At 40.7% G+C, this 68,451-nt stretch overlaps 2 protein-coding genes across 3 annotated transcripts in view; one reads left to right on the forward strand and one right to left on the reverse strand.

Annotated features, from left to right (window-relative positions):
* Nucleotides 1-16,621: 16,621 nt before the first annotated feature.
* VKORC1L1 (vitamin K epoxide reductase complex subunit 1 like 1) lies at nucleotides 16,622-59,768 on the forward strand. Its single transcript, XM_039238078.1, has 3 exons — nucleotides 16,622-16,886; nucleotides 53,134-53,243; nucleotides 56,892-59,768. The coding sequence occupies exons 1-3, from the start codon at nucleotides 16,693-16,695 to the stop codon at nucleotides 57,116-57,118; spliced, it is 531 nt and encodes a 176-aa protein (XP_039094009.1). The 5' UTR covers nucleotides 16,622-16,692; the 3' UTR covers nucleotides 57,119-59,768.
* Nucleotides 59,769-62,497: 2,729 nt separating this feature from the next.
* GUSB (glucuronidase beta) overlaps nucleotides 62,498-68,451 on the reverse strand; it is a 14,085-nt gene continuing 8,131 nt past the window's right edge. For both annotated transcript variants that reach the window (XM_039238097.1, XM_039238098.1), the window contains 3 exons: nucleotides 67,916-68,092; nucleotides 64,432-64,567; nucleotides 62,498-62,893 (listed from right to left, as the gene is read on the reverse strand). In XM_039238097.1, the coding sequence (XP_039094028.1) occupies nucleotides 62,724-62,893; nucleotides 64,432-64,567; nucleotides 67,916-68,092 (483 nt within the window). In that variant the 3' untranslated portion in view covers nucleotides 62,498-62,723. The remainder of the gene's footprint in view (nucleotides 62,894-64,431; nucleotides 64,568-67,915; nucleotides 68,093-68,451) is intronic.

Below are 68,451 nucleotides of genomic sequence, written 5' to 3' on the forward strand. Positions count from 1 at the left end.
GTGACTGAATTCTTCCTTCTGTTCTTCCCTTGAGGGCACTGAGGCAGAGACAGGTTAAGTGGCAGCCAAGCCCTGGACTCCTTCCTTCGAATGGTAGGGCATCGTTAACCCTGAAGTACCTTCACTAGGAAATGAACTTTAGGCCTCCCTTAGAATGGTGACAATGATATGGGCACACCCTGGGTGGCCTGACGTCTCATGCTGCCGCCTAAACCCTGCAGAGGTGTATGAAAGTAGTACTGTCAGCTTTCCCTTTTCCTTTTCTTCTGTTTTCTTTCTTTTCTGTCCCCTTCTCCCTCTCTTCATATCACCTTCCTATATCACCTGCTATAGGCAAAGGCATTAAAAGAGGGGTTTTTCTGGCGGGGGGGGGCGTCTGGTGGTTCAGTCAGTTGAGCATCTGACTTTACTCAGGTCATGATCTCCTGGCTGGTGGATTCAAGTCCCGTGTCGGGCTCTGTGCTGACAGCTTAAAGCCTGGAGCTTGCTTTGTTTTTTTTTTTTTAATGTTTTTTTTTTAAATTTATTTCTAGGAGAGAGAGAGAGAGAGAGAGACAGCGTGAGCAGGGGAGGGTCAGAGAGAGAGGGAGTTACAGACTCTGAAACAGGCTCCAGGCTCTGAGCTGGCCGTCAGCACAGAGCCCGACGTGGGGCTCGAACCCACGAACCACGAGATCATGACCTAAGCGAAAGTCAGACGCTTAACCGACTAAGCCACCCAGGCGCCCCTTTAGCCTCCGACTCTTGATCTCGGCTTAGGTCATGATCTCTCAGATCGTGAGTTTGAGCCCTGCATCAAGCTGTGTGCTGATGGCCCCAAGCCTGCTTGGGATTCTGTCTCCCCTTCTCTCTGCCCCTCCTCCACTTGTGCTCTGTCTCTCAAAAATAAATAAATGTAAAAATGAAATAAAGTTTTTTTGGGTTTTGTTTTCTGTTTTACAAAATCCATATTAATATACCTCAATTAAAAACATAAACAAACAGGGGTGCCTGGGTCGCTCATTTGGTTAAGCATCCGACTCTTGATCTCAGCTCAGGTCTTGATCTTGGGGTGATGAGTTCAAGCCCCATGTTGGGCTCTGTGGGCCAGGGCCTGGTCGACAGGTTCTCTAGTGTACACTGAAGGTTGTTGTGAAACAACAGATTTCCTGGGGCTACATCAGGCCTGGAGATAAATGGAAGGTCACATCGGCAGTCATGAATATCCCAAATATCTCTCGGGGTCTTACTCTCACCTGCTATCATAGGATCGTCCTTCCTCTGTTAAGGCCAGTCTGCTAAGGATGTTTTACATATGAGACCTGACAAGTTTCCTACCCCAGGGCATCCAACGCATTCTTCCCTAGCCCCCACCTCCCAGCCTTGGCCTCCTTGGTTGATGTCCTCAGCCCCTTGGCAGGCCTTACTCCTGCTGGGCTAGTGGCACCCTTGTAGACACTGGTATCCCTGCTGAAAGTACTGTGCCCTGAAGTCTCTAGAGTTAAAAAAGGTTTAAAAGTGCCAGTATTGGTCAAAGCCTTATGGGCAAGGATCATAATCAACTCAGGCTAAAAAAAAAAAAAAAAAAGGAAAAAGGAAAAAAGAAAAAAGGAACTAAGGGCACCTGGGTGGCTCAGTCGGTCAAGTGTCTGACTTAGGCTCAGGTCATGCTCTCATGGTTCACGGGTTCAAGCCCTGAACTGGGCTTTGTGCTGACATTGCGGAGCCTGCTTGAGATTCTCTCTCTACCCCCTCCTCTCTCATAATAAATAAAGAATAAAACAAAAAAAAAAAAAAAAGAAAAGGAACTTCTTGTTAAAATGATATTGGATAGTTTTCAACATTGCTGTATGACCAGAGAAAACATGATGAGAAGGTCTGTTGACAGAAACAAAGGTCCAGATCCTATCTGGGGGCTATTTCTCCAGGATCCCCTGGCTGTACACCTAGCCTGTCCCCACTGACACCAGAACTCTGTCACTGTCACCTCCAGAAGAAACTAGATGGAGATGCTGTCATGCATCTACTCCTCCAGACACAAGGCGCATGGATCTCCCTCATACATTACCTCCAGCAAAGCTGGGAAAAGCAAGTGTCTAGTGTTTTCAGCTCTTTCAGTGGGAGGTGGACTCTGCCTCCTTAGATGGAGATTGCCCAGTGTAAGAGCAGTTGAGATCCTGGGTACAGCTGGGTGAGAACCAGATGTCCACTGCAGTGGGGCTACATCCACTTGACACTTGAGCTCTCCAGTCTTCTCTGAGCCATACTGACATTTGTATACCAAAGTGCATAGTGTGGACCCCCATGCCCATCAGATCACTTGTGACAACTGCTTCTTCAGCCTGAGCTGTGAGGTCTGACTCCTGGTAATCTCTTTATGTCTCTCCTTGCCTCCTCTAAAACACCTGCTGAAATCTGTTCCTGGAAGGGCCATCTCACCCATCCAGGGTAACAGTTCCCCCACCACAGCATAAGTCAAGGAAATTATGAAAACTCTTTCCTAAATACATGGAACATTTTGCCTACTTTCTAAACAAGCAAGTGGTTGAGGGGGTCCTAGTAGGTGTGACAGAGAGTCCTGGCAGACAGGGCTGGAATCTAAATTTGTTTCATGTCTGGGCCAAAATGGCTCTCTTCCTCCCAAATATCTATCTGCATCTACTGACTTGTATGGGGAGATTCTGGGGGAAAATCAATGTCAATCCTGTTCACAATTTATGACTATATGAATCTACAGGAAGGACTTGTCAGGACCAGTGGAAGGAGACTACAGAAACTACCATATTCCTCATGGTACCTGGTATGATAGCCACACATTTAAACAGGGCCAGGGTGAGAAGGAAATGGCGGGTGTACATAGGAAACAGCCCTGTGTCTGATGTCAGAACCCATACTAGGAGTGTTTTTGCTCCAGGGAGAACAACCATGTCTGTCAGTTGAGAAAGGGTTTTACTACAATCTGCCAGTCTGGGGTCTAGACAATAGTGTTCCAGCCTCCACAACTCAGAGTAGTACTGAGGGAGGGAGTTGTTTACTTGTTTGATTCTGTTACTTCCTTCTCAATGGACATTCCTGGCAGGGGGAATCAGCGGGTATTTGCCCCTCAGGCATGGGGTGACAGAAGGACGGGGTAGCAGGTCACCTCAGAGGTGACTCCTCTGTGGAAATGTTGGGCTGCCTGCTAGAGTTTGGGATCAGTGGCAGTAATGCTGCTGAGGCAGTGGCAGCAATGGATTGCAGCCAGTTGGTGTGGGGTCTATACACTGGAAATATCTGAGAATGTGTGGGGACCAGCAGCTGCAGGGTCTTGGCTCAGCCAGCACGACACTAGCAATGGTGGAAGATTTACAGACAGTGAGGGTGATTTGGGGAAACAGGGGCCAGAGGCAGTGGTGTACTTGGTCTGAAAGAGGCATTTCTGACCACCTGTGGGGCAATGGCTGCACCGTGCGCGTTCAGTAAACAATAGAAAGAGTGATGGTGGTAATGGTGATAATAATAGCTAGTATTTATGGAGCATGCTGGCTACTATTCTAAATGCTTTCCATGTATTTATTCTCTTAGTCCTCACTACAATCCTAGTGAGTAGATATGATTATCATCGTCCTTCTGCAAGTCAGTCTTGGACAGGTTATGTGGCAGATTGCATTTTCCAAAGATGGCCGCCACAATGTCCTAACTCACGTGTTATTTTGCAATGTGACTTTGATCCTCCTACCACTGAAAGATGGGGTCTATTCTCCTCCATGTGAATCTTGAGGAGGCTTCTGAATCTCTTGTAACCTACGGAATGCAGCAAAAATGAGGCAATGTGACCTCAACGCCTAGGTCACAAAGAAGATGCACTTTTCACCTTGTTTACAGAAATACTTATGCTGTGGGGCATCTGGGGGGCTCAGTTGGTTGAGCATCTGACTTCTGCTCAGGTCATGATCTCGTGGTTCGTGGGTTCGAGCCCCATATCTGGCTTGCTGCTGTCAATGTGGAGCACGCCTCAGATCTTCTGTCTCCCAGTCTCTCTTCCCCTCCCCTGTTCATGCTCTCTCTAAAAATGAATAAGCATTTTTTTTTTTTTAAAGAAAGAAATACTTATCCTTGAATCTTGAGCTGCCATGGAAGCAGTCTGACTGCTTGTGAGGCCACCAAGCTGTGAGTCAGCTTCAAATTACCCACATGGAGTGAGCACATAGAGAGGTCCTGAAACTCCATGAAGAGGGAGAGATACCCAGCCAGCTCGCTTCTCCATCCCCTGCTATTCCAGTTCCAACCACTGTCTGTAACCACATGAAAGACACTGAGCCAAGTCAAGTCCTTCTGCAACTTCTAACCACAGAAACCATGAGAAATAATAAAATGATTGCTGCTGTTTTAAACCACTAAGTTTTGGGATAATTTGTAATGCAGCAATAGATAAACAACTTGCCTGCAGCACGTAAGTGGTGAGGCTGAAATCTGAACCATCAGTCTGGTGAACAAAAAACACACACGTGAAGGCACTTTATTTTTTTTTAATGTTTTATTTGTTTATGAGAGAGAGACAGAGCATGAGCGGGGGAGGGTCAGAGAGAGAGGGAGACACAGAATGTGAAGCAGGCTCCATGTCTGAGCTGACTGTCAGCACAGAGCCCGACGTGGGGCTCGAACCCATGAACTGTGAGATCATGACCTGAGCCGAAGTCAGATGCTTAACCAACTGAGCTACTGAGGTGCTCCAAAGGCACTTTTTAAAAAATCTCCAGATATATACCTGGAGAGGAGAACTGATTCTTGCAGAGTCATCTAGTATTCAAAAATTCACAAGATTCGTTTATAATTGTATTGTGATCTTGTTTGTACCTACAATTCGATGAGGTCTGAGATATTCAAATGACATAGGAAAGTCAGATCTTTTTTTTTTCTTTTTAAATATGTCTGGCTCCTCTCTAGCATGTGAATACAAGAGTCAAAAATGCTTCTCAAAAATTCACCCTAGAGGGGAGGGGCTGGTTAAAAAATGCTGATTCCCAAGTGCCACCTAAATCTCTGAATCTGAATCTCTTAAAGGTAGGACTAGGAATCTGAATTTTTACCACCTCTCCAGGTGATTCTTAAGCACATTAGAATTTGAAAACAGCTGCTCTATGACTAATTTTATTTAACCTGGAGACTACTCAAGGTGAGGCTTACTAAAATACCCTCCCCAGGAGAATCATACACTCCCCAACCCTTCAATAAATGTTACTGCCTGAATTTGCCTGATCATGAGGATCACCTGGAGGCTTCACAAAACTGCACATTCCTAGGCATCTCCTCTGATGGGAACCAGGTATGAAACAAAGCCCAGGAATCTGCATTTTGCATTAGCTGTTAAATGTTCTTCTAAGTAACTACACAATTTGATTTGTTTCATGTAGTTATTGGAATACAGATCAGTTAAATTTGGGATAGCATTTATTCAAATGATAATCTTAGCCTTCAAATAGCAGTTTATTTTAAGCCATTGCTTTTAGAAAAACCTTTACTGAATGCTGCATTTTTCTTTTATCCATAGAGACAAAGATTAAGATAGTAATAGTTACCATTCATTGAGCACCTACTGTGTGTCAGGCATCATGTATTTAGCCTTCCTCAAACCCTCTGAGGCAGATATTACTGCCATCCCCATTTTATAGATGAAGATACTGAGGCAAAGGGTGGTTAAAGCTGCAATTCCAACCTATGCTCTTAACCTACACAATCCTGAACCTCTACTCTTATTCCAGACCAATTCCTTTGATGCTCAAAATGTGCCTTTATTCAACACTTTCGTGAAATGTATTTCCTATATAAAAGAGGCTTACCTTGTGTTGTGTCCGACTCGGCCAAAAAGTTGCTAGAAGAATCCTTGTTCCTAAACACAGAAGCCTCTTCTAAAAAATATTTTCTTTACCAGCAAGAAGAGATCATCAACATAATTATTAAAGAAGGTAAAGCTTTTTGTTAATGATTTTTCAATAATTTATTCTTGGGCTTCCTGTGGATTGTCGAGGAGTTCAGAGTATTGCGGGAAGTCTCTAATTAGGAAGCTTTAAACAAAACGATAAACATTCATAGGAGTTATGTTTGAAGACAACTGCTTTTAACATGTGGTTCCACCAGGAATTCAATACCTTGGCAGGGGTTTATTATTATGAGTTTTGCTTTAAACAGAAGCATCCCCATTGATTAGCTCAAAAGTATTCTTGCTCTCATTTGGCGAGGGGATTATATGTAAGAAAAGAAAGTGTGGTGGGCAGGGACAGCCAGGCACAGTTGGCATGTGGCTTCACTGCTGGCTGTGGTATGGACTGTGAGCAAATTAACTCACCTCTTTAGGGGTAGCATTTTAGCCTCCTCAGAGAATCTCAGAAATCCTCAGGGAGGGAACCCTATAAACCAAGGCTTGCTGCAGTTGCACAGATAGAATATTCTTAGTGATAGAATGCGGGAGAATGCAGGGATATTTAGGTTAGCCAAGCAGGATGAAACATGGTCTGGAAATGGCCATGAAAGGCAGAAAGATGCCCCAACCCATCTCCTGCTGGGACTATGGGGAAAACATTGATTAGGTGACAGTAGATTTCCAGTGAGAGACTCGGTTTTGTGAGTAAGAAAACTGGAGAACTAGAAGGAAAAGAATGTTGTTTCAGTTACTCTTGCTGCACAACGTGTAACCCCAAAACTTTAGAGGCTTAAAAAACAATGTTTTTTTGTTTTTTTTTTGTTTTTTGTTTTTTGTTTTTTTTTTTGTTTTTAATTTCATGGTTCTGGTCATTGACTGGATTCAGCTAGGTGGTTTTCTTTTTTTTTTTTTTTTTTTTTTTAATGTTTTATTTATTTCTAGGAGAGAGAGAGAGAGACAGCGTGAGCAGGGGAGGGTCAGAGAGAGAGGGAGTCACAGACTGAAACAGGCTCCAGGCTCTGAGCTGGCAGTCAGCACAGAGCCCGACGCGGGGCTCGAACCCACGAACGGCGAGATCATGACCCAAGCGAAAGTCGGACGCTTAACCGACTAAGCCACCCAGGCGCCCCTCAGCTAGGTGGTTTTCACTTGGATTCCTCATGCTGTTACTATGGTTGGGGCTGGCGTTATCTCAAAACCATCTTCAGTACCATGTTGGGTGACTAATGTTGGCTGTCAGCTGAGACCTGGGGCTGTTGGCTGGGAGATCTAAGTGCAGCCTCCTGTGTGGATTTCCTCACAGTGTAGTGGCTGGGCTCAAAGCGCAAACATTCAAAGAAGACAATGAAGAAGAAGTATCACCTTTTATGATCTAGCCCTGGAAGTACTGAGGGTCCCTTCTGCTACAGTCACAGACCGTCTTGGCTTCAAAAGAACACAGACTCAACCTCAACAAGAGCAGGGTCAACATCACGGAGAAGAAGAGTGTGTTATGTGGGGCAATCTTGTAGCCATCTTGGAAAATGCAGTCTGCTATGGAGGCTCAGTACAAGAGCATAATATTAGAGCTCAAGAATTTGAGAAACCTGGACATTTGAAAGGATCACAAGGGCCACTCCTATAGGCAATTTAAGTGGAATGGAAGCAAAGGTCATCAGAGTTGAAGAAGATCTGGGATGATGAGTCAGGGGAATTGCATGGCCATTTGATGGACACTGGCATCCTCAGGAAACCTAAGGGCTTGAGAGAGTGTGGTGAAGGCAGAGAGGGCAAACATAAAAGCTTTTGAATTTTGCCTTTGTTTCTGGGATGGTAAAGAAAGTAATCTCTGTGAGGAGGACTTCTCTTTTATGTGGGAAAACATTTGCTGTGGGCCTATTTTTTGTGCAAAGACATTAAGGGTTAATATTTTTCCGGCAGTCATTCATTCATTCACTGTACTTACTAAGTACCTACTCTGGTCAGATCTGTTTTTGATGCTGACCTAGATGCTGATACAGTAGTGAACAAAATAGACAAAGATCTTTATACTTGTGAGGCTTATATTTTAATGAGAGAGGAAATATAAAAGAGGCTTTTTAAAATTTTAGTTCTTTATCTTGAGAGAGAGATAGAGAGCAGGCCGGGGAATAGCAGAGAGAGAGAGAGGGAGGGAGGGCGAGAGAGGATCTCAAGCAGGCTCCACACCATCAGCATGGAGCCCAATGTGGGACTTGAACCCATGAACCATGAGATCATGACCCAAGCCAAAACCAAAAGTCAGATGCTTAACTGACTAACCCACGCAGGCGCCCCTAAAAGAGTTTTTTTTTTTTTTTAATTTTAAGAATAATGCACATTATGTTATGTAGTGATAAATACTAAAGGAAAAAGTCCAAATTCTCTGTGCATCTTAGATCATAGCACAGGAGTTAAGAGCATGGATCTGGGCACCAGACTGCTGGAGTTTGAATCCCAGCTCCACACTTATTAGCTATATGATTTTTGGCAGGTTACTTAGCCTTTCTGAGCCTTGGTTTCCTTATTTGTAAACCACTGAAAACAATAGTTTTTACATCAACAGTTGTCAGGATTAAAGGAGCTAATACAGGAAAAGGACTTATAACAGGAAGACGGGGACAGGAGGCCTGGAGGAGACGTCACAGGCTTCAGAGTTCTTACTGAAGCTCAGGGACCAAGCGTAGGGTATCAGTCAGGGTACCTGTCTGTGCTGGCGCCTCATAGATCTTGGGAGGAAAAGATCTCAATGAAGCCATGTCACAGGGGCCCCAGGGTAGTAAGTGGGATGGCAGCGCGCAGACGAAATCTCAGCAGACTTCAGGATTTAACCCTGGGTTCAGCCTACTACAGACCACAGGGAAATATCTGTTTTCACCTGGATGCTGAAACAAGACCTTGGAGCTTAGTTATACTGATAGAGTAGATTGGAAGGGGAGAGGTAGTGAATAATCCATTCACTGCATCCTAGTAACAAACAGAGCATCCGAGTGAAACTGAGAGGTGGGTTCCCACAGGGGAGCTACATAGGTGGAGAGAGGGAGACACTTGAATCAGACAGGCCTGGGTTTTAATTGAAGCTCTCTCTCTCTTTTTTTTTTTTTTTTTTTAAAAATCCAGTTAGTTAACATACTGTGTAATATTAGTTTCAGGTGTACAATATAGTGATTCAACACTCCCGATATGAAGTTCTACCTCTTAAGTAATTGGGCAAGTTACTTAATCCTCTGAGACTTACTTTTCTCCTGAAAACTGGGGATAATGATACCTACCTTATACAGATCTCATGAAGTTTAAATATAACATATTGAGAAGCCGACATCGTGTCTAGCTGTTAGGTCTGTCCTCAGTGGCTGACCTAATGGGACTTCCATGTACATAGGATGTTTACTGGTCCACTCCTCCTCATTTAAAAATGAGCATTTCCTCTATACTGACAGTTATGAAATGATACCAGAATCTACTATCCCTTGAATGAGAAAATGACACATCCACCCCCTCTCAGCAGGATACGTATTTTCAGTGGTGTTTTCCTGAAGGGTCCTGGGAGGTCAGGGCTTTCACAGATCCTGCTATAGAAGCATTTCTGGCCAGCTACTACCAGTACCATCCTGCTATATCCTCGCCGTGACCTTTTCCCAAACAGAAAATGCAGTCTAGCATTCTAACTCAGCAAAGCAAGTTTGGGATCATGAACCAGCTTATAGAAAACTTTTTTGGATTTCTGGTTCTGGCATGGTAGATTGAGCCAACCTAGAAAATGCAGAAATATTGGATAAAACATGTCAGGAAAAAAAGCTTAACCACATAGCCAAGCTCGGCAGGAAGGAAAGCACATCTCCAGGTGTTGATGAGAGATAGGCCTTCAAACCAGCCCCAGGAGTGGAGCTGTAGCTGCGGTCGCCCAAGGGCATGTGGCCATGGATGCAGAGGTCAAGGTGATGAGCTAGAGCAGAGATCCCTGCCAGGCCCCCATGAAAGGGAATGGGGAGGAGCGCCTGGACAGCTCATTCGGTTAAGGCTCTGACCCTTGATTTCAGCTCAGATCATGATCTCGCAGGTTCGTGAGTTTGAGCCCCACACCGGGCTCTGCATTGGTGGTGTGGAGCTGCTTGGGATTCTCTTGTCTCCTTCTTTCTCTTCCCCTCCCCCCCCATAAGTAAATAAATAAATAAAGTTTTTATTTAAGGGAATGGGAAAGAGTGTCTTTAGGAGCACAGAGTGGGAGGTTTCCTGAATGAGTTAGCATTCAAGCTGGTCTCATTCATTCGTTCACCCACTTACCAGTATTGTGCCAGGCCCTGCACCAGCTACTGGGAACATGAAAGATCCAGCCATTGCACTCATAGAATTTGCAGTTAGTGGAGACAAACATCAAGTGAGCAACTACAATGCAGAAGCTCTATACCCACACTTAAAAACAGGTTTATTGAGATATAATCCACATACCATAAAAATACAACCCTTTTTTCAAGTTTATTTATTTCTTTGAGAGAGAGGGAGAGAGAGGGAGGGCATAAGGGCAGGGGAGCAGCGGGGGTTGTGAAGGGGGGGAGAGAATCCCAAGCAGGCTCCTCTATGCTGTTAGCGTAGAGCCTGACTCAGGACTTAAACCTATGAGCCATGAGATCATGACCTGAGTTGAAATCAAGGGTCAGGCATTCAACCGACTAAGCCCCCAAAATACATCCTTTTAAAGTGGCTTTTATATATTCATTATAGTTGTTCTTCCACCATCACTAACAAATTACAGAACATTAAATTACACCAAGAAGAAACTCCATACACATTAGCAGTCACTCCACATTTTCTATCACCCCAGGGGCTGGAGTGATAACTTACTTTCTCTCTCTAGGGGTTTGCCTATTTGATGAAAATTCCATTTCAATGAAAAGGAATCATACAGGGGAGCCTGGGTGGCTCAGTCGGTTGGGCGTCCAACTTTGGCTCAGGTCATGATCTCATAGTTCGTGGGTTCGAGCCCTGCGTCAGGCTCTGTGCTGACAACTCAGAGCCTGGAGCCTGCTTCAGATTCTGTCTCCCTCTCTCTCTGCCCCTCCCCCACTCATGCTCTGTTTTTCTTTGTCTCAATAATAAATAAAGATAAAAAATTTTTTTTTAAAAAAGGCATCATACAATACATAGTCTTTTATGTCTGGGTTTGTCTTCTTTCACTTACCACGTTTTCAAGGTTCATCCATGTGGTAGCATGTATCAGTACTTCATACCTTTTTTTTAAAATTTTTTAATTTTGAGAGAAAGAGTGGATGTGCATGTATACACATGCACAAACAAGTTGGGGACGGGGGGTAAAGAGAGAGAGACAGAGAGAGACAGAGACAGAGAGAATCCCAAGCAGTCTCCTTGCTGACAGCACAGACCCCAATGCAGAGCTCAGTCCCACAAACTGCAACATCATAACCTGAGCCAAAATCAAGAGTTGGACACTCAACCAACTCAGCCACCCAGGCACTCCTATTTCAATCCTTTTTATGGCTAAATAGTAATATTCCACTGTATGCATATACTACATTTTGTTTATCCATTTATTAGTTGGTGGACATTTTTGGCCATTAGGAATAATGCTCCTATAAACACTCATGTATAAGTTTTTCTGCACACACATATTTTCAATTATCTTGGCTATATCCCTAGAGTGGAATTGCTGGGTTATATCATAATTTTATGTTTAACGTTTTGAGAAATTGCCAAACCATTTTCTAAGTGGCTACACCATTTTACATTCCCCACCAGCCACTTATGATGTTTCCATCTGTGTATAAATTTTGAAGTTTAGATTCTTGAATTGGAAATCAACCTTCCAGAGTTGTGTCCACCAGTCAGAGAAGACCTTGGCTGTCTACTGGTACTGCGGAAAGGCTGAAGAACAGCTTTACCTGCCTGGGAGCAGAGGGCTGGCTTCTGGACAACGACAGAGGCTTTTCTCTGTGAGCCCTCAACAGGGACAGCCTCACCTAGCTTCCTGTATAGTGTGAGCTCTGTGCGGCAACGGCTGTTGCTCATCTTCTCCTCTATGGCTCCAACCCTTGCCAACTGTTCCTGGCGTATAGTAGGTGCTCAATAAATATTTGTGGAATAAATGAATGGATTAGCCTCCTGCTTTGTCTGTCCAGTTCCTGGAATTCCACTTCTGAGGATATTACTTTTTTGTTCTCTGGGTGGACTGCTCCTTCATAGAATCTCCTGTGGGTGTGTGGGGCTGTCTGTCATAGACAGCACTCTTTCTAGCTACAGAGTCCATGAGTGACCTAAGGCTGGTCAGCCTGGAATTCTTCATCAGGATTTGAAAAATTGGATTAAAGGGATGATAGTTCCTTTCTGGTAGGAGAAAACAAAGATGCAAGATGGAGGAACTATAGTAGGTCACTTTTCCTTCCAAATGCACACAGCTGGCCTGAAAGAACAAAATCAACAGGTAGAGGCGGGAGATGGGCAGAGAGAGTCCTAATGGGGTTTGAGTCCCTGGCCTAGTGAACTGAGTTTGTGTTACCAGAATCCTATTACAATAGAGGTGGGAAAGCCTTCCAGGAGAAAGAGATATCTAAGCTGTGAATAAGTAGGAGTTTGAAATTTCCAAGGTGAGAGCTAGTAGAATATATGTGAAGAATTCAAAGTCTCTTCTATTGTTCAGCAACAAACACCATTTAAAAAAGACACAATGGGGCCCCTGGAGAGCTCGGTTGAGTATTTGACTCATGGTTTCAGCTCACGTCATGATCTCATGGTTCATGGGTTCAAGCCCCACATTGGGCTGTCTGCTGTCAGCATGGAGCCTGCTTTGGATCCTCTGTCCCCCTCTCTATCTGTCCCTGCCCCACTCACATGTGCATGATTTCTCTCTCACTCTCTCTCAAAAAAAAAAAAATTAAGACACAGTGCAGGAGAAGATATCTCTGATAAACATACTGACAATGGACTTGTATCCACAATATATAAAGAACTTCTATAATCCAATAAGAAAAAGACAGGCAACCTATTTTTTTTGTTAAGTTGGAAAAAGACCTGGGTAGGCACTTCACAAAAGAGAACATCTATGTACTCAACAAGCATATGAAAGTTGCTTAAATTCATTAGTCTTCAGCAAAGGCTATTTTATTTATTTATTAAAAATTTTTTTTCTTAATGTTTTATTTATTTATGAGAGAGACAGTGTGAGCAGGGGAGGGTCAGAGAGAGAAGGAGACACAGAATCTGAAACAGGCTTCAGGCTCTGAGCTAGCTGTCAGCACAGAGCCCGATATGGGGCTCGAACCCACGAACCGTGAGATCATGACCTGAGCTGAAGTCAGATGCCCAACTGACTGAGCCACCCAGGTGCCCCAGCAAAGGCTATTTTAAAACCATGATGAAGGCCACCTGGGTGGCTCAGTTGGTTGAGAAGGCCACCTGGGTGGCTCAGTTGGTTGAGCGTCCAATTCTTGATTTCTACTCAGGTCATGATCCCACCGTTCACGGGGTTGGGCCCCACATTGGGCTCCACACTGACAGCATGGAGCCTGCTTAGGATTCTATCTCTCCCTCTCTCTCTGCTCCTCTTCAACTCACATTCTCCCTCACACACATACACACACTCTCTCTCAAAATAAATACATAAACTTAAAAAAAAAAAACCCACAATGAGATCCCTCCAGAGAACCACCAAAATGTGTAAAACTAACAGCATCAACACTGGCAAGGGTTGGTGAGAATGTAGAGTATAAGGAAATCTCAGACATTACTAGTGCGAGTTTTAGTTGGTATATATTGGTAGCCTGGTGGCCCTGGTGACACACTGTTCAGATCTCCCTTCAAGAGAACCTGCTGCAAGGAGGTTAGTTGGTCAATAGCTCCAACTGCCATACCTTTGGAGCAACCCCAGTGTTCATGCTGAGGCCATGCTTTTTCCAGGCTGCTCCTGGCCAGTGATTGTGGATGGCAGAGGTCCTAGTTCAGGCCATCCTGCCTTGCAAACAGCTCCTATGATAGACAGTCTGTACACTGGGCTCCCTGTCAGCCTGGCTGAGACTGTGGAGCTTTCACAGTGGTCAGATCTGCCCTGTGGTCTGGAGGTTCCCTGTGTCTATTCTTCCTCCCTCTCTCCTTTATCCTTCACAGGCAAGTCCCCCTGGAAATGTCTTGCATACCTAATTCTACCTTGGCATCTTCTTTATGGAAGACCTGAATTGACAGAGGCAGCAATTACTAATTCTGTCTGACTCTAATCCCACTCCTGGGGTTATTACCAGTAGAAATGAATGCTTATGTCCACCAAAAATGGATGTTTACAGAATGTTCCTAGTAACTTCATTCATAACAGCTAAAACAGGATAAACGTCTATCAACAGTGGAGAGAATGGATAAATAAAATTATGGTTATTCATGTAATAGACTATAACACAACAATGAAAAATAATAATAGCTATGTGCAATAACATAGATCAACCTCATAGACATGATGATGAGTGAAAGAAGCCAGATAATCAACAGATCTCATCAAGTCAGAAAGGAATACAGAAGGAGAGACATTGTAGGAGAGCGAGTCCACTCAGCTTTATGGAAACTACTAGAGAGTTAGAGTAGTGATCTTTTTGAGCACTGTGGTAGACAGCCTTTAAGATAAACTCCCAGTGATGCCCTCTCCTGGTTTCCATGTTTTTGTGTAATGCCTTCCCTTTCAGTGCAGACTGGACCTAGGGACTAGCTCTTATTTTTTTTTTTTTTTTACCCCATAGCTTTATTAAGATATGATTGACATATAACATTGTGCAAGTTTAAAGTGTACATGATGATTTGATCATTTTGAGATCCAATTGATTGTGAGATGGCCACCACAATGAGGTTAATGCATCCATCACTTCACATAATTTGTGTGTGTTATGTGGTAAGAACATTTAAGATTTACTCTCTTAGCAACTTCCAAGTATATAACACAGTATTATTAGCTACATTTACCATGTGGCACTTGGCACTTTGATCCCCAGAACTTATTCATCTTATAATTGGAAGTTTGTATCCTTTGATCAACATCTCCCCATTTCCCATAACCTCTGGCCCCTGTCCATCACCAATCTACTATCTGTTTCTGAGTTTGGCTTTTTAAGATTCTACATACATGGGAGATCATATAGTATTTGTCTTTCTCTGACTTATTTCACTTACCACAAGGTCTGCAAGATTCATCAGTGTTGTCTCAAATGATAGGATTTCCTTTTTGTTTTTTATGGCCAAATAATATTTCATTGTATGTATAATACCACATTGTCTTTATTCATCTCTGATGGACACTTGGGTTGTGGACTAGCTTCTAAGTAATAGAATGAGTAAGTGATGGGCTGTCTCTTCTGAAATTAACAACAAAGAATGTGACTTCCATCTCCCTCTCTTATCCCTTGCTTTAGGGGAAGATAACAGCTTTTATGGAGAGGTATACGTGGCTAGGAACTAATGAAGAACTTGAGGCCTGTGAGTGGCATTTGAGTGAGCCTGAAAGAGGGTTTTCCAACTCTGAGAACCCTGCAGCCCTCACAAATTGAATGTGTGACACCCTGAGCCAGAGGACCCAGCAAAGTGGGACCCACATCCCTGACCCACAGAAATCGTGAGAAAATAAGGGATTTTCATTTTAAGCTGCTAACATTGGGGTAATCTGTTACCAACAAGGACATTGCTTGTTACTCAAAATCACAACATAAAGCTCCTGAAATCTCTGTGAGCTGAAACCAGGGAAAAGCTGGCCATCCCCAAGAATGGTGTTTCTTTCTTCTTAGAGACGGTGAGAATCACACACATGTGTTTTCCTTTTAGTTGTGACCACCAGGAAGGTCAGAGACAAATTTATGGTTCAGTCTTAATAAGTATGCAAGACCCTATGGCCTGCTTATCGGTGCTCTTACTCCTGGTCTTTCCTTTTATTCTGACTTGTCTTTTGCTTTTTCCTGGTTTGTTAGTCCGTTTTTAGATTTTTCTATATTACATTAATTATGTTAAACCATCTCTTGTTCGATTTACAGAGACGCAAGGCGTTATAAATAAATCTGTTTTTTCATAAATAATTTTAAAAAATATTTAAGTTTGCACCTGTTGAACACGGAGGTGCTTGGAGGTTGTGGGGAGTGTCAGGTAATGGAAGCTTGGCTCTGGAACTCTAGGCATCGGCCAGGGTTAATCTGGTTTGGGTCACAAAATATCAAATGATAAGAACAAAAAAGGGAAAAAGGATGGAAATTGATCACCACTCCCCAGGGGGAGGGGCCAAGTGCTTTCTCAGTCACAGGTGAAATTTATTATTTGTTGCACCCAGTCAGTCCCCCCCCCCAAGGCCCTGAGGCATCTCACCGCCCCACCTCACTCCTCCCTTCACGATCCCTCCCCTCTTACCTCACGACTCCTCCCCTTCCCTCCCCTCCCCTTCCTTTACCTCCCGGAGCCCCGCCCCCTCCTTCCCTCTGACCACGCCCCCTCCCTCTGCCCCGCCCGCTGCGCGCGCCGCGCCGCCTCTGTCTCCGCCTGCCGGCCCGGCCTCCCGACGGTTGCGCGCTCCGCCCCTCCCTCCGCGCCCGCGCGCGCCTTCCCCGCCCCGCCGGGCTCTCTCCTTTCGGGGCGGTTGGGCCGCGCGCCTGTGGGGGCGGGGCCCAGAGGAGGCGGTCGAGCCAATGGGGCGCGGCGGCGGCGGCGGCGGTGGCGGCGGCGGCGGAGGCGGCGGTGGTAGCGGCGGCGGCTGGGTCGGGCCCCGACGGGCGGCGGCGGCTGAGGTGGAGGCGGAGGGAGGCGGCGGCGGCGGCGGCGGCGAAGGAGGCGGCGGCGGCGGAGGGGGGAAGATGGCGGCGCCCGTCCTGCTGAGAGTGTCGGTGCCGCGGTGGGAGCGGGTGGCCCGGTATGCAGTGTGCGCCGCCGGGATCCTGCTCTCCATCTACGCCTACCACGTGGAGCGGGAGAAGGAGCGGGACCCCGAGCACCGGGCCCTCTGCGACCTAGGGCCCTGGGTGAAATGCTCCGCCGCCCTTGCCTCCAGGTAGCCCGGTTGGGGGGAGCGGGCCGGGAGCGGCCGAGCGGGGTGAGGGCGGAGGCTGGGGGTGGGGAGCGCGCGGCGGGAGCTCGGGCCTGGGGGGCGGCGGGGACCGGGCCGCGGAGGGACGGACGGTGCTGCGAGCCTGGCCAGGGACGGGGGCGGCGGCAGGGGGCTCTGGCCCGGGGGGCGGCCCGAGTCCAGGCTCCCGGGGGTGGAGGTGGCGGGGCCGCGAGACCGACGAGGAGGGATGAGGTGGCAGAGTGCAGCCGGGAGGCCGGAGCGGACCGGGAGCAGTTGGGCAGTGGGGCCGGGCTGGGAAGGAGCGAGAGGGGTTCGCGGAGGGTGGGTCCCGGCCGGCTTGACAGATTTCCTGGTTCTCGCCGGGGAAGGCGGGTCGGGAGTGTGGGACCCTGCCGAGGGAGCGGTGAGGTCAGTGTCCACCCCTCGTCCCGGCTCGCTGCAGCCGGAGGCTGTGCGGCCGGCGTGGGCTTGGGGGGTTGCATTTCCCACTGTCTTCTCGGTGCTAGGACAGGTGTTTCTGTGGTCGGGCCTCTTTGTACTCTCTAGCGCTAATGAGAATTTGCAGACTTCTTGAGACGGTGACATTTGCAGGCAAACACGAATTTGACCCTACTCTGGAAGAAGATACCGGTACTTAACATACCTGATTTCTTGGATTCCCCCTCGTATATTTCAGTGTGCCTGAGAGGGGAAATTGGCCTGAGTTTGGGTCTAGTTTAAGCTTCATTTGAGTAAAAGGGAGTATGTCATGTGTAGTGGTAATGTTTGGGGCATTTGGTGACTTTTAAACGTTGTTGATTAGTATAAGGGGATACCCATAGAAGGTTAAAAATACACGCGTTTTCTAAGTGGAGGGATTGTTTTTTGTTTTTTGTTTTCTTACTGATAACTTTAGGTTTTTAAAAATGTAGTGATTTATCTGTTATATTCTATTTTCTGCATTAGATTTTCCAAGGCAAGTTACTTTGGAAAAAAAGAGGAATTTACATCTTAAAGTGGCTGCTTTTTTTTTTTTTTAAATTAGTGAGGAGGGTTCATTAAAAGTAGCAAAAGTGAAAAATGATTTCAGAATTGATAGGTTACAGTTTTTATAAAGACATACAATGCTTAGTATTTGCATTTCTTAACAGTAGTCCTGTTTGAGCAGTTTCTTGCCCTCCTGTTGATCTGTAATTGCTAGGTAGATAGTAATGTAGAGCTCACTAGTTTATTTTGACCTACATATTGGTGATTACATGAAGGAGCAAGCACTGGAGTTTGTCTTGTTACTGTTTACAAACTATAGGCTGCCAGTCTTTTCCACGTAGACAGCTCTATCCCGTTTGCCCTTAAAATCCTGTTGCGTTAGTGGGGAAAATAGTCATCATTATTGCTACATTAAACACAATGCGTTTAAAATGTAGATATTAGTTAACAGTTAAAATATATCAATGTGACAAAAAGCTAACATTTTTGATTGGGTATTTTGAGCCAAGTTAATAGGCTTAATAGACTCAGCGTCCCTTTGAGAGCCACTGAGTGTATTTTATGCAAACATTTTTATGTTCTTTTCACTTCCATTGGAAAGGACTTTTACACTTAAAAGTAGCTTGCACCCAGAGTTAGTTGAATAAATACATAGTGAAAAGACTATCCAGCAATATATTTCAAGTAATTTTTAAAAAGAAGAAATAAAAATAACTTTTGATATTAGATTAGCATGAGTTTAGGCAGAATTATTACCGGTTTTAGATTTTGAAAACACTGTAGTCTATAATAAATTTAACTGGGCCTTTTAACATGTGGGCGTGGAAAGAGTGCTTTATGTTATCCAAACTGTATGGTTAAGTTCTTAAAATTGATTTTCCTTCGAGAAGGCATGTTTTAAACCATGTAATATGTATAGACTCTACGTATTTTCTGTTACATATCCTATAAGTTCTAGGTTTTTGTGCTTTAAAAATTTTTTTTAATAAAGCACCATAAAGTAATATAAATAACATCAAATAGCATATTAAATGTATATGTAAGTATACCAAGTATATATAAGTAAGACTAAAAATAACTGGATCTTAAACCAGAGTTTAAAAAAATTTTTTTTAAATGTTTTATTTGTTTTTGAGAGCGAGAGAGAGAGAGAGAGAGAGAGAATGAGAATAGTGGGGAGGGCCAGACAGAGAGACAGAGGCACACAAAATTTGAAGCAGGCTGCTGGCTCAGGGCTGTCAGCACAGAGCTAACTTGAGGCTCGAACTCACTAACTGTGAGATCATGACCTGAGCCAAATTCGATGTTTGACCAACTGAGCCACCCCTGGTGCCCCTAGAACTGGAGTTTTAAATGTGAATTTAATGTTGTGACTGCAGCTAACTTTTAGTTACATAAAATATTTTAAATTTGATCCTTGCTTAAAGAGGGTAGGTAAGAAATAAAACATGACTAACAAAAGGAATAAATAGCTTATTTGCCTTACAAATATAATTATATATATACATATACTGTGTGTGTGTGTGTGTGTGTGTGTGTGAGTGAGTGAGATGGAGATAACAGAAATTTGGAAGTTAAAGTGGCTTGAGTCTGATTTATAGACCAAAAAAAATTTTTTTGGATGTAGATAGAATAAACATCGTTAAAAGTTTTTATGTCTTCAGAAAGGCTTTGAATAAAATCGGTTTGGAGACCTCAAGTAATTCTTTTTTATTTGTCTGAAGTATTGATTGCCACTTAGTAGAAGTATTAAAAATGTGACTATTTTGGGAAAAGAAAGTCTGAGCCCATGTTAGAGTGAGTCAAATTGCAGATGAAAGATGAGAAAAGTTACCTGATGAAAAGAATCCTGAGGAAGGCCCCCACCCCCCACCCCAGTGTTAACTCATGTGACTTTGGATTGCTAAAACCCACTTTGTTCTCATTTCTCAATCCTTCAGTGTCTTAATCAAAACAGAATAGAGATTAAAGAGAGAATTTTAGGTGGAGTTGTGTGTTTGTAAAGTCCTCTAGTATTTAGGAAGGTATCATTGTCTTAAGGGAACAGTTTCCAGACTTTGAATTCCAAAAGAAATTATTGGGGCACCTGGATGGTTCAGTTGGTTGAGCATCTGACTCTTGATTTTATCTTGGGTCATGATCCCAGAGTCATGGGATCAAGCCCTGCTTCAGGCTCTGTGCTGAGCATGGAGCCTGCTTAAGATTCTCTCTCTCTCCCCTGCCCGCTCCTTCTCTCTCCTTTCTCTCTCCCCTTTCCCTTTCTCTCTCTCCCTCTCCCCCTTCCTCTCCCCTTCCCTCTCTCCCTCTGCCCCTCACCCCTGAGTGTGCTCTCTTTCTCAAATAAAAATTAAAAGAAAAGAAAAGGACACCTAAGTGGCTCGGTTGGGCGTCCGACTCTTGGTTTTGGGTCAGGTCATGATCTTGAGGTTTCGTGGGTTCAAGCCCCCACATGGGGCTCTGCGCTGGCAGCACAGAGCCTGCTTGGGATCCTCTCTCTCTGCCTCTCCCCCACTCGCACTGTCACTATCTCTTGCCAAATAAATAAACTTAGAATTTTTTTTAAAAGAAGAATTATCCCCCCCTCCCCCATTGGGTGCAGTGGAAGTTACCAATTTTTTTGGGTTTTTTTGTTTTGCCAGGTGTAACCAATAAAAACAGCAGCATATCACTAGCTACTTTTACCATCATTTCATTTTTAAAAAAGGATATTTTAACTCAAATAATTTGAGAGGGCAGAATTTCAGAATAAAAGACCTCTAAATTGAATCATTTAGGGGCCCTTGGGTGGCTCTCGGTTGAATATTCACTCTTGATTTCTACTCTACTCGGAGCCCTGCGTTGGGCCCTGCTGAGTTTGCTTTAGATTCTCTCTCCCTCTGCCCCCTCCCGCACTTGCACCGTCTCTCTCTAAAATAAAATGAAATGAAATTGGGTCATTTAGCTTTATTAAAAAGTTTGCTTTATTATTATTTTTCCTCATTTTTACCTTTTTTTAAAAAATAAACTTCATTTTTATCTATTTATTTTTATTTCTGAGAGACGGAAAGACACAGCATGAGCAGGGGAGGGTCAGAGAGAGAGGGAGATACAGAATCCAAAGCAGGCTCCTGGCTCTGAGCTGTCAGCACAGAGCCCAACGCGGGTCTTGAACCCATGAACTGTGAGATCATGACCTGAGCCGAAGTGGGACGTTTAACCGACTGAGCCACCCAGGCGCCCCCACATTTTTATATAAATAAGTAAAAAGTGTTGCAAACCTGCACCAGCCTTGCAGCCAACATTAAGTAGCCCCTGTTTTATGCAAAGCTCAGGTCCAAAGATTCTGGGTGGGCTCCTACCTCTGTTGCTTGTTAGACTGTGGCCTCAAGCTGGTCACTTATCTTCAGGGAGCCTCCATTACTACTTATGTTAAATGGGGCTGTTAAAACCTGCTTTGCCAGAGAATGGTGGGATTGACGATGATATGAGGAATAAATACCTGGATGGTACCTGGAATAAATTATGTACTCAATTATGGCTGTTGCTGTTGATTGGAGATGTTACTTTTTTTTTTTTCCAGTATTTGATAATAGATGCTTTTAAGTAGTGTAAGTTTTTTGTTTAAGGTATAGTCATTTATGTATTTTAAATGTAAGTTATTTTACTTTATTGTTCACTCCAAGCCATAGTATAAAGACTTAAAGTCCATTTAAAGCAATTTCAGAAGTGTGGTAAGAGAAACAATATGATACGCAGAATATTCTTTATAGGTATTTTCTGCAAGTTACATTAGACCCCCTTCCAAGAAAGGGTTGTTTTTTTGTTGTTGTTGTTAAGAATAATACAAGTTATCTTTAAAGATTAATAGGCTCAACAACTCTACATTATTAAAAGCTGTAAAACAGTATTTGAAAGCTATCAAACTTCTCAAAAAGTTGCCTTCTTTTGCAAAAGGTTGTATTAGTACCTCTCATGGTAAAAAAAAGTAGTAGTGCCATTTCCTTACTACCCCTTTTGTTAAAATCTTACTTTTTTTTTCTTTTTTCTTTTTTTTTAAGTAGGCTCTCCTGCTCAGTGTGGGGTTTGAACTCATGAGCCTGAGATCAAGAGTCACATGCTCTACTGACTCAGTCAGCCAGGCTCCCTGAGATCTTAACATTTTTAGAATAGAACCGAGAAGTCTTTGGTGCTCCTCGCTTAGTCCACCAGACTCAGAGGTTAAGCAGCTTGCCCAAGGTAACACAGTTAGGGCAGACTGGAACCAGAAGAAGCCTGGCTTCCAGAGTACTTGTTTAGAGGCCCTGCCTACATTTTTTTTTTTCAGTTAAATTCTTGTATAGATAATGCATTTGCTACTTGAAATTCAAAGATAGTAAAGCATATATGGTAAATAATCTCCTTCATAACCCTGTCACCCAGACATGTGGTTCTCCTTCTGCATCAGCAGTTGTGAAACTTTCCAGGGCCGTTTTATGCATATACAGGCATAAATATGACTGTATTATTCTTCCCATTTTTAAACATAAATTATCATATATCCTGACGTGTACTTTACTTCTTGCTAGCATTCTTTCCATCACATATTTTAAGTGCTTACATTCATATTTGTTGCGATGTTAACACTTGCTAGTATGTAAAACAAAATTTGTTCTAGTAGTTCGTTTTGACTAATTGATATGAATCTAATAAATAAAATATACGTTCTTATATCACTATTGTTTCTGGGTATGGAAATCTCAGAATCAGTACAAACTTAGAGGACAAGAGGAAAAGAGACATACCCACAAAGGGTGACCATACTGCCACGTGTTAGAGATAACTGTGAAACCTGTGTGCTAAGCAGTGTTCTCATTGCTTTAATTCTATTATTTAATTCTCATAACAGTCCTATGAGGTGCTTTTATCACCATTTTACAGATGAGAAAACTGAGGTACACAAAATATAAAACTTGATTTAGATAATACGATGTCACAGGCCTGATTCTAACCCAAGCAGTCTGTCTCAATATTAGATTGAGTTATCTAATATTGATAGAGTGATGCCCATATCAGCCAAATTTTTTAAACTATGCAAACATTGATTTCATTTTTTTTCACATCTGTATGCCAGAAATGCCTGGAGTTTGCATTATAGCTTTTACTTTTTTAGAGCAATCTTTTTGGAAAAGGACATTACTATGAAGGCATGGTATATAAGAAGTAAGTTTCTGCAGTGTTTGCCTTCTAATCCTAAACTTGTGAAGATAAGGAGTTTGTCACACCTAGTGAACAGGTATGCAGTGGGGTGAGCTATCAGGAACACTTCAACATAATTGCCAAGGAAAAGGAGATAAAGGGCACCTGAGGCGGGGAGGGGAAAAAGTTAGTTTGAATTTGTACTAGGGTTGGATAGCCCTTTCTGAGAGAGATGAGTCATGAATCTACTGTACATGGAGTCAGGAGAATCGGGCCTGGGGTGTGGTGCTGGCTAAATCACCATACAGAGGTAGGAATTTAACAGGGACTCATTTCCTTGACAGTTTGGAAGACTCTAGGGGACAGTATGAAGAAAGGCAGAAAACAGTGGCCATTTGGGGATACTAGTGTGGGGCATATTTGAATGTAAGATAGACCCACCTGGGTTGGGAAAGGACTGGAATCTAGAGCTTGTCCAGAAAAAGGCAAAACCAGACATTCTTATAAACCATGTGTTCTTGTAAACATGGATGAAACTGATAGGCACTGAGTCTTGGGTTTCTCTTCTATATAGTATTTGTATTCAGTTGCACTAGATTGGTATTAGATTATCCGTCTTCAAAATTCGTTCTCCCAACTCTTTTTTTTTTTTAATATTTTTATTTATTTCTAGGAGAGAGAGAGAGACAGCGTGAGCAGGGGAGGGTCAGAGAGAGAGGGAGTCACAGACTGAAACAGGCTCCAGGCTCTGAGCTGGCATTCAGCACAGAGCCCGACGCAGGGCTGGACCCCACGAACCGCGAGATCATGACCTAAGCGAAAGTTGGACGCTTAACCGACTAAGCCACCCAGGTGCCCCTCGTTCTCCCAACTCTTAGTTATGTGGCGGTACAGCAGGGATTTCAGAAGCATTTGATTTACATTTTAACATGTTAAACTTTAAAACATTATAAACATTTATATATGCTCAGATGTATAACATGCTCAATTTTTAACACAGTAAAGACCACTGATTTCTACTGCCGGGTTATCTCACAGGATAGTTATGCTAGGTGAAAATAAGTGCCAGTTTTAACTAGTTGCATATTGTATGATTGCATATATATAGCATTATTGAAATAGCAAAATTATAGTGATGGAGAACAGATTAGTAGTTGCCAGGGATATCAAAATGGAGGAAGGGGTGACTTGGTTAAGGCAGGTAGCTTGAGGGAGCTTCATGGGAAAGGAACAGTTCTGTATTTCACTTGTGGTTACAGAAGCTACAAATGTGATAAAATTGCATAGAAACACACACACACACACACACACACACACACACACACACATGCAGGTGAAACTAGTGAAATCTCAAGAGACTCTACATTGTACTAAGTTTAGTTTCCTGGGAGTACCTGGGTGGCAATTGGTTGAATGTCCGACTTTGTTTGGCTCAGGTCATGATCTTGAGGTTTGTGGGTTCCGGTCCTGTGTTGGGGTCTCTGCTCTCAGCATGGAGCCTGCTTTGGATCCTCTGACCCTTCTCTTTTTGCCTGTCCCTTGCTCATTCCCTCTCTCTTTCAAAAAAAAAAAGAAAATTAGTCTTTTCGTTGTGATATTGTACTATAGTTACTCAAGATATTAACCTTGGGGGAGGGGTTGGTAAAGTGTTCTGGAAACCATCCTGTGCATTTCTTGCAAATCTCTGTGATTTATAGTTATTTTGAGATAAAAATTAAAAAAAAAAGGGGAAAGTAACATATTTAGAATATTTGAAGGAAAATAAGCAAAAGGACAAAATTAAAATTATCCCAGGGCACTTGGGTGGCTCAGTCCCTTAAGTGTCTGACTTGATTTTGCCTCAGGTCATGATCTCACGGTTCAGGGTATTGGCCCGTGTTGGGTTCCATGCTGCTGGTGTGGAGCCTGCTTGGGATCTTGTCTCTCTTTCTCCCTCTCTGCCTCTCCCCTGCTTGTGCACTCTCTCTCTCTTAAGATAGAGTTTAAAAAAATTAAAATTATCCATAATACCACCATTCAGGGTAACAATCCTTAGAGTTTCTTGCTTTCTTTGTATATATACTTGAATTCTAAAAAATACTATTGATTAGAAGAATTATAGCTTTATATAGGTATTTTAAAAATTCAGGCCATTGCTTGTTTGCTCATGTAAAATTATATCAGCAAATTCACTGTTACGAAACTCATTGCCTTATGCTATTACATGTGGCTGCTTTATGCATAATATGTCATGATTATTATATACTTTAAGATTTATTATTAGAGATTTAATTTAGTAATATTCTTCTACTTAGACTTCTGGACAGGTATAATAAAATCCTTAGATAGCATTAATATACTATTAAAAAAATAACAAAAAACCTCTTTATCATTTGCAACTGCTAATCTCTTTGGATCAGGCTTTTCTTGATACTGTGCAATCAAAACAGAACAAGTCTGACTGCCCTAATCATCCGAAACTTAAAGTTTGTCTTGGGGCGCCTGAGTGGCTCCATTGGTTGAGCATCTGACTTTGGCTCAGGTGAAGATCTCACAGCTCCTGGGTTCAAGCCCCGCGTCAGGCTCTGTGCCGAATGCTTTCTCAGAGCCTGGAGTCTGTTTCGGATTCTGTGTTTCCTTCTCTCTCTGCCTCTCCCCCACTCATGCTCTGTCTTACTCTGTCTCTCAAAAATAAGTAAATGTAAAAAAATTAAAAGAAAAGTTTGTGAATTAAAAGAAAAGTTTGTCTGGCTGGCTCAGTCAGTAGAGCATCAGTCAGACTCTTGATCCTCAGGGTTGTGAGTTCAAGCCCCATGTTGGGCGTGGAGCCTGTTTAAAATAAATAAATAAAATAAAACACTTTAAAAAAAAAGAAAGCTGTAAATGCTTTAAAAAAATAAAATACAATGATAGAATGAAATACTGCTTTAATCTGTTTCTCATTATAAATCCACATAAAATTTCATTTGGAAAAAAATTCTTTTACTAAGAATTGTTAAAGCCATTAGATCATAAGCTATAAAGTTGCTTTTGTTATGAGCATCTATAATTTAGGGGAATTTCAAGGATGCTATTGTCACTGTTGTGTGACTATAGACTTTTTAAAAAATAGTCATTGAGGAGCATCTGGGTGGCTCAGTCAGTTAAGTGTCCCACTCGGCTCAGGTCATGATCTCACTCACAGTTCATGAGTTCAAGACCTGCGTTGGGCCTGCACTGACAGCTCAGAGCCTAGAGCCTGCTTCAGATTCTGTGCATCACTCTCTTTCTCTCTCTCTGTCCCTCCCCTGCTTGTGCTCTCTCTCTCAAAAACAAAAAAATAAATTAGTCATTGTATTTGAGAAGTAAAATAGTGGAAGGTCCATGACAAAATATGAATTAAGGTGGAGTATACTCACCTACACTGTGTTTTATAAGTTTGATTCATTTCTGCTTGTGCATTGTGCCAAAAGTTAAGATCACAGACTTCTATAGAGCAAGAGTACCTGGGTTGAAATCTTGGCTGCATAACTTGATCTCTCTTTTATCTCAGTTTTCTTTTCATAGAATGAGGGTAACAATAGCATCTAACTCAGGACTGTTGTGAATATGAAGTATACCAATGCACCAGTATCTATAAACAGTCTTAGTACACTGCCTGGCACGAAAGTAAGTGCTCATAAAATGTAGCTGTTATTTTAAAACATGTTTTTTTTCTCTTTTATTAATCTTGTTTAGCAAAATCTCTAGCATCCCAAGGTTGTTTTTTTTTTAACTTTTATATATTTTGTTTGATTTTTTTTCATATTTAGTTCCTTTAGTTTGAGTGGAATTTACTTTTGTGTGTGGTGTGAGGCAGGGATCTAACTTTTTTGCCAAACTCCAATTTATTGACCTGACCATATTTGAAATGCCACAAGAATTTCTTTATATTCTATAGGGCCTCTTTCTGGATTCTCAGCTCTGTTCTAGTGACATGTTGTCTGTGTTTCCCCACATTTCCATTACTACAGTCCCTCTCTGCCCTGTGGCTTTAAATAGTAATTTGATATCTGATAGGGCAAAAAGCTCATTTTCAAACAGTATCTTGGCTATTCTCATGTATTTACCATGTCAGATGAATTTTATAATTTATTTTGATGAGCTCTAAAAAAGCATCCCAATGAGATTTTGATTAGAATTGTACTTAATTTTTAGATGAATTTGGGAGTCAACCTTTACTCAAATCTTCCCACCAAGGAACATATTGTATCTATTTATTCTGGAGTTGCTAATCTGTTATCATTTTAACCTAGATGCCTTTTGTGGTCTTGTTTTGTATGTAATTTATGTGGTGCTGTAAATTGAGACATTTTTATTATGGTGTTCTGGTCAGGGATTCCAAGAACAATTTTCTCTAGTCTATATCCACTATTTTCAAGTCTATAGGCCCCGCAAGGAAGAAATCTATATTAAATATTTGTACTTACAAATGAAAACTTTGCATTTATTCTTAACCAAGACGTAGGTATCAAACTCCCAAGACCAAAGAATGTAATGAGCCCAGCTGGTTTCATGTGGAAATGCTTTTTTGAAAAAAATCCAGTTAAGCTTAAATTGTTTCAAACTAAAACAGGCTGTGAGGTAGACCCCTTTCATCTTCCAGTTCTCAAACATGACTAGATTTTTCCTTTGTGATGTGAGCGAAGCCTGCTCTAACTCATTCCTATCAGTGCTCAGGGCCATGTAACCAGAGCGCACATTTGCTTTGGCTGATTGCTGATCTGGCCTTGGCTACGCGCCTCAGGCCTTTTCTGCCCAAGCAGTAGGTTTGGCCCTGGCTCTCACTTAGAGAAGAGAAACCCTCTTGAGGGCTTTCTCATACCACTTCAGTCACGTGGAACAAGCAGAAAAGTGAGCCTGTACTTGTGTGCTGACCTTCTAATGGCGATTCTACCCAGTATCACACAGACCCAATCAGTGCTCTCAAATCTGTCCTCTTCCTTCTTGAGAATCAGGGACAAAGAACAGTGAGAGGGGCCTTGATTGCTCACTTCTAAAGATAACACAGAAACTTTCAGCCATTCTCAGAAGCATTGGTTTTTCTCTTGGGTTGTTGCTTGTCTCAAATCAACCAGAAAGAGGTGGAGTAAAAACTGGCTTGCTGAGTATTGCACATAAGCCATATTCTCTCTTAAGTATGTATCAACCTGCAGTGGGTGACTTATTACTCATGAGATGTTCTCTTCCTTTGCTTACTGGTTCATGACATGTTCTTGATTTTCCTCCTACCACTTGGTTACTTCTCAGCTTTCTTCACTGGCTTATCCTCCTGTAATTGCCCATTAAATGTTGGTTTACCAGGAATCAACCCTACCCTCTTGTTAGTCTTCTTTCTCTAAACAGTTGTGCCCATGCAGTCACGGTTGAACTTAAAGCTTATATCTCTAGCCTGGAAATTTATGTCTGTAGCCTCAAAATTTATCGCTTTCCTTTGAACTCTAGATCTGCCTATCTCAATGCCTGCTGGACATCTCTACTTAGAGGTCTCCAGAGTACTATAAATTTAACGTGTCCAAGATTTCATTAATATTCTTGCCCTGAAAATGCTGTTTCTGATCCCAGTGAAAGGCATCACCACCCGAGCGAGCAGTTGTGCAAGTCTGAAACCTGGGAGTTGTCCTTTGTTGTTTCTCCACCCCCCACCCCCCAAATCCAGTCAGTCACCAGGTCCCATTGATTTTTTTTTTAAACTTTTTTGTTCTGATTTGTAACATGCCTTTGGAAGACTCATTGAGCTGTGCATCTTTTTTGATGTAATAATTGACAAAGCATAACGCCTGTAACCAGCATTCAGGTCATCAGATAGACTCCTGTCTTCAGAAAGCCTTCCTTTAACTCCCCTCCTTATCAAACATACTCTTCCTCCTTCTCAAGAGGAACTCACTTTTGTCCTGACTTTTATGATACTCACTTTCTTACTTTTCTACCTAAGGTTGCATCTAAACTTGGTTTAGTTTTTCCTGCTTTTTGAACTCTGTAAACGGTTCCATTTAAACGGAACTGCTTCGTTTTTATTCTTTATTCTGGCTGCTTTCAGTCAACATTATTTTGTGAGATTCATCCTTGTTTTATGGAGCTAGAGTTTATGTGTCATTGCTGACTATTCTGTTATACAGATAAATCACAATTGACTTATTCACTCTTTTTTTGGATGGACATATAAATTGTTTACACTTTGCAGCAATTATGAGTAATGCTGCTATGAGCATTTTTGTGTATCTTCAATTTTAGTTGGTAATTCCAAAGTGATTGCAGTAATTTAGATTCCTACCAACCAATATATATGAGATTTCCTGTTATTCCACCTGTTTGTCAGGTGTTGGAATTGTCAGTCTGTTAAATTTTATTAACCATTCTGGTAGATATGTAATGGATTTTTGTGGGCTATTGAGGTGTATTTCATATACAGTAAAATGCAAAAATCTTAAACGTACAGATTGAAAATTTTTTTACGTATGTATGTGTGTTACTCAAAAGAACGTCCCTACATCTCAGAAAGTTTTCTCATGCTCCTTTTCAGTCAAAAGCTATTGTTCTGACAATACTGTTTAGACTTCTGCACTGTAAGTTTGCTTTTTCTATTCTTTTTTTTTTTTTTTAAATTTTTTTTTTTTTTTTTTTTTTTTTTTTTTTTTTTTTTTTTTAGTAGAGAGAGAGAGACAGCGTGAGCAGGGGAGGGTCAGAGAGAGAGGGAGTCACAGACTGAAACAGGCTCCAGGCTCTGAGCTGGCAGTCAGCACAGAGCCTGACGCGGGGCTCGAACCCACGAACCGCGAGATCATGACCCAAGTGAAAGTCGGACGCTTAACCGACTAAGCCACCCAGGCGCCCCGTCTATTCTTGAACTTCATGTAAAGGGACTCATAACAGTATGCACTCTATTGTGTCTGGCTTCTTTTGCCCAGCATAGTGATGTTTTTTGGCAGTTCACCCAAGTTGTTGGTTTTATCAGTTATTCTTTTTTTATTGCTTAGTGCCATTGTATGATTTTATACACACACACACTCACGCACTCATTTCTCTGAGGTATATATTGAAGAATGGATTTTTGGGTCATAGAGTAGGTATTTAATTTTGTTAGAAACTATAGAACAGTTTCCCTAAGTGGTTGTTCCATTTAACACTGTGATTTGGTTTTAATTTGCATTTCCTAATTACTAATGCGGTTGAGCAGTCTTTCCTGTGTTTATTGGCCAGTTAGATATCTTCTCTTTGAAAGGCTCATTAAAGTCTCATTAAAGTCTTTTGCCCATTTTTCTACCTGGTGTTCTTTCTTTGTCTTATTCATTTTAAGACATTTTAAGATATATCTGTGTGTGTATATATATGTATATATACACACATGTGTCTATGTATGTATGTGTATATATGTATATTATAAGTGTGTACATACATAGTTTTTCAGATAATCTGTGTTGCAGATATTCTCTTCCACTCTATGGCTTGCTTTGTCTTTGTATTTTCTTAAAAGTATGTTTTGATTAACAGAAATTATTAATTTTAACATAGTTAACCTCCTTTATAATCAGCTTTTTGTATCCTGGTGTTGAAGATATTCTCTATGAAGATATTTTCTCTTACATTTTTCCTTTCCTATTTAGATCAACAATCTATGTGGAATTTTTGTTAATGGTCTGAGATGGAGATCAGTTTGATTTTTTTTCCTAAATAACTATCCAGTTAATATTATTGTGGCACCAGTTTAAGATCATTCTCCCTTGCTCTGTAGAGTCATTTTTTTCATAAAACAGGTGACTGTGCACATAAGGGTTTGTCTGGGCTCCTCTGTTCCATTCTTCTGTTTGTCCTTGCACCAGCATGCCACTGTCTTAGCTACTCTATTTCAGTTGTTCTCTTGAAGCCATGTGGGTCCCTTTCAATTCTCCTGGGCCGATAGGGTCTTTGAGGTCAAAACTATTGTCAGTAATAGTAAGATACTATTTGCCCTCATTCTCTCATGAGTGTACAGTAGGTTTTCTAGAGGCTGTGTGACATGGGGTTTTGAAACAGATTTAATACAAAAGCAGGTATGAGAAACCAACTGTCTCTTTTTAAGCCAGATACGATTCTTCACTAAGTTTTTGGTTTAGAAAACTGATTTTTCATAAAGAATTTATTTCTGTTAATATGTAATGGGTTTCTTGTTATTTTTAAATGAACAAATATTTCAGTTTTCTGTTTTAATTTCAAATGTGATAAATATAATAGATAAAAATCACATAAACTAAAGCTCTTTAGAATCTCAAGTTTGAGAGTTACTGCATAGTTTTATAAATCCTGATAAACAGTAGATAATAAGTCTTGGTTATTTTTGGCCCCTTGCATTTGTATATACATTTTAGAATCAGCTTGTAAGGTTCCACAAAAATATTTGTTAGGATTTTGATTGGAATTGGTATTGAAAAAGTTTAGGGATAATTGAAATCTTTACACAGTTGAGTCTTCCAGGGCATGAACATTGTCTCTCTGTATGTTTTGGTCTTCAAGTTTTTCTCAATAATATTTTGTAGGTTTCTAAACAGAGGTTTTGCACATCTTCCTAACAGAATTTTTAAAGTAAAAAAACTCTATATAAGAATACATTAAAAAAAATTTAACAAGAAGACAAAGGATATCACTGAAAAATGTGAAATGTTACCGAAGGACATAAAATTGGATAAATGCTGAACAACTTGTTCTTGGATAGGATAACTGTCATATTGGAAAGATGTCATTATCCCCTCTAGACTGTCATGTTGCATATTGCTAAATACACTTTTGCATTTTGTCATTTCTGAAATTGAGATATGTCTTGGAGTACCTGGGTGGCTCAGTTGGTTAAGCGTCTGACTTTGGGTCAGGTCATGATATCATGGCTTGTGGGTTCCAGCCGTGGGTCAGGCTCTGGACTGACAGCTCAGGGCCTGGAGCCTCCTTTGGATTCTGTCTCCTTCTCATTCTTTACCCCTCCCCCACTCGTGCACGCTTTCCCTCCCTCCCTCTCTCTCTCAAAAATAAATATTTAAAAAAATTTTAATTGAGATATGCCTTAAAATTGAAGATATGTTCCAGTCACTTCTAGCCATGTGGTAGTGTTGAAGAAGTTTTATTTATGAACATCTTAACCAATTTATTTTACTTATTTTCCTTTCATTATAAGCACAACTTGTGCATATGCTAAAAGAGCTGTTTTAATAGGCCTAAAAGAAAAACCCTCAGTCACAAGGCAGCATTATATCAGAGTGGCTAAAGTTTATATGAAAGAACAGAAATGGGATTTTTCATAATAAATATGAAAATCAATAATTTACAAAGGGGAATTAGTGCTGCGAAAGTCAGTGCTAAAGCTAAAATGATAAAGTGCCGGAGTAGGTAGGTTATCCCCGGAACAGAGCTGAGCGTAGTGCCATGACCTCATTTATAGAAATGTTACATGTAATGAAAAGGAAAGTCATGAATTCTTCAATAAGTAGTTGGTCAGCTACATTTGAGAAGAAAGAAAGCTAGTTTGCCATCTCACTTTAAAGAAGAAAAACTTATTTAGATACAATTCACAGATAGGAAAGTACACGTATTTTAAAGGACCAGTAAGTTTTATGTATCTGTACACATAGGATCTATCACCTAGATCAGGAAATAGACTCGCTCTAGCACCCCCAAAATTTCCCTTATATTTGCCCCCTAATCAGTACCACCCCCCTCAATGGTAACCACTTTTTGGGCCTCTATCCATTGATTAGTTTTGTCCGTTTTTGATCTTCAAATAAATCAAAATATTAAGTCTTCTTTTGTGTCTAGCTTCTTTCGCTTAACATTAGATTCATGAGATTTATTTATGTTGCATGTAGCAGGTTTTTTTTATTGTTGTATAGTAGTGTGTTAATATGCCACAGTTTTATCATCGATAGAAATTTTTGATTGTTTACTTTTTTGTGTGTGTGTGTTAAAATGAATAAAACTGCTTAGAACATTCTTGTATGTGTTTGGTGGGTGTTAAGTACTCATTTGTTCTTGGAATTGAGTGGAACTGATAGGGCTACATATATGTTTAATTTTAGTATATATTGCCAAACTGTTTTCCACAGTGAGTGTACCAGGTTACATTCCCACCAGCAACATATGAGAGTTCCAGTTGCTCTAAGTTTTATAAAATCTCAGAAACCATAAAGAAAAAAAGTTGATGAATTTAAAGACAGACAAAACCTATGCGTGGCAAAAACTAGCATAAATGAAGTTGGAACGTCAAAGATAAACTGAAAAAATATTTGCCATGCATCATTTTCAAGTAGCTTCCTTTAAGTAAAAGGAAAAGACAGGAGTCCATTTATTTATATATTATTTTTTAAAATGTTTTTATTTATTTTTGAGAGAGAGAGAGTGCACCAGCAGGGGAGAGGCAGAGTGAGAGGGAGTCACAGAATACACAGGAGGCTCCAGGCTCTGAGCTGTCAGCACAGGGCCCGATACGGGCCTACAAATTGTGAGATCATGACTTGAGCCAAAGCCAGAAGCCCAACCGACTGAGCCACTCAGGCTCCTCAAGAGTCCTTTTAAATAAATACAGGAAAGACCAATAACTCAATAAGACAAGTGGGTACAGGACATTCAAAGACAGTTGAAAATAGGGGCACTTGGGTGGCTCAGTCAGTTAAGCATCCCAACTTTTGATTTCATCTCAGGTAGTGATCTCATGGTTCTTCAGTTCAAGCCCTGTATTGGGCTCTGTGCTGACAGTATGGAAGCTGCTTGGATTCTCTCTCTACTTCTCTCTCAAAATAAATAAATAAACTTAAAAAAAAAAAAAAAGACAGTTGAAAATAAACACAAATAGTTCTTAAGCAGGAAATTTCAGCCATAATAAGAGAAGAGCACATTGAAACTCTACTGAAAACATTTTTAATGTATTAGATTGGCAGAAATAAAAAATTTTGATTAACTTGGCTAAGATGTAGAGAAATATCAAGTTCCATATAGTAATGGTAGAATTCTAAATTCTGAAGAGCAGTTTTATAATATCCATTAAAATTAAAAATGTATGTACTTCAAGAGTAGTAAGGATAAATAAATTATGATGTGTTTACACAGTAGAATATTACAGAGAACAAGGAATGAATGAGTTACAATTTACACACAAAAATAGATGGTTCTTACAACCATAATGGTGAGTGAAAGAGCCAGACACAAAAATATAAGTTCCAAAACACACAAAATTATTCTATGATGTTAGAAGTCAGGGTAGTGTTACCCCACTAAAAAGGAACACAAGACAAGCTTTTGGAGGCTTGTAGTATTCTGTATCCTAATGTGCGTCCTGGTTACACAGTTGTGCTTACATTGGGAAAATTCATCAAGCTATAAACTTAGGTTTTGTGTACTTTTCTGAATGTATGCTATAATTCAGTAACAAATTTTAAGTAAATAAAAATAGGATGTATATGCACAGTCATAAAGAATGCACCTACCCTTTTTTTTTTTTTAGCAGTTCTTTTCTGTGCTTGTAAACACACACATACATGTACATATACACTCCTATATGTGGCAGTTAAATAGTATGAACACATTCATTGCCCTGCTTATAATAATAAGAGTTTGGACAAAACCTAATTACCTGTCAGTGGGGAGCTGGTGAAATAATTAATGGTATTGTCGTATAGTGAATTAATAGCAGCTCTTAAAAAGTGAAAGGAAGTTCTTTGTGAACTAATTTAGCAACATCTCTTAAGATATTTTAAAAAGACCTAGCAAGGGGCATGAATGATCTGTGTAGTGTGCTAATACAGTTGACCCTTGAACAACATGGGGGTTAGGAGTACTGATCACCTGTGTAGTACTAGTTGCATTTCTTAAAATTGAAGTATACTTGACATTCAGTGTTGTATTTCAGGTGTACCAAAGAATGAATCCACAATTCTATACGTGCAGGTACACTCTGTCACCATACAACATTGTTGTAATATTATGGACTGCATTCCTTTTGCTATACTTTTCATCCCTGTTTGTGACTTTTTTTAATAACTGAAAGTTTGTACCTCCTAATTTCCTTCACCTGTTTTGCCCATCCCCCTTCGCTCTGTATTTGTGAGAATTTTTCTGTTTATTTTTTTTCTTTTGTTTTTTAGATTCCACCTTTAAGTAAAATCTTGTGATATTTGTCTTTCTCTGATTTCACTTAGCATGATACCCTCGAGGTTCATCCATGTGGTCACTTATAGCAAGATTTTGTTCTTTTTTATGGCTGAGTCATATTTCAGTGTGCATATATATACATCTCTTTGTTTTTTTATCCATCCATCTGTGGGCAATTGCCTTCAAGTCTTAACTATTATAAATAATAGTGCAGTTAAATAGGAGTGTGTATATCTTGAAACTAGTGTTTTCATTGGGTGAATACCTGGCAGCGGAATTAGTGTCATACAGAATTTATAACTTTTTGAGGGAAACTAGTGTTTTCCATAGCAGCTGCACTGATTTACATTCCCACCAATAGTGCGTGACGTGGAGGGTTCCATTTTCTCCACAGCCTTGCCAACACTTGTTATTTCTTGCGTTTTCCATACTAGCCATTCTGACTGGGATGAGGTCATTGTAGTTTTGATTTGTATTTCCAGTGTGTAACTTTTGACTCCTCCAAAACTTAGCTGCTAATAGCCTACTGTTAACTGGAAGACTTACTGATAATATAAACAGTGAATTAACACGTATTTTGTATATTATATGTGTTCTATGCTATATTCTAAGTTAAGCTAGAGAAAAAATGTTTAAGAGGAAGAGAAAATACATTTACAGTACTACACAATTCATCAAAAAAATTTTATTATAACTAAACCCGCAAAGTTCAAACCTATGTTGTTCAAGGATGAACTGTATTTCTGTGTGGGTATATTTTTAAGTCATTTACATAAAGTATATAAATGGAATATTTCTGGAAGTATAAAAAAATATATTAATGCTGGCTCTCTGAGGAGAAGTTGGTGGCTCGGGGACAAAATGGGAGATACTTTCCTTGAATACTCTTATACTTTTAAATTAACATTTTTTTTATAATGGCAGAATGCACATAATATAAAATGTACTGTATTAAGCATTTCAGGTATACAATTCAGTACAGCTGTTTATTCACATCATTGTATAACCAATCTCCAGAATTAAAAAAAAATTTTTTTTTAGTTAATTTATTTATTTTGAGAAAGAGAAAGAATCCCAAGCAGGCTCCACACTGTCAGAACAGAGCTTGATGTGGGGCTTGAACTCACAAACCATGAGATCATGACCTGAGCCAAAACCAAGAGTCCGATGCTTAACCAACTGAGCTGCCCAGGTGCCCTCAGAACTTTTTCATTCCAATTAAACAACTCTTCCATTTCCTCCTCCCCTTTACCTCTGGCAGTCACCCATTTTGAATTTGACTACCCTAGATACTTAATAAAAGTGGAGTCATACAATATTCTTAGTATTTTTGTGACTGACTTATGATTTTTTTAATGTTTATTTTTGAGAGAGTGTGAACAAGGGAGGTGCAGAGGGAGTTGGGGGCAGAGGATCTGAAGTGGGCTCCACATTGACATCAGCAGAGAGCCTGATGCAGGGCTCAAACTCATGAACCATGAGATTGTAACCTAAGCCGAAGTCAGATGCTCAACCCACTAAAGCACCAGGCGTCCCTAGTACCTATTTTTAAAAGAGCATTAAAATAAAAAGGTATGACCTTATCATTCAGAGCTGGTTGATTATATGTAAAAAGTTGGTAGTGTGTACTATTCACGTCAACCATCATTTAATGCCAGTTTTGTCAGTAAAACAAATTTATAGCGTAGTGCCATTTAAAGTTTTATTTTACTACATATTTTTCCTTGTTTTCATGTATAGGTACCAACGAGAATAGAGGGTCATTAAGTCCCCAGCCTCTTGACTCTCAGTCTGCTCAGTAGTTTTTCCCCTGGGCTGTTGTCCAGCTTTGGCCCTCTCCCCAAGTCTGCCTCTTTACTTCTGGCACAATCTGGTTCTATGCCAAGGGCATTGCTTCCTCTTTGTAGTTATCTTCTGTAATTCTGACCTGGAGAAAAACGATTTTTCATTCTCTAGCTATTCAGTGCTGCTTGAGATTATTATTCTAGAGCTTTCTGCAGTAATATTGTTTCCCATGAATTGAAACTCATTTCCATCAGGACTGTTGACTGGACATGGGGACAGAGAAACAAGTTGAAATGACTGAATTTATGAGAGGACTTTGTACCATGAAATAGAACAGAGAAGGGCAGGCAGGCTCTAGGTGGAAGATATGTGACTAGTCTTTGAATATATTGGTTTGAGATGCTGGCCTATGAAACAACCGAAGCTGTGAGCTGGAAGTGGGGATTTAGAAAATAATTTCTCATTATAATTTTAGTGTATGCCTATGTGTGCGTGTGTTTATGTGTGCCTGTGTAGAAAATACAGAAAAGTATATAGGAGAAAAAAATTATCCATAAAACAGATAATTACTCTTAACATTTTAATTGAATTAACTTCTGGACTTGTTTGGTTTGGGTACATGTTATGAAAGTTTACATATAAACTCTCACATTTTAAAATGGAGTTGAGATTTTACATTTTGTATTCTGCTTTTTTCCTTTGTGTTCTATTCATGAATGAAAAAGTCCAAGACCAGTTACATATGATGCTTCTGTTATGTTAAGAGTCAGCAGCAAAAGAGGTCATAAATGAAATTCTGGGGTTTGTTGAAATCACACATGGTGAGATCCTGCACAGATGTAGAAGAAAATGTGGCAAGAACTTTGGAAATTTGCCTGTATTCGGGGATTCGAGAATAAGAAATTGTAGTCAAAAGCAGGAGAATTAAGAGTTTAGTGTCAAACTAAGCGTGGAGCAAATTCCAGGAAAAAAAGGAGTAGTTAGCATTGTTAGATATTAAAAAAGAGAGTGCTAGATGAATACTTTAGATAAGAAATTATGAAATCACTAGTCAGTTACACAATTGATTCTGTCCAGCAACGATGGACTATCAGGGACTGAATTTACCTTGCTATTTTAAACAACTAGAAAATTAGTATATGAAATGATATTTTAGAGATACTGGATAACAGGGTGCCTGGGTGCTCAGTTGGTCAAGTGTCTGACTTTGGCTCAGGTCATGATCTCACAGTTTGTGAGTTCAAGCCCCACGTCGGGCTCTGTGCTGACAGCCCAGAGCCTGGAACCTGTTCTGATTCTATGTCTCCCCTACTCTCTGTCCCTCTCCTGCTTGCACTCTGTCTTGCTCTCTCTCAAAAATAAATAAAAACATTAAAAAAGAGAGAGATTGGATAACAGGCAACACAGGACTGTGATCACTGGAAGAAGAGAAATGAGCCTACTGAGCTCTATGGTTGCCCCAATTTCTTGTTGGGAGGTGGTTTTCAGGCTGCAGAGCAGAGAGGGGAACCCAGATAGAACCCAGTGGTTTCACTGAGTTAAGAAGAGAGAGATGGGAGTTTGATGGGGCAAAGGCAGCTATCATTTGTGGGGCACAATATAAGGGAGGAGAAGTTGCCCAGAGAACTCCAGATACATATGCAGGTGTGTATCCTTGATTCTGGTTGAGTACTGATCTTCACATGCGTAAGAAGAAACCACCTGAAGCCAGAGAAAGAACTCCTCTGAAAAATAGAGTAGGCTGAAACTCAGACAAGGTTGGGAATAGTCTGTGTTCTCACTAGCCAAAATATATGCAGGGCATCAAAAAGATACTGCCTTGGTAATAGGGCTAAATTAACCCTAAAATAAAGGTTGCCCTGGACCTGTCCTACCAAAGCATAAAAGCAAGCCTTGGAGAATCCAGGTGATTCCAAGAAACTTAATTGTATGCTGGAACAAAAACAAGCATTGTTTAAAGGAATATAGCAGAATCCAGTACCCCAGACATAAAATTCACAATGTCCCTGCCATCCAATTAAAAAATGACCAGGCATGCAAAGAACCAGGAAAATATGACCTGTAATTAGAAAATAATCAGAAAAATAAGAAATGGAAATAAACTCAGTGATGGTAGAATTAACAAACAAGGTCATTAAAGCAGCTCTTTTAATAGCTCTATTTTTTTTTTTAATCATTTTTTGAGTGTGAGCAGGGGAGGGACAGAGAGAGAGGGAGACCCAGAATCTGAAGCAGGCTCTATGCTCTGAGCTGTCAGCACAGAGCCTGATGCAGGGTTTGAATCCACCAACTGAGATTATGACCTGAGCTGAAGTCGGAGGCTTAAACTGAGCCACCCAAGCGCCCCTAAAACAGCTCTTTTAAATATGCTTTGTATGTTCAGGTAGGTAGCTTTGCGCAGTGGCAGTATCATAGCCAATGAGGTTTATCCAAGGCACGATTATTGCTAATATGTTCAGGTAGGTCGAGGAAATGGTTAATGTAATGGGGAGAGAAATGGAAGATATTAAAAAGACCTCAATGTAACTTCCAGAGATAGAAATGGAGTGAAAAATATACTTAAGGGATTCATAGCAGATGAGACACCAGCAGATCAGTGAGCTTGAAGATGTAACAATAGAAATTGTTCAAAATGTGACAGAGAGAAAATGTAAGGAAAATTAATAGATCATCAATGATCTATTCCTGAACAGAAAGAGTAGTCAGGAGTAAGAACAGCCTAACATGTATATTGGAGCCCAGAAAAGAGGGAGAGAGGAGAACAAAAGGCATTTTTAATAATGACCAGAAATTTTCCAAATTTGAGGAAAATTCCAAACCCACAGATACAAGAAGCACAACAAATCTCAAGGAGAATATATATAAAGGAAACCACATCAAGATACATCATAATCAAATTGCTGACCACCAGTGATAGAGCAAAGTCTCAAAAGCAGGCAAAGAAAAAAGACACATTATGTAGGGTAACAAGAATGTCAGCAGATTTCTTATCAGAAATTTAGCAAATCAAAAGACAATGGAGAGACATCTTTAAAATGCTTTAAAAAAAATGTCAGCCTAGCATTCCTTATCTTGGAAAAGATTTTTCAGAAATAGGAGTGAAATAAAGACTTTTTGAACAGATTCATGCTGAGAGTATTTGTTGCCAGCAGACCTGAACAAGAAATGTGGAAGGAAGCTATTCAGGCAAAAGGCAAATTATTTAAGATGGAAATCTGGATCTTTACACAAGATTGAAAAGTATTGGAAGTGGTAAATGTGGGGGTAAATATGATGATTTTTTATTATTAATTCCTTTGAAAGATAATTGAGTGACTTCTAACAGGTGTGGTATTTATGTTTGGAGTGATGGAAATGTTCTGGAATTAGTAGCTTAAAAAAAGATATTTGTGGGCACCCAGGTGGCTCAGTCAGTTAAGTGTCCAACTCTTGGTTTCGGCTCAGGTCTGATCTCACAGTTCGTGGGTTTGAGCCCCTCGTGGGCTCTGCGCTGGTGGTGTGGGGCCTGCTTGGGATTCTCTTGTCCCTCCCCTGCTTGTGCTCTCTCTCAACATAAATAAGCATACATTTTGGGGGGGGGGGAAGATACTTGGTTTTTAAAACAAAAGTAATAATATATTGTGGATTTTATAACATGTAGAAGTAAAATGTATGACAACAGCAAAAAGGTGAGAGGAAAATGGAAATATATGATTATAAAGTTCTTACATAATATATGAAGCGCTCTTTATCTGCTATAGGAAAGCATACTGAGTTAAAGATAATATAAAGATACAATGTAAAACCTAGAGTAACCTTTAGGAAAATTAAACAGAATTATAGCTAATCAAGTAATGGTGGAGATGGAATCCTAAAAAAATTTTTCCAGGGCGCCTGGGTGGCTTAGTCGGTTAAGCATCTGACTTTCGCTTAGGTCATGATCTCACGGTTCGTGAGTTCGAGCCCCACATCAGGCTCTCTGCTGTCGGCACAGAGTCTGCTTCAAATTCTCTGTCTCCCTCTCTCTCTGACCCTCCCCTGCTCACGCTGTCTCTCTCTCTCTCTCTCTCTCCTAGAAATAAATAAAAATACTTAAAAAAAATTTTTTTTTCCCATTAATCCAAAATAAGGCAGGTAATGAGGAAAAAGAACAAAGTGCAGTTTGGACAAATAGGAAACAGCAAGATGCTAGACTTAAACAGCCATATCAATCTGTCATTACACTAAATGTAAATGGTCTTGAAAATCTCATCCTGGTTTTTGTAAAAAACTTTGCAAACTAAAAGAGGAGGTAAATATTAGCTCTGTTAACATTTTATTTTATTTTTTTTATTTTTTTTTATTTCTAGGAGAGAGAGAGAGACAGCATGAGCAGGGGAGGGTCAGAGAGAGAGGGAGACACAGACTCTGAAACAGGCTCCAGGCTCTGAGCTGGCAGTCAGCACAGAGCCCGATGCGGGGCTCGAACCCACGAACCGCGAGATCATGACCTAAGCGAAAGTCGGACGCTTAACCGACTAAGCCACCCAGGCGCCCCATAGCTCTGTTAACATTTTAGTGCACTCCCAGTTGATTTTTGTTTGCAAATATGTATGTGTACACATGTATATTCATCCAAATGTATACACATAAATATGTGCTTTTTTTTTTTTAAGAAAAAAAAAATTGAGGCCATGCACTTTGTTTCCATTGAAGTTTGAAGCCAAGCATTTTGACATAACAATATATTTGAAAAGAGCTTTTTAATGTTTGTATAGTATTCCACTGAATGGCCAAACTGGAATTTGCTTCATCTTGGATAATTTGCCATTTTAAATAATACTGTGTTGAACACCCTTGTACACATTTATGTAAATCTTTACATCATTGATTATTTTCTTAAGCTAGATTCCTAGAAGTGGAATTGTTAAATTAATCTCTAGAAAATTTTACCAATTTATGCTCCCTCTACAATGTATAGGAGTGCCAATTTAAACTTTTCCTTGTCCACATGCAGTATTAAACATTGCCAATTGGATTTTTTTTTCCTGAGAGAGAGAGAGACAGAGACAGCATGAGCAGGGGAGGGTCAGAGAGAGAGGGAGATACAGAATCTGAAACAGGCTCCAGGCTCTGAGCTAGCTGTCAGCACAGAGCCCAACATGGGGCTCGAACCCATGAACCGTGAGATCATGACCGGAGCCAAAGTCGGATGCTTAACCGACTGAGCCACCCAGGCGCTCCTGGATTGTTTTTTAAACTGTAACTTGATCCCCTACCACCAAGGCTTATAGGATGCTTCTTCATCTTTGAAGTTTGAAAATTCTATCAGAATCTCTGCATTAAATTTAGCTAGAACACAAAATATGTACACTTATTTTCCTTTCAACTCCCTTCTCTCCTTCGTTTTTCCCTCACTTTTTTCTTTTTTCCTTCCCTCCTTCCCTCTCTCCCTCCTTCTTTCTTCCTACTTTAATAGTATAGTTTTCATTTCTTTGGTTATTGCTTCACCTTTATTTGTTCTAAAATATGAACTTTTCCTATTAGTCTTATTCACTATTGTCTCCTTGGCAATAGTATACTGTATGCTCAATAAATTTGTTAAAAGAATATATGCTGTTTTCTTCTTTCTACAACTGTTATTGGTTAGGTTGCTCTGTATAATATTTCTAACATTTTTTTCTTTCATCTTCTTAGTCTTTTTGCCCTTTTTGTTGTTGTTCTATTATTGTGGGATAATTTATCCATTTATTGTTTTATGTCCCTTTTTGTTTGGTAGTAGTTCATTTGCTACTTACTGCTTCTGTTGCTGTTTTAAATTTGGCAAATCATGTTTTTCATCTCTGAAAATCTTTTCATCTCCATTAATCCTTTCCTCACATGCAGAATTCTCTGAGATTCCTTAAAAACATTAAGTACTATGCATTTTATTACTTCCCTCTCAATTTATACCAGCTATTTGAGACTGTCAGATTTTATATCTGTTTTTTGGCTCTAGGGTATTTAAACTTCACTGTGTAGTACATTTTAAAACACTTTAGGGCTACGAAATAAAAGAGAATGGAGTGTCCATTTGTTTATTAGTATTGTTATTTGTGTGGAATCACAAGGTTTTTAGTAGTACAAAGTTAGGGCTCAAGAGTTTTTAATTTGCCAAGATTGTTATGTGGGAGTATTCTGGACAGGATCTACTTTATATTTTTTTTAAGTTATTTATTTTGTGAGAGAAAGAGAGAGCAAGAGCAGGGGAAGGACAGAGAGAATCCCAAGGACAGAGAAAATCTGTCAGTGCAGAGCCTGATGCGAGGCTCGAACTCCCAAACCGTGAGATCATGACCTGAGCTGAAATCAAGAGTCGGACGGTTAACTGACTGAGCCACCCAGGTGCCCTGAGACAGCATCTACTTCTTGAACTATTTTTTGAGACCCAAAATGGTAGAGAACTGGATCAAAGAAAAAGCAGTCAAAGAAAGTTTGAATACAAAATGCCTATTCTTTAGACAATGGCAATTGGGAACTTGAAAGAATTGGTTATTCCTTTCCTTAATTACTTATACTTTGGAATTTTGACCTGAGAACCCAACAGTGAATGAGTTCCTGTTCTCCCAAAATCCAGTTTAATGCCAGACACAGACAATATAAACAAAATAAGTAAAACAATAGTGGTGGTGGTGTACCAGAAAGTGAAGGAAATCCATAATTTGTGGCTTACATTTTCTACTGAGAGGCCAGCAGAGATTTCTGCAGAATGAAAGAGATTTGACATTGCATTTTGAAGTGATAGCATTTAACCTGTGATGAGTAAAAAAATTACGAAGCAATGCTTAAGTTTTTTTCTTGTAAGAATCCTCATACAGGGATGGAAAAACAAATCGTTTTTTTTCTTTTTTTTAATGTTTTTATTTATTTCTGAGAGAGAGAGAGACAGTGTGAGCAGGGGAGGGTCAGAGAGAGAGGGAGATACAGAATCTGAAACAGACTCCAGGTTCTGAGCTAGCTGTCAGCACAGAGCCCAACGCGGGGCTCAAACCCACGAACCCTGAGATCATGACCTGAGCCGGAGTCAGACGCTTAGGTGACTGAGCCACCAAGGCGCCCCAAGGAAAAACAAATCTTAATGTATTGACTCAAGATAGGTGGTTTGAAGGGAATGGGACTGAACCTCAGTTTTGTGCATGTAGCTGCTAGAATTCTATTTATTTTCACATTACTGTGAAATTAACCATTAAAACCTTAAGTTTAAAATGGACGTTTAAAAAGTTTTCCCCTCATACTTGAAAACTGTTTATGGTAGCAGTAATTCTGATGGCTTAGGCATACCTGAGTGGCGCAGTTGGTTGTGTCCAACTCTTGGTTTTGGCTCAGGTCATGATCTCACAGTTCATGAGTTTGAGCCCCACGTTGGGCTTTGTACTGGCAGCGCAGAGCTTGCTTGGGAGTGTTTCTCTCTCCCTCTCTCTCTGACCCTCCCCTGCTTGTGCTTTCTCTTTCTTTCTCAAAATAAATAAAACATTAAAAAAAAATGATTTACTTTCATATTCCTGAATGACCCACAGATATCTCCCAGTGCCCAGTTTTGATTACTGGCAATATATGCCACTGTGAATACTACTGTTTTTAAATCATGGGGGGAAGGGGTAATATTTTTGTTGATATTAACTAGCCTAATGATCTGCAGATCTCTGAGCCAGGTGTTTAATTATTTTTCAAGTTCAAATTTACTTAAACTTCAGGGAGTCTAAGATTGCAATCAAAACATTTTGATATTTACAAAGACAATTTTGTTTGGTTTGTTAATCTCAGCTAGGTAGGTTTTGCTTTTAAGAGAATCTTCATCAGTTTCCTTTTTTTCCATCAGAGACAATAGTTTCAATGGCTAAAATGCTGGATTAAATATGAAAATATGCTCTAGTCCAAGTTCTCTTTATTTACTGTGAAAAAAAGAAAGCAATGTGCCAGACCTGTGAACTTCTCTGATAAATGGAGGCCACAACAACTCTGCATGTGAATACCAACAACCAGTTAAGACATATTTCTATACCCTTCGAATTTCCAAATATTTAAGAATTGAAGTTTACTTCAAGTGTTTGTAAAATTTCAATTAATAGAGATTTATTCAGGATTTATGTGGATTTACTCTTGACAGAAACTCAAGATACAAGTAGCTATGTACCTAGCCCAGTGGTTTTCAAACTGTAGTGAAAGATGAGTTTTTATTTCCCATCTATTATGGACTGATGTTTGCAAAAACCATTTATCAAAAAATAAAGGAAAACAACACATGTTAAATAAAAAAGCTCAAGTAGCTTATTCAACTGACAAAATTTCATTTTAATAATATCAGTAAAATAATATGAAGAATTATAAAAACCATGCATGTATAGTCTATGGTAAATTTCTCTATTATGCTCTTAACTTTATGTTATTTAGTAATTGTGTTTAAAGTTATGAAATAGAAGGGTGCTGGGCTGGCTCAGTCAGTGGAGCATGCAGCTCTTGATCTCAGGGTTGTGAGTTTCAGCACCATGTTAGGTGTAGAGGTAACTTAAATAATAAAAATAAAGTTATGAAATAGCAGTTGGGTATTTTATTTATTTTAAAGTTTATTTACTTACTTAGAGAGAGAGCATGAGCAGGGAAGGGGCAGAAGGAGAGGGGTAGAGAGAATCCCAAGAAGGCTTCGCACTGTCAGCACAAAGCCAAATGTGGGGCTTGATCTCATTACTGTGAGATCATGACCTGAGCCAAAATCAAAGTCGGACACTTAATTGACTGAGCCACTCAGGCACCCCAGCAGTTAGGTATTTTAAACACCTAACGTATACCTTGAACAAATATGGTCTTATCAATACTTTAAGTTTAAATGTAACAAATGAGCTTATATCTTGCTTGTTAACTTATCTAGGTTGGATTGAAGATAGCACTACTTTCAGAATATTTAAAGTGTTCTTAAGTGTTTGTGAAGTATGAACTTGCTGATGGTGGAGCTGTAGAGCATTGTTTCTTCAGGGGGCCATCAAAAACAACATACTGTGTGGTATAACTTGTGACTTTCGAAGATCACAGTGCTTACAGCTGGTCCTTTCCAATGGACAAGTATCCCCGTGCTTTTGAACTGGCTCCACTGGGTGCTTGATTTATGTAATGGATCAATGACAGCACCTTATGAAAATTTTCAAACATACAGAAAAATGTAAAGAGTTTTATAGAGTGCCCGTATATTCACCATGTGGATTCCTACCATTAACATTTTACTATGCTTGCGTTATACATTATATATGACTATACAAATATCCACCTCTCTATCCAACCATCAGTAAGAAAAACCTAAATACTTAAGCATGTATATCATTAACTAGTTTGTTTTCTTTTGAGCTAAAATACACATTAGTGCAACATATCGATAGTAAGTATATGTTTTCTGAGTTTTGACATAAATGCATACACCTTTGTAAGCCAAAACTCTGTTAAGATATAGGGCAGGGTTAGTCACTGAGTGGCGATTTTGCCTCCTAGGGGACATTTGACTGTGTGGCGGTATTTTTAGCTGTTCTAATTGGGCATGGTAAGGGTAGGGTAGTACTGACATCTAGTGGGTAGAGTCTGGTCACAGTTGTCAGTAGTGCCACTTTTAAGAAACCCTGATGTAGGACATTACTATAACCCCAGGAAGTTTTATCCTGCCTCTTCCTGTTAATTATAAATTATTATATTACTATATATTATAATTAATTCTAAAAAAATTTATTGTAGGATTACACATAAAAGACACAGATATAGACAGTGTTTTCACCAACACTCTTATAGAAGACAAAGTAAAGAAGTTATCATATGTTTCCTTAGAAATTACCAAGATGTAATGCCAACATGAAACTCAGTGCAAGCAGTTTGACACAGGATAGACAATGTCGTCCAAAGTCATAGATTTCTTTTCTTTTTTTTTTAATGTTTTAAAATTTATTTTTGAAAGAGAGAGGGCACAGCAGGGGAAGGGTAGAGAGAGAGGGAGACACAGAACCCGAAGCAGGCTCCAGGCTCTGAGCTGTCAGCACAGAGCCCAGTGTGGGGCCTGAACCCACGAACTGTGAGGTCACAACATGAGCCGAAGTTGGACACTTAACCAACAGCCCAGGTGCTCCCAAAGCACCTGATGGCCCAGATTGATGTCCAATTAATACCCATCAGAATGAATGGTTGGGATGATCTTCAGGCACTGAATAAAGGTTACTTTTACGCCTAGGATTTGATAAGATATGTACAGCATCCATTTCAAGGTATGTATAGAATGTATGTTAGAATGCTGATAACATGGTGCCAAATAGGAAATCTGCCAACTTTGGAGAGGAAACTGAGGAAACCTGCCTTGCTCTAATGTTGGCTATACACTTTTTTCTCTTGGAGGTGGTATTTGAGAAGATTCTCCTTTTAAGAAAACTCAGAACAAGCAGCATAGTTGTTTCACTCCAACTAAAGTTCAAGTCCCCAAAGTTCAACAAAACTTTTTGATCCTTGACAGCTCAGAGGGACAATAGTCATTTGTTTATTAGACATTGATTGATGAATTGATTAATTTGGCAAAGGGTACCTGGTGATGTCATTCAGTCTCATGACTTTAAATACCACCCATATGCTGACAACTCTCAAATTTTTATCTCTAGTTTAAACTGTAAACTCCTAATTGCCTACGTGACATCTCCATTTGAATAGGTAAAGGGCAGTTTAAACAATGTGTCCAAAACTGAATTCTCCAAAGCCTTCTCTTTTCTAGCTCAGAAAATAGACCATTTTCCTTGTCTCACACTGCACATCCAATTTGTGAACAGGTCCTGCATGGCTCTGTCTATTTTCAAAATTTATGCTAGGTCTAACTATTTTCACCATGTGCACTTTTATCTTCTGGTCCAAGCCATCATAATCTTTTGGGGGGATTATTGTAGTAGCCTCATAACTGGACTCCTGATTTCTACCTTTGTCCCTCGTAGACTGTTTTCAACATTGCAGCCAGAGTGATCCTTTTTAAATATAAACAGTGGCGGGGCACCTGGGTGGCCCAGTTGGTTAAGTGTCTGACTTTAGCACAGGTCATGATGTCACAGCTCATGAGTTCAAGTTCCACATCAGGATCTGTGATCACAGCTCAGCCTGGAGCCTCCTTTGGATTCTGTGTCTCCATCTCTCTCTGCCCCTCCCCTACTCGCACTCTGTCTCTCTCTCAAAAATAAATAAACATTAAAAAGAATTTATTTTTTTATTTCTGAGAGAGAGAGACAGTGTGAGAAGGCGAGGGTCAGAGAGAGAGGGAGATATAGAATCCGAAACAGGCTCCAGGCTCTGAGCTGTCAGCATAGAGCCTGACGCGGGTCTTGAACCCACAAACTGTGAGATCATGACCTGAGCTGAAGTCGGCCACCCAACCGACTGAGCCACCCAGGAGCCCCATAAAAAGAATTTTTTGAATATGAACAGTGGCCACCCTCACAAATTTCATTGAGAGTAAAAGCTGAAATAGTAATAATGGCCTGAACATCCTGTATGATCTGCTGCTACCCTTGCCCTGATGTTTTTTGACTTTGTCCTCTGTTGCTCTCCCCTTCAGTTTATTCCAGCCATGCTTTCTGACTGTTCTTCAGACCTGCCAGGTGGGCGTAGTTTGCTTCTCACCTCAGTGACTTTAAGTTTCAAATGTAGTTTTTCCAGTCCCACGCTCCCCTTTCCCTACCTTGTTTTTGCTTCTCCCCATCTGACATGTATATTTTACTTGTCTGCTTGCCGCTCCTTCCATGAGCATGTAAACTTCACCAGAGCATAGAATTTTGTCTGTTTTGTTTGTTGTATTCTGAGCACCTAAACTAGCACTAGGCACACAGTGGGCACTCAGTATTTGTTGAATAAATGACTTGAGTCGCTACCCTACTGCACGCTGTACACTGTGCTAGACTGTGGGTAGTCACAATGAGGGGCCCCTCTCCTCATGGAGCATAGATTGTATGGGAGACACAGTATAGCACATAAGTGTATGTACAGAATCAAAGAAAAGCTCTCAAGGAAGGAGCTTGGTTGTATGAGAGTAAACAAACTAGGAAGCTGATAGGAGGGGTGGGGAGGCTTCCTCCCATCAGGGGTCAAAAGCTGGGATCTGACAAATGAACATTAAGTAGCTTCTGTAAGTGGTGTGCCTTTTCTCATTCTTGAAATTTTCTTTTTTAAGTTAAAGATGGGTCCTTCTAGACATTGATTCCTTTTATTAATCTTTGATTTGTGCCATTGTACTTGTTTCTATTTCATTGACTATCTTAGTTTCTTCTACTTTGAGAAGATTTAGTTTGCAATTATTTTTCTGACTTGTTGAGATTGATATTTAGATTACTAATGCATTTATGGTTATAAATTCCCTCTATACGTAGTGTCAGCTAAATCCCACAAGATTTGATAATAGTATTTTCAGTAGACCTTTCACATTGTTAATTTAATTACTGATATATTTGCATTTAGAAATAATATCTCAGGGTGCCTGGGTGGCTCAGTCAATTAAGTGTCCGACTTTGCTCAGATCATGATCTCACGGTTCATGGGTTCGAGCCCCGCATCGGGCTCTGTGCTGACAGCTCAGAGTCTGGAGCTGTTTCAGATTCTGTGTCTCCCTCTCTCTCTGCCCCTCCCCTGCTCATGCTGTGGTCTCTCTCTCTCTCTCTCAAAAATAAACATTAAAAAAAATTTTTTTAAAGACCAACAAAAATCATCATTTAAAAAAAACAAGAATTTTTTTTTTTTTTTTTGCTCAATTGGTTAATATCCCATCTCCTTCCATAAATTACTTGGGGCAGGTCTGGGATAAGTAAGATCGTAGAATTGTGATTACAAACAGGGGGAAAATGGTTGGAAACTAAGATAAAGCCAGGAATAAAGTTAGCATTATAAAATATATTTCATATAGTTCTGTATAGCTTTTAGAAGTGGAGGAAAACTACAGTATTTTCAAATGTTCCAACTTGAAAAAAATTCACTATAAGATCTTTAAATTACTCACAACTACCCTGAGCAGTTTTAAGTATCATTTATGAAAATCTGTTCTTACTGTCCTTTCCAAGGAAATAATCTTATGTAATGTCAGTCTACTTTGTGAGTGACTTGTTAAAGCTAACTAACATTCCATCAAGTTTATCAAAGTTTACTAAACTTTATTAATTATATTCATCAAGTAGTTAAGTGATTGTTCTGTTTGGTTGAAAATGCTGGAACGGTAATTGTACTTTATAATGTAATGTGACGTAAGGGAAATGGTGTAGAATTGTGATCAGGAAGACCAGAGATCTAACTTTGGTTTTGAGGTTGGATTCCTACAAGCTAGACAGCGAGGTACTTACTGCTTATGGTAATAGGAGTACGGATCAACAGGAAGGAACTAACAGAATTTAACTGGGGAGATGGAAACACTCTCTGGTATTGGGATGTTTGGTTTTTTGTTTGTTTATGAAAGGCACTTAAATTCTCCTTTCACGCTGTTAGTAAGTATTCCAGAATTGGTACATGGTTATTACATGTACTGTTCTGTTAACTTTGTGTCTGTACATTTAAAGCTTTCCACAATAAAATGGTTTTTTAAAGCAACATTCTGGTCTACCATGTTAGGAAATCAGAAGACATTTAGAATCCAGAAATCAAGAAATAGCCATATAAGCATATTATTTAGAAACGTGGAACGGGCAAAAAGGTTAAAAGATATCAAAATGGTTGTGTCAGGGTCAGGACTGTGTGTGGAGAGGGCTGGAGTCTGGGGTGTCTATTTTGTAAGACTTTCAGTGTTACTTGATTTTTTTTTTTAACCTTATATATGTATCACTTTGATAAGCCAATATGTTTGTTCTGTGGATTTCTGCATTGTTTTCAGGGAAAACATCGACATGATCCTATGTGAATAGTTAGAGACCAGTGTTTGGAATATATAAAAATTCTATTTGCCGCTTATAATTTTGGCAGTATGCCCAATTATTTCCATTGCCAAAGGTGGTGATTTACATTTGAATTCCTACTTCAGATGAGTGGAGCTAAGAAGTTGATTGCATATAGTTTCTTCCTGTTTGCTCTTGCCCTCCTGCAGTTTGTTTTTTACACAAGAGTCAAGAGTGATCATAAATAAGCTTATATTACTCTCCTATTTGAAAGCCACTGAATGCCTTCCCACTGCAGTTAGAAAAATTCAAACACTTCATCCTGGCCTACAAAAAAGGCCATAAATGATGTAAATGATTGGTTGTCTCATTCTCTTGCCATTCCTCCCTCCTCACTGTGTCAGCCTCCATGGCCTTAGCACGCTCATCGCCCATTCTTGCCTCAAGGCCTTTGTGCTTGCTCTTCCTCATGAGATTGGCTGCTTTTCATCATTCAGGATTTGATTCATGCAGGATTTAATTTAGTTTCTGGAAAAGGCCATCTCTGACCATCTAGCTCTCTCCACCCCTTCTCCATCTAGAGCAGAGTGGTGCTGAGTGCGGTCCTCAGACCAGAAGCTGGAGCTGGGATTTGTTTGGTTTGGAAATGGCCTAGGCCCTAACACAGACCTGCTAAAGGAAAACCTGCATTTTAATGAGATCCCAATGTGATTATATGTACTTTTAAATTTTCAGAAGCTCTAGTCTTGAATAATCTCCCTGCTCACTTTCCCCACATATCTGTTAACAGTTTCATCCATTTCTGAAGATAACTTTGTCATTGGGTCACCTGTGCACTTCTCCCTAAATGGAGTTCCACAGGGCACCACCTCTTCCAACTTGTTCTCTCCTGGATTCCAGCACCTGACCCAGTATCTGCACCTAGAACATGCACAGCGAGTATTTGATGTGTGAAAGAATACATGAATGTGGAGATTATTTTGTGTTTCTCAAAAAATTGTACAGTTATCGTATAACTGTACAATAAAAATCAGGACTCTCCCTTGCTTGTAAAAAAAAAACTGTCTTTAAAATAGTGTGACGGGGCACCTGGGTGGCTCAATAGCTTAAGCGTCCGACTTCGGCTCAGGTCATGGTCTTGCGGTTCATGAGTTCGTGTCATGTGCCGACAGCTCAGAGCCTGGAGCCTGCTTCGGATTCTGTGTCTCCCTCTCTTTCTGCCCTTCCCCACTTACACTCCGTCTCTCTCTCTCTCTCAAAAATAAACATTAAAAAAATGTATAGTGTGACAAATAGAGAATCACTTATTTATCCTTGTCTTCAGGTAGTTTGTTTTCCAAACCAAAGTTTAGGTTTTTTTAAGTGCTTTGCTATGAACTTAAAACCATGACTCATGTTTTCTTTCTGGTATTTTAAAAAGCACGCTCATAGTTAGTTATCTTCAAAGGTTTTCATCTAAAGTAAATGTTAGTTTGTTATTTGAATCAAATTTTACTAGATCAGAAATAATCTTTTTAAAAAATAGGATAATATGATCCTGTAAATGTGAGTGAAATGCAAAACTTGAGGTTAAACTGCAAATAAAAACTGATGGAACAAATGGTGTATCAGTTTTTTACTTTTGAGGTAGTTTCTGCTATTCTACATATAAAGATATGTTCCCAAGATACGTTTCCTATTGCATATCCTGGTGAAATTTGTCAGGAAGCGACACTGCAATCTACAAACTTTGAATGAAGAAATAGGGCAGCTTAAGTCAGTGGGGGTGTTTTTGTTCCCCCACACCCTTCCAGGAATATTTGGCAATGGCTGAAGACATTTTTGGTTGTCACAACTGGTGGGGAGTACTACTAGCATCTAGTGGGTAGAGCCCAGGGATACTGCTGAACACCTTGTCATGCACCAAACAGCCCCCGACTGGAAAGAATTTAGCCCAAAATGTCAGTGGTGCTGCCGCTAGGAGACTCTGGCTTAAGTTGAGAGAGCCCTTCCTCTGCAGATACTAAGCCATCAGAGAAAGAGTACTTTGGGGGCGCCTGAGTGGCTCAGTCAGTTAAGCGTCCAGCTTTGGTTCAGGTCATGATCTCGCAGTTTGTGAGTCTGAGCCGCGTGTTGGGCTCTGTGCTGACAGCGAGGAGCCTGCCTGGGATTCCCTCCCTCTCTCTGTCCTTCTGTGCTTGTGTGCGTGTGTGCTCTCTCTCAAAGTAAACATTTAAAAAGAAAAAGAGTACTTTGTCCTACCTTTTGCATAAGAGAATATATAGAAATAGGCAACTTAAAGATTCAGATGGGTATATTGGCATGGCATTCTCAGGTAACCTTATATTTTTTAAAAGACTGAAAAAGGGTTATTGGTTTTCCTTATTTTACAGATGGGGTCGAGGATTTGGTCTTTTGGGTTCCATTTTTGGAAAGGATGGTGTATTAAACCAGCCAAACAGTGTCTTTGGACTTATATTTTATATACTACAGTTATTACTTGGTAAGTATACAGCAATACAAAAACTAAGTTTGTTTTGTTGTATTTCCATTTAGTACTTTGTGTCTTTTCCCGGAAATGTCTTTGTAGTAAATAGCAGCATGTTCGTGATAGAACCACTTGTCTGCAGCACACTTTTCTGCTGTGAACATTGTGTTCCCCAAGATTTTGATCATGCTCATGCTGAGCTTGGTATCTGTCGGTGTTTAATCGACGATGGCAACATCCCATAGTGTCCGGAAAAACCAGTCCCAGTCAGGGAACTTACTACTCCAAACAGTCTTCCCTGGAAACGTTTTTACTTATTATGTTATATACTGTGCAGTTAAACATGTTACGCACTGAGAAAACATCAACAGTAAGCAATGTACATGCTGCCATCACCTTCACACCTCTGCTGTCCCCGTTGCTTTCTGTTCTTTTTACTTAATTTTATGCGAACCCTTATGTTGTTTCTCCTCTTCAGTTTTTTGTTGTTGATATCAAGGTTTCGATTTTTTTTTTTTATGCTCAAAAACACTGTGGTGATCAACATTTTGAAAGTCCCCTTCACACACACCTCCTGCTTTGAATTAGTTCCGCAAACTCAGTTTCTAAACATGGGATGAAGGAGTCAAAAGACATAGATTTTTTTTTTAATGTTTAATTTTTTAATTCATTATCTACAAATTATAGCCATTATTATATTTTAATTTCCTTACATTGTCACTTTTATTATTGGGATCCTGATAATCCGTTTTCATATTTGTTAGAAACATTTTACCCATTCTCTAGCCTTTTTTATGTTAATTTGGTGAATTTTGATCATACGAAATTTTTTATGCTTTTAGAGGTAAATCCATCCATTTTTGTCTTTGGGTTTTAATTGTTAATATTCTGCCCTGTCATCTGCCAGCTCTTTTGTGCTCTTCCGTCTAGCTGAAGTTCATTTGTTAGGAGGCAAATTGTGAATGTAAGGTTTCCTAAATATTCCTTATCAGGTTTGCCCTGTTCCATATCCAATAGAAATACAAAAATACGAGGATATTCATAGCAGTACAGTTTAAAATAGCAAAATATTGGAAGCGTTCAAGCATAATGGCTGAACAAATTAGGTTACCTCCATATTAGAAAATACTATAAAGCCATTAAAGGAAAAAAGTAGGTCTACATGTATATTCTAGAAGGATCAAGACAGAGGTTAGTGAAAAAAGCAAATTGTCATATAATAGATATAAGTTTATGTTTTATATATATATATATATAAATATATGCATATATATATGCATAGAAATGCATAGAAAAGGGTCTGGTGGTTGGAGGCCAGGAGTGAGATTTTTATTTTTTTTATTCCATTTATTCTGTTTGGATTTCTAAAGAAGAAATATAAGCCAAAATTAAAATAGCCCAAGACACGCATTTGACTATGTTAATTTTTGGAGATAGAGATGGAACAAATTTCTATTTATAATATTTGATTTGTGAATTTTCTTATATATATATATTTTTAAATCATGTGTATCCTATGTATTTTTTCTGTTCACATTTTGTGCATTCACATGCATTTTAATGTCTGGAGGCACATTGAAGGCACATGTGAACTCATTTAACAGTTTTCCAGAGCACATCATCTTCACTCCCTTCTAAGTTGTTTGAGAGACAGCATTTTTAATATAATTTTTCCATAGGCAATACATTCACAAGTTCAAAAGTAAAAATAAATGAAATGCTGTCCAGCGAAAAGCCTGCCCCATCCTGGTCCCCCTCTGCCTACTTCCTACTGCCTTTCATCCCTAACTGGTATCTGTTGTTGCTGTAGAATTTCTTTAGGCATATCCAAGAAAATACAAATATATCATCTTAATTTTCCTGCTTTTTAAAATATAAAAACCAGATTCTATACATACTGTTCTGTATACTGTTTTCTTTTCTGCTTGACTGATACATTGTGGTGATATTTCCATAGCAGTCCACTAAGTGTCTTCATCTTTCCTTACAACTGCAAAATACTCTATTGCTTGGTAGTACTGTCATTTATTTAGAGTTATAGCACATTGTAAATTCCACTGGGAGCTGTATCCCAAGCCACTGGCTACGTCACATTACATTAGGACAGGTTTGGTACAATAGTACTTAACCAATAGCCAGCATTTATGGAGCATTCAAAGCACTTTATACCTTTTAGCTCTTTTATTTATCTTTTTTTATCTTTTTTTTTTTTTTTAAGTAAGCTCTAAGCCCAACTTGGGGCTTGAACTCACAACCCTGAGATCAAGAGTTGCACTCTCTACTGGCTAAGGCACCCGGGAGCCCCATCTATTAGCTCTTTTAATCCACACATCAGTATTAGGAGGTAAAAAAAATGAGGTAAAAAAAACCTCAAGGAACAGAGTGACATGAAAAAAGTAAACAACAGCTCATACATTGTTGGAACTAACTTTCTTTTTAAAGTTAACGTGGCAGCATTAATTTTTGAAGTGTTAGACATTTAGCATAGATGAGGTTAGCAAACTGTTTAGGGGCCAGGCAGAAGACCATTTAGGCTTTGCTGGCTGTCACAGCTACTCAGCTCTACCACAGATGTTGCATAAATGAGTGAGCGTGGCTGGGTTCCAGTATGTCTGGAAGTGAGATTGGCTGGTCCCTGCCTGTAAGTAATCCAACAGTTATCTTAGGCTTGAAGAGCTTTATGAGAGGTCATACTTTAGTACTGACCAGTCCTGTGGGCAAGTCAGGCCTTTATGGTGAGGCTATAGCCTCCAGGCAAGCTTCTCATTCAACAGGAGGTGGGAATTTCAGCTCCTTAATTAACTTCTTCAAACCTCCTACCACCAATTATTTTTTCCTATTTGTGTTTTCCTTGTCCATTAGTTGTTGGGCAGGAGGGTAGTTTAATGCTCTAACTCCTCTGTCCATGAGAATAAGCGTGTACGTTCTCACTACTGTTGGTTACAGGAAATTACAAAACAATACATGTGAAGATGTTAGATAGCATTGAGAACGCCCTGGTTTAGCGCACATAACTGCCTTTTTTCTTGATCCGGTTTGACCCACATGTGGCCAACTGGTCAAACGTGGTTTCCGTTATCTTCCAGGCCGAGCCCTTTCTGAAATGTTTACTGCAACTTCTTTTTTTTCTTCTTCAGCAGCATATTGGTATAGTCATCTCCCATTATGGAATTTTGATAAGTTTGATCTAAACATAGAAAGCAAATTTTACTTCCCACAGATGGGGAGCCTCCAGTGTAAAGGCCAAGGGGAAGTGTGTCCTGCTTGGGAGAGAAGATGGTGGTCCTTACCTTCCTTTATCCACTAGGAAGGATGAGGGTGTCAATTTTACAGATCGGCTTCATTGCATCATATGATTACAAGAGTGCATATTTTCTTTGTGTGACTTAACAAAAGCTAGTTTATGATAGAAGTAATATTTCACCTAGAATACTGACAAACCAAAAACACTGCAGCTATAAAACTGGTATTCTGTGTGCAAAAGTCAGCCTGCATAACCTTAACAAAATAGAGGAGTAACTTTTTGTTCTCAAATTCCATAGCATTTTGCAGTAAAATCAGTATTCCAGCACTGCAGCAAATCGCAGGATGCTAGCTTTTAACTCTGAAACTTTCTCTCCATTGTCAAGGTCTGACAAAGCCACATGTCTCTTTCTCTTGCAGGCATGACAGCAAGTGCAGTCGCAGCTTTAATCCTCATGACGTCCTCCATCGTGTCTGTGGTGGGGTCATTGTACCTGGCCTACATTCTGTACTTTGTGCTGAAGGAGTTTTGCATCATCTGTGTCATCACATATGTGCTGAACTTCATTCTTCTTATCATCAACTACAAACGACTAGTTTATTTGAACGAGGCCTGGAAACGGCAGCTGCAGCCTAAGCAGGACTGACAGCCTGGCCAGCTCCGGACTGATGGCCTGAAGTCCCCTTTTCCATTAAGTTTATTTTGCAGCAGGTTTTGTTTCCTTTATTTTTAAATTCTTCACAACAGACACTTTCCCTGAGAATCTTAAACTGATTTTTTAAAATCCTGTAAATTAGAGGGGGCCCTAGCTATTTTGTGTCAATCTTCATTTTAAATATGGATACAAAAAAAAAAAGGATATGCCGAGCCAATCAAAGACAAGCTTTAACTTTACTTTAAAGATGTTTCTGAAATAATAAAATGTAGCCCTAGCCCCCTGCCCTTGATTGTAAAGTGAGCAACTATTGCTAGTAATTCTCTAATGTGTATAAATTCAATTTCAGGTATAACAAATGTGATCATGACATGAAAATATTTTAGGATAGATACTGTATTAAATATTGCCATGTTTACAATATGTAATATGTTTTTAGCCGATGGATTTAAACATGTAGGTTCAACTAGAATCCATTTATGTGATATTTGTAAATAAAGGTAGAAATATTGGATCCATCCCTGCAGAACTTACTGTACAGTTTAGTTGAAGTGTAGCGATGAAGAATTGTCAGCTCAACGTTGACCGAAGAAATAGGGAAAATAGTTAAGTCCATACAGAGCAACTTGTGAAAAGTACTGACAGCTGTGGGTCCAGCACTGACAGCAGAAATAATAGGGTAGTTGGTTCCCTTTCATCTCCTTCCTCAGAAAGGAAGAAACTAAATTTGGACATTCAAGTCAAGCTTGTGTCTAGTCATAAAACTGGATTGAGTATAACCTTACCAAATGAAGTCATGTGACCAGACCATGTCCAAGGCCTTCAGGACACTAAAAATGGGGAAATGGGTAGATTTCTTTGGAGAAAAGTTGGAAACATTAATATGGCATTTTTAGGTAAAGTCTCTTACAGCAGTTGAATTTTCATGCAGATATTTTTCCTTAACATCGGTGCCAGTCGACCAAACAGTATTAGGACCTTGAAATAACCAGTATAATCCCAGTTGCTCCAGAGTAGGATTGCTCTTGGGTAGCTCTGTAGTATTTCCTGTTTCATTCTGCACTAATTGGATATCTAGTTCTTAACTGTTTTAGAGTCAATATTAGATTTGTAATTTTAGGGCTGACAACGCTGCTCAGTTTGCTTAATTGGGAGTAGTACAGGTAGAAATATCTGAAGGTGAAATACACTAATGGTGTCACTACTCTTTCTAGTAACTACGCAATGCATAGGTTTTAAAGGTGATTTGAATAAACCCAAATGAAATGTGACAGTATGTTTCTATGGTTAACACCTTATACCAGAATGTTAAAAGTGCCTTCTGTCTTAAATCTCAAACCAAATATTTTGTGTGTTGAACTTGGGCAGAAGTGTCCTTCCTTCCTCTTACCATGAAGTAGAAAACCTGCATCAGTCTATACAAAGGTTCTGTACGATCATTTTGTTCCTTAGATTGAGAAATAGTAGCAATGCTTTTGCTTCCAATTAGATTAATCATTATGTTAAAAATAGACCGGTAACTTTTGAGTACTTTGATAAGCCGCCTTTTTGAAGGGAGGGGACAGGCTCTGCTCTGTACACCGTACTGTGTAGAGTCAGCAACTGTTCAGCAGTTTCCAACTAACTGTCCTAAGTGACGCAATGTATTTTTCTGGCCCAAGGCAGGTATCAAATCTGAACTGTAATGAACTTTCAACAGGTTTTAACCAGTTTTTGTAACAGTCGAATTCAGACTTCAAGGCTGTTTTCCCATGAATGTGAATATTTCAATGCCTGTTTTATTATGTATGTATTGTTCTTGTTTCTAGTTAAAGAACTCTAGAAAGCATTGATTGGATGTCTGGTGTTTATGGAGAAACAAGTCGTAATGTTGAAGAACTTGTTCAAAGAGGTCATCTTACAGCAGTGCTTCCAGGTCTGCCAAGCAGTTTACTGGTTCATTCTTTGAGGCTCGAGTGGAAAGGGTTAACAGTGAAGACTTCTGTGGTATATATAACACTGGTTGTGCTAAATAAGTTCCTCGTGTCCCAATTTCAAATGGATTTTCATCAGATTCTGTATCCATCAGCAGAGTATAGTTAAAGCTTGTCTTGATGTTGTGTTCTTGCAAATGTCTTCAACTCTCATATGATAAAATGTAAAAATGTCCAGCCAGACCCTGCAGGGTTTTCCTTTGCTTTCCTAAGCCTTGGGGGAAACACCACTGTTTCAGTTGTACAAAAATTGTTGCCACATTCCTAAGAGCCCAGTAGAATTAATATCTTTTTTTTTTTTCTCCTCACTGAGCGATGAAGGTGAGCTGCCTGAAATAACAGCATTGTAACGCCAGTATGTCAGTAAGTAACAGGACCCCAGCGGTGTGTTGGGTTATTTTTGCCCTGGAAGAATTTAGGCTCCCCTCTACATCCTCTCTTCCACTCCAAGAAGACACCAAGCTATAAAATCTTAGGATCGTTAGGACTCATTTAGACTGGATATTTGAAACACTGCAGTGTTACTAGCCACCAGCGTTGAAGAACATTGGTGGGGCGGTGGGGAGAATTGGATTTCTGTTTTTTGCAGTAATCCCACGCTTCCTGGTTTTGGGATAAGTTGTATGTAACAAATGAAGCCTCTTATTTACTTGGTAGTCATTTCATTTGAAGAAATAAGAGAAACTGTGGTTAGATGATAAATTCTAGGCAATCTAGGTGGTTTGGAGGATTTCATTCAGTTTTGCATTGCAGCTAGGTGCTTTCCGTGAAGGTAAACTGGTGAAATAACTCAGGTTTAACTAGCTGTGTGCCAGGAGTTACTTTTACTTTATGTATGTCACCTCTCTTTATTACTTTTGAAGATGTTGAAAGCATTGACTATTTTCATACAAAGATCTGTTATTTGGTACAAGAGATCTTTGGACCCTACTAGGTAGGATATAGGACCAAGACTACAGTGAAATTAAACCTGTTTGTTGGCTTTTGTTTGCTTGTATCTCATTCATATTTTTAAGATTATGAGCAAAAGTGCAAAGTAATCTTCAGCAATTCGTAACTTGAGATTAGAACCACTGCTTGACATGAGTGAATGCTGACAGATCTTGTCTTAAAAATTCATATTGGACAAATGCCAACAAGAAAATCACTATCATTGGCAACCTATTGGGAAGGAATACCTAATCTGCAACCTTTGTCCTCATGTATTTTCCCCCAAGATATAAGCATTGGTGGAACATTTCTATTCAGACATTTTAGGCAGCACTAATGATTCCTAATCTGTGAGAACAACCCTTCAATCAAACAAAAGGGGCAGGGGTGGGAATCCAGGCTACTTGGTTTTTGTTTTTTGTTTTACAAATTAGCCCAGAAAAGATGAAATGTTTTGTTATAAAACTGTATTAAGCATGGCCTAAGTATTAGGTGTATGATCTGTATAGTATGTTCCATCAAAAATATTTATTAATAGTGCTTTCAGCTCCGGAGTAAACATTCATTTAAAGTGGAGTTCACTGGGCAGACTTCCCCTTTAATATAGATAGAAATACTCTTTACCAGAGATTTAGGACAGTTTTGCTAACTGGTAAAAAAACAAATGTAAATATGTAAGAATGTTTATTTGTTGCACATAACTTTTTTGGTATAAAATAAATGTAGACGTTACCTGTGGAAGCTGTATGGCCATCCTTCTTACACTGCAGTATTACATTGCAAACATGAAGCTGCAATGAATCCAGTCCTCCTATAAACTATTCTTGAAGCTGATACTGTAACTCCATTTCTACAGGTGTCCTGAGTTGATTCTTTTTCCCTTAAATTAGAAGTAATTTATAGAAGACACAGGCAGAACTCAAGAGATTCCAGTACTGGAATGCGTATGGGCTTATGATGTGTATGGTTGTGAAGAATTAATGAAAAAGGAGTTAACTGCTTAGAGTTCTGTAAGCACATGGCACGTGCTGATCAGATCCTGCCCACAGCTTTACTTCAGCTCCCCTTGAAAGTTCCACTCAGTCTCCTAAAAAGGTAACATTTGCAAGGAAGTTGAATCCATTTAAAGTACAGTTCAGCCATATTTTATTGAATATAACAAATGCATTCTCTAGAACCTTAGGATTTAGGAAATGGACCTTACCACCCCTAACTTATAAAAGTAACTGTAAAAGTGTATCTGTTTAATTTTTTTTAATGTTAAGTAAAGAGTTCTGAGTTATTCATTGACATTAAATGGAACACAAAACTTGATTCCTTCAAGGAACTTACGTTCACTGGTAACAAACACCAAAGCCCTAGAATCCCTAATTTAATATCTGAACCAACAACACCTGCATTTCTTAAAAGGCGGTCTAAAGATGGCCACTAAAAGGAGGTTAAATTATCTTTACTATATCTTCCCTGGGGTTTGGAAAGGAAGGGTAAAAATGGGTATGCATTGAGACATGTGGAATCAACCACAAGTGAAGTGAACCAGGTTCTGTATTAAGAACTGCATTGGTTCATGGTCCTCCATTTGATTGGACACCAAAGGGAGTCTTTTCCCAAACCATTGAGCTTTGTTTTTAATGTTTGTTAATTTTTGAGAGAGAGAGACAGAGCATGAGCAGGGGAGGGTCAGAGAGAGAGGGAAACCATCTGAAGCAGGGCTCCAGGCTCCATGCTGACAGCACAGAGCCCAACACGGGCCCCGAACCCACAAGCCATGAGATCATGACCTGAGCCAAAGTCGGACGCTTAACTAACTGAGCCACCCAGGAGCCCTAAAAGCATTGAGCTTTTAACCAGAACGGATACTGACATCTTAGGAGTAATGTACCTTACTTGCCTTAATGGAGCCTGTGGAACAGGAAGGGGTGTGATTCCATAAGGAAAGACCATCCTCTAGGAGCAAGGCAGGTGGCATCACCCAGAGGTACAAACCCCTAGACTACTTGTCTGCAGGCCCAGCCTCTTTAAGAGGTGGACCCATGGGTCTTTGTCACCTCTGTCCATTTCTGTCAAGACTAGACTATGGCTGAGGTTGGAATAATGTCCTGGAAGAACTGGTAAGCTCTGAGCTCCCTTCTGATTCAGACATTCTTCAACTCTTACCTTTCTTATGCTTATTTGTCAGCTTAACTTTGTGGAAATTGGCACACAGACCTTGTTCATTATTCCAGTAACATCACTTTCTGTAACTTCACTTGGGATGTGAGCTCATCTGTGAAGCTGAAGAAGCAGTTGTCTTTTCCTCACATGCCTGGCTTGCTTCACAGGTCCTGGGGGCCCGAGGGCTGTCAGGCTAGTCCTTTGGAAGTGCGATCTGCGGCTTGAGTGTGGAAGCAGGTTTCGCAAGAGTCTGTACACAGTTAAGTTTGAAACAGCCTAACACATAAAAAGAATTTCAGATGCTTTCCAGCAGTACAGATCATTGAATTTATGGATGGTCACTTTTAAGAAGTCTTTATTCCCATACTATAAAAAGCCTTTATTTTCACGTCTAACATTCCCTTCTGGTAAATTAGTACAAACTCCGGGCCGGAAACTTCCCAGTCTGCCATGCAAAGTCCAGGGCTGCTGTGGAAGTTGGCCCCTGCTAGTGGAGGAGGGGCTGTGATCTGCTCGGGTCAGTAGAGGTAGTTCTTGCTTTAAAGAGTCAATGGGCTGTTTCCCAAACACTGTGACTTCACAGCTGACCAGACGTACCTGGTTTCATTGGCAAGTTTCCAGTATCTCTCTCGCAGAAGGAACGCTGCCCCTTTTGGTTGTCTCTGACGTGTGAAGATCCCCTTTTTGTTCCCCATTACTCTCTGCGGTGCTAAAAACAAGGCAGAAAGGTATTTCAGATGACTTCCGATGGGCCAAAGGGGAACCAGCCTGGAGTCAAGCTGGGCCCGGGACAGAATGTCCTTCTATATAAAGTTTAGGATTGCTTGGTCTGAAGTGGCCACTTAACGTAAGGTTCAAGATTTAACCTGCTGCTCCCCCAAATACCTCAGCTCCCTGGTATGTTATTTTTGTGGTGGTGGTTGTCTCTTAGAAGAAAATCTAAAATTATTTCTCTTTTATCTGCAAAATAAGGTTTGCAACATGAGCACCCAGCTGTCCGGTGATGAGAGTGGGGACTGAGACAGAGTTACCCTGAGAAAGGCTTGGGCTTCTCTGAAGAGCCAGTTCTAGTGGGAGCTGGAGTCCCGACGAGGCCAGGGTGCCTCGGTGGGCTCTACAGATTCCAGAGCTCCCCACACACGCTTCCGGCTGGGTTCTCGCTGCTGGTGGCTGGTCGGCTGCCCTGCAGCAGCTGAGGCTGGGAAGGAAGCAAAGCCGCCCACAGGCTCCGAGCCCACCTTCTCTCTACCTCAGGTGAAACCACAGCTTCTATTGAGTGGGAAGTTCTCTCCATGATAAGCAAACGCCAGGCGCTGTACCAAGCGCTTCACCACATGAATTCCTCCATTGACCTGCAAGGTGGCTCAGCCCCACTTACAGGCTTAGGAACGGGTTGGATCATCTGTCCGTAGCAACACGGCCCATCTCTTCCTACCCAGAGCCAGTGCGCCCAGGCACGAAACCAGACTTAAGGGGCCGTCGGTCTCATTTGCCAAACAGAAGAGAGGCTTGAGTTCTCGTTCCTTTTTTTCTCTACCTCCCTCTTTCCATTCTAATTTTTAATTAAACTTTCACCTTCCAGAGACTTGTCTTTCCCTGTAATAGGTTATAATTCCCACTACTACCAGATCCTTCCTTACCTCCCCAAATCGCTATGCTAAGCTTATGGTATATCAAGAAACCAATAACACCTAAAGGCACAGAAAGAAAAGGGATACAGGATGAATGGCACTGAAGGGGCCCTTATGTCTCCCCACCTGAGAAAGAATGCAGACGGTAGGCTCTCTGAAGACTTCCAGACCCTCCCACATCCCACGTTGACACCTGCAGTTGGTAAACCTGCCTTCTACGAGTGAACGATGTAACACACACCAACATATCCTAAGTTTCCTGGGCTTTGTACTGTACTACTCTGGAGTACTAAGCGGATCCCACACGTGACTCCAATGCTAGGTCCACTCTTTCCACACGCTGTTGTGAAACAGACAAAGGCGTGCTGGTCATTTTTGCCTCAAAATAATACATCCTCCATTTGCTTTTTTACCATAAAATGATTTGGGAAGCAGGCAAGTGACTGCTGCTTGCTAAACACAAGTTACCTTTCCTAGGAAATCCTCACGTAGCCTACACTGATTAGAGCTTTCCCCCTCTGGTTTCCACTGTTCTTACAAACAAATGTCTTGAACTAAAAGGCCAATCTGAAAAAAATGAGAAACGGTACACTCCGTAAACCCAACTGCCACTTACACTGGTTAGTCATAAAATCGGCAAAATTCCAGATGAGCTCTCCAACCACGTATTCTTTGCGTTTTTGGTCCAGAACCAAATGATACTGCTCCAGCAGACCTTTCTGGTATTCCTCACTGAACATCAGAGGTGGGTCCTGGAATTCAAGGCAGAGAGAGAGGTTAAGAGGCAGAACTGGCAGAATTGTAAATGTTAGATAAAAATAAAGATCCATGTGACGTGACCAAAATATCCGTCTCCACAGCGGGCTGGAGTGACTACAGGACTCGCCGGTATGGGTGGGAACACAGCCAGGGTGTGACGTAGCCCAGAGTAAAGAAAAGAGATTGTTTAAGGAACCTTAATTAGTAACTGCTTTATTGATAAGCAGAATTCGGTATTTTCTTTACTTTACTCTTCCATCTCCATTCACCAGGGCAGCCTGAAGGCTGAGCTACACTGGAAGTAAAAATGAGTCTTCAGATAGTAAATTTAAAACTCAAGTTTTAGGGGCGCCTGGGTGGCTCAGTCAGTTAAGCGTCCGACTTCGGCTCAGGTCATGATCTCACGGATCATGGGTTTGAGCCCCGTGTCGGGCTGTGCTGACAGCTAGCTCAGAGCCTGGAGCCTGCTTCAGATTCTGTATCTCCCTCTCTCTCTCTCTCTCTGCCCCTCCCTTGCTCACGCTGTGTGTGTCTCTCTCTTTCAATAATAAATAAAACATTAAAAAAAAAATAAAATTTTTTTATAAAAAAATTTTAATAATAAAACTCAAGGGGCGCCTGGGTGGCTTAGTTGGTTAAGCGTCCGACTTTCGCTTAGGTCATGATCCCGCATCGGGCTCTGTGCTGACTGCCAGCTCAGAGCCTGGAGCCTGTTTCAGTCTGTGACTCCCTCTCTCTCTCTGACCCTCCCCTGCTCACGCTGTCTCTCCTAGAAATAAATTAAAAAAAACATTTTTTAAAAAATTAAAAAAAAATAAAACTCAAGTTTTAGGTAGCTGCCAGTGCATAATCTGAGAAAGAGCGTGGCTCACGGAACTCACCTCCTGTTCCTCTGTATCTGGTCTGGGTGAGCGGCTGCTACTTAGCACGTCCGTCCATTCGACAATCACTTCGTATGGATGGAGGCTTTGGTGACGAAGTGATCAGCGAGAAAGGCCAAGTGTCCCTGCCCCTGTGGGCTTTATACTCGGACAAGAAAGACTCCAGTTGTAGGCAGAGTGCGGGAGAACAAGGGTGACTGGGAGAGGGCAAAGCCAGAGCTGGGGCGGGGTTGGCAGTGGGGCTGAGAAGGGCCACGCAACGCTCCCTTGAGATGCCAAGGACCTGACGGGTGGGAAGGGTGCTGACGAAGGCAGAGGCCACATCTAGGGACTCGTTTGGCACCTGGAAGAGCGCCTATGTGCTGTGTACTAAGATATAATGATCTTTTAGAGGTTCTTGGAACACTGTCTCAGTTTTCATCCCATGGCAATGTGGGGGGCACTCAAACCTTAAACGTTCAAGGATAGAGCATTTCAGTCACTTTACAAGAGAACAAAGCCCTGCAGGCCTTGGCTTTCTTTTCCAAAGAGAAGGATGCAAATGCTATCTAGGACACACTGACAATACAACGGTACAACTGAGCCAGGTTTTGTTCTAGTTCCAAAGTTGAATTTGAGGGCAGAGCAACATGTAGATTTTCGTACTTTGCTTTAATGGAAACCACCCTGCATTGTCTAATTCTTAAAACTGAATTAAACTAAATCAACTCAGTCATAACTAGACACATTGCAAGTCTTCAACAGTCACATGTAGCCAGTGGCTTCCCTTTTGGACAATGCTGAAAAATTCCATCACTGCAAAGGGTCCTATCGGCACCAGATCTAGACTGAGTTTCTTAATTCAGAGTCGGTTACCTTTTCAAAAGCAGAGAACAGATGTACATATTTATGATCTCCATAAGCTATTTTCCCCTACTTTACCAATCTGTAAAGTGGCATTCTGTGTAAGCAAGATGAATTTAAAGGTATGAAAAGAATAACACAGCACGTAAAGGTAGCTGTTCGGCATACCAAGGATAGCATATTAAGAAAGGTATGTTGGGCGCCTGGGTGGCTCAGTCAGTTAAGCGTCCAACTTCAGCTCAGATCATGATCTAACAGGTCATGGGTTCAAGTCCTATGTCGGACTCTGTGCTGACAGCTCGGAGCCTGGAGCCTGTTTCAGAATCTGTCTCCCCCTCTCTCTCTGTCCCTCACCTACTTTCTCTCTCTCTCTCTCTCCCAAAAATAAACATTAAAAATTAAAAAAAAGAAGAAGAAAGATGCATCAACAAGGGCTGTGGTACTTGTGACAATTGAGTGTAAGGTAGCTGGGAAGGGATGAGGGGCTGGCTATGGTTCCAGAACCTATGTGAAAAAAATCCCCACAAGATAAAGCATCATATCCTCAGTAAGGAAATGAATAAAAGAGAGAGAGAGAAAAGCTAATGATTACATCTTGCTCCGGGACTCCTGGGGGCCTCTGGTGGTCAAGCGTCTGACTTTGGATCAGGTCATGATCTCATGGTTTGAGCTCAAGCCCCGCATCGGGATCTCTGCACTGGCAGAGCCTGCTTCAGATCCTGTGTGTGTGTGTGTGTGTGTGTGTGTGTGTGTGTGTGTGTGTCTCTCTCTCAGATCCTGTGTGTGTGTGTGTGTGTGTGTGTCTCTCTCTCCCTCCCCACTCACGCTCTCTCAAAAATAAAAAATAAACAGAAAAAAAACAAACCTTGCTCCAAGATTTCATTAATTTCCGTAACAAATATTATTTGGCACCCACTGAGTGCCAGACACTGCTGGGAGCTTGGGAAACACTGATAAATAGTATTCAGTCTCTCTCTTGGAGCCCACAGTCTGGTCAAGGAGAGCCCAAGAAAATGGTGACAGCACCCAGTGAGAAAGGCCGAGACAGAGACCAAGCAGAGGCAACAGTTTCCTATGCCTGGGGCAGGCGGGGTAAACCTCGCCAAAGAGGAGACATCTGAGCTGAGATTTGAACGCTGAAGAAGAATCCCGTGGTCAGTGACTATGGTGCTAACGTGGGCATTCCAGGCAGAAGGAACAGCCCGCACGAGAGCAGGGGCCCACAGTGAAAACAGCCAGCAGTGAAGGAAGAGGAGGATGAAGACCTGGGAGATGGCAGCGAGCAGGGGACGCCGACTGCCCTGGCCAGGGACTGGGGCTACAGCCTGGGGGGGGTCAGGGGAAGCCAATGACGAGACTCCCAAGGTTCAGATTTGCTCAGGAGACCACTCGGGCAGCTAGTGCGAGGCTCTCCGGAAACAAGGCCAGTAAGGAGGACCAAGCAAGCGAGGCTGAGGCCCGAGGCCGGCAGCCCTGAGTGTGGAGGACAGGCTGGCGTGAGCCGGCACTGCATGGAGACCATCAGGTCAAGTGAGGGAGGGGAGAGGAGCACATGTCCAGCTTGGGGAAACGTCCAAGAGTGTGAAAAAAAAATAAACACTGTCCGACACCACTCACCTGGTGAAACCCTGCAATGGTGTCTGCTCCATACTCGCTCTGGATTATTGGTTTCCGATAGGTCGTATACCAGTTCTCAAACTGGGTTGCCAGCTGCAGCTGAATCACCTCCATGTGACCGTAGTCATGATACCAAGAGTAGTAACTATTCACGCAGATGACGTCCACATACGGCGCCTAGGACGAGAGTGTTAAAACTTGTTCACGAACCAGAAAACTGTAAGAGAGCATTAGGGCTCACAAACTTGGGGCTCTTCAAGCAGAGGAGGCAACAGGGAGATGCAGAAAATGACCCAGGTGCTCCCACGCGTAGCAGACCTAGAAGGAACCTGAATAAGGCAAGTCTATCATCCTGGGCTGACGCTCTTGACCTGGCTGTCGCTGGGCTCTGGAGAGACTGAGCGGCAGAGCCGACACCCCACGAGCCGGCCACGGCGCAAGGCTGGGGAGGTGGCACTCCTGTCATTGGTCTTCCCTTACCTGGGAAATGTTCCCAAATGAAGGACAGGGCGGTTTTTCTCCCCACACAGGTCTCG

The sequence above is a fragment of the Hyaena hyaena genome, unplaced genomic scaffold (assembly GCF_003009895.1).
Source record: "Hyaena hyaena isolate Hyena2069 unplaced genomic scaffold, ASM300989v1 scaffold_135, whole genome shotgun sequence".
NCBI classification, from domain to species: domain Eukaryota; kingdom Metazoa; phylum Chordata; class Mammalia; order Carnivora; family Hyaenidae; genus Hyaena; species Hyaena hyaena.

Coding starts and splice junctions, on each gene's coding strand:
- VKORC1L1 (XM_039238078.1), top strand. CDS start 16,693: ATGGCGGCGCCCGTCCTGCTGAGAGTGTCGGTGCCGCGGTGGGAGCGG. Junction 16,887..53,133: donor TCCGCCGCCCTTGCCTCCAG/GTAGCCCGGTTG, acceptor CTTATTTTACAG/ATGGGGTCGAGGATTTGGTC. Junction 53,244..56,891: donor TATACTACAGTTATTACTTG/GTAAGTATACAG, acceptor TTTCTCTTGCAG/GCATGACAGCAAGTGCAGTC.